Here is a 72,089-nt window from a genome sequence, read left to right as displayed (position 1 = left end):
ATGGCACAGCAGCAGTCAAACATGGACCATGCATGAGATATCAGGGTCTGGGCCAGCATTTACAGCTTTGAAATTAAGTTTCAATTAAGTCCTTGTGGCTAAGGGAGCAGTGTAAGCCTTCTTAGCTGGGAGCCCTGATACCTCATGTAAGACCTTCAATTTTGTATTTTTTTACAGCCACACTCAGATGGCACAAACAACAGTTTCATAAATATATTGGTAGAAAAATGTAAGTAAAGTAACACAGGTAGTTGACTGAAAGTAAGTGTAGGTATGCCTGTCTGGGAACCCTACTTATGCAGGCGACCCAACAGATGTAGACCCAACTTGGAGTCTCCATATTTAAAAAAATATCACACACCACTAAAGGAGCATCAATCTCCACAGTGAAGAAACAGTTTACAAGTCCTCTGACACACCTTCCACTACAGGCAACCCAACAGATGGAGACCCAACTTGGAGTTTCCATATTTATTTCAAAAAATTGTTTGAAACATCAGCAGGCACCAAAGCCAGGGCAAAGGCATCACAGACTGCAATAATGCAAGATCAATGAAAAAAACGACACCATCACCTAGTCTGCACAGTCTGCGACTGGGGTGCAGAAGTCATTGGAGATCTATGAATTGTTCATTTTGATGAAAGTTAGGTGATCTACACTTTCAGGGGATAGCCAGATGTACTTATCAGTCAGGACACTACCAGCAGCACTGAAGACATTCTGAGAGAATGCTGGCTGCTGGGCATGACAAAACCTCCAAGGAGTGACAGGTGAGCTCAGGCCACTCTTCCACTTTTCAAGACCAAAATGTAAAAGGGTCCAAACCTATCTTGAATGCATTGATGTTGAGCTCCAGATATTCCTGTGCCATCCTTTCCAGTCATTCACAATGTGTCAGACTAATACTCTGTTCTGCTGGTGCATTAGCTGGTCAAAAAAATGTGTGAAATAACTCACAGAAATTGCGTCTGCCAGTTACACTGCTGCTGCTAATGTTTTTGCGGTGATGCCTTGATGTTCCTTAGATTGGAAGTCTAGAACTGTGATGCACACTGTACACCTCACTACTGTCTTGGGGAAAGCCACTGATAAGATTGTCTACAAGCTTGTTTAGATTCTCCAGTATGCGCATGTCCCTTTCCAGGGAGGGAAGCATGTGGGAAAATTTACTGGATCTAACAGGGTGGTAACCCACTTGTCAGCAATATTTCTAACCCTAAGAATATGGACATCATGTTGAAGTTGCTAGTCTAGCAAGAAGGTGCTTATTTGTCGGACGCTTCCTTGAGGTCCAAGTCCATGGTGTGTTGGTGGTGCTGTAACAATCAAGAATGCTCCCTGCATCCCCTCCCTCCCACCACAGACAACAGAGAGGGGATCAGTTCCCTATTCAACTACTGACTGTTGCACATTCATCACCTCTTCCTCCTCATCTTCCTGCATTTGATCCTCAGCTCCTGCAGCTTCCCTAACAGTTTGTCTGGTACCATGAGCCCCCCTCAATCACTAAAATCCACCCTCCCATAGCATCCGCCTGTGCGATGACAGTTCCGAACTTAGCGATATTGTTATCCCTTCCGCATCCTCCTCTGCTTCCACCTCTTTCTCTGGGACCACCACTTTCTGATGCCGAATATTCAAAGTGCGCTTCAGCATGTAGATGACCGAAACAGTGAAGCTGATAAAGCATTGTCAACGCTAACTATCTTAGTAGCCCTTTTTAACCAGTGCAGAAGGGTGCACCCCATGCATTGGTCTCATGTGATTGCAGTCTGTGACACCTTCATCGTGGCTTTGGTGCCTGCTGTTGCTACTGCTGTTGATGTTACAAACTCTAAGTTGGGTCTCCATCTAGTGCATTGCCTGTTTTTAATGGGGTGTAAAAGGCCTATTATACTGTTTCTGCTCTGTGGAAATTGATGCCACTTTAGTGGTGTGTGACAATAATTTTTTGAAATGCAAAGAATTCAAGTTGAGTCTCCTTCATGTGCATTACCTGTGGCAGTAGGGCTCCCAGGCTGGCAGTCCTACACTTACTTTCAGTCATCTACCTGTGCTGCTATCATTGCATTTTTCTACCAAAAGTAGTCTAGTAAAATGTTGGTGCCACCTGAGTGTGGCTCTGGAAAAAAAAATTTGAGATATTTCATGAGGTATCAGAGCTCCTAGCAAAGAAGACTTACAATGCTCTCTTAGCCACCACTAGATTTGAGCGACTTTTACTTTTTTAGGATCGAGTTGGGTCAGGTGAAATTGGCCGATTATTGCGAAAAGTCGGGGGCCGACCGAAACACGAAACCCAATGCAAGTCAATGGGGAATCAAAGTTGGCAGTGAGTGGAGGACAGGAAAACACCTACAGTGCCCATTTTAATGCCAAAAACATCAATTCATATTTCTTAAGCTTGTCAATCTTAATTTAATTTATAATAATAGTTAGGCATTGAAAATGGGGGGTCATTTGGCTAAAGTTGTTGGGGATAGGGCTGGCTCAAGATTTTCATGGGCCCAGGAAATGAGGAATACTTCACGGCAGTGGAGCAGGGAGAGGTAAGTATTTCAACTTTGCAAGTGCTGTGATCCTGAACAAGCAGGGGGGGCCCACTCGTTGGCATTGGCACTGGCACAGGGCCCCTCAAAGTACAGCGGTGTGTTTGACGGCGGTTGGCACCTCCCACTGCCAGAGACACTTTTGCGTACTATGAGGGGCCCTGTGCCAGTGACGTCGCCAATGAGTATGCCCCCCACCTGATGAAGGAACCTGCACTTTCATCTGCACCTTCCTCTTTGTCCCCGTGTAAGGTGGTAAAGTATGCGGGAAGGGGAACCTGACTTTCAGCAGGGTCAGATTCAGGCTGTGTAGAGTGCACGGGGAATGTAGTGGTCTGGGTCAATGTACCAGCAGACTTATCTAGCAGTGGCTGGGCAATGGGCAGGATGAGGTGGAAACACAGATATAGGCCCAAATAATAAAGTAAGCTAAATGCAGTTCAAAATTGGTAACATGACAAAACAGGCGGCATAGCTTTGTTCGGTGGAGGACAACTGTAATGAGTGGCGCAGACACAGTTAGTAGGTCCAAAATAAAAAAGTAGGCTAAAAGCAGTTCAAAATTGGTTACAGAACTAAACAGGCGACATTGCTTTGTTCAGTGGAGGACAACTGTAATGAGTGGCGCAGACACGGTTAGTTGGCCCAAATACAAAAGTAGGCTAAAAGCAGTTCAACATTGGTAACAGGACTAAACAGGCGGCCTAGCTTTGTTCAGTGGAGGACAACTGTAATGAGTGGCGCAGACACAGTTTGTAGGCCCACAATAAAAAAGTAGGCTAAATGCAGTTCAAAATTGGTAACAGGACTAAACAGGCGGCGTTACTTTGTTCAGTGGAGGACAACTGTAATGAGTGGCGCAGACAGTTTGTATGCCCACAATAAAAAAGTAGGCTAAATGCAGTTCAAAATTGGTTACAGGACTAAACAGGCGGCATAGCTTTGTTCAGTGGAGGACAACTGTAATGAGTGGCGCAGACACAGTTAGTGGGCCCAAATACAAAAGTAGGCTAAAAGCAGTTCAAAATTGGTAACAGGACTAAAGAGGTGGCATAGCTAGGTACTGGGGTGGGCTCCGCTTCTGAGTAGCAGACAGTGGTAGTAGGCGCAAAGTATTAACTGGTCAAAATGGAGGCAAGGGCCCCTGTATATTTTAACTATCATCTATCATTTCAACAAATTTGTATTGGCAGTGCCATTGAAGGATTTAACAGCACAGACTACACAGTGGTGGAGCAAGGAGAGGTAAGTATTGCAAGTGGTAGAGCACTGTTCGAGCTGGGGGGAACACTGTTGTGAATTCTGTTGTCGGGCTCCCTCCTGTGGTCATGAATGGTACTTCGGATGGTTCTGTCCATGGACTTCCTCTGGTGGCTGTGGGTGTTTCTGAGTTTCCTTCCACAGGTGACGAGGTTAATTCGTTAGCTGGCTGCTCTATTTAACTCCACTTAGATCATTGCTCCATGCCACCTGTCAATGTTGTACTATTGGTCTAGTTCGCTCCTGGATCGTTCTGGTTACCTGTTTACTCCAGCAGAAGCTAAGTTCCTCTTTGCTATTTTCTTGTTAGCTATTTTCTTTGTCCAGCTTGGTATTGTGAATATTGCCTTGCTTGCTGGAAGCTCTGGGACGCAGAGGGGCGCCTCTGCACCGTGAGTCGGTGCGGAAGGTTGTTTTTCCCAGCTCACTCTGCGTGGCTTTTTGTAGGTTTTTGTGCTGACCGCAAAGTTACCTTTCCTATCCTCTGTCTGTTCAGTAAGTTGGGCCTCTCTTTGCTAAATCTATTTCATCTCTGTGTATGCAATTTCATCTTACTCACAGTCAATATATGTGGGGGCTGCCTTTTCCTTTGGGGAATTTCTCTGAGGCAAGGTAGGCTTTATTTTCCTATCTTTAGGGCTAGCTAGTTCTGAGGCTGTGACGAGTTGCATAGGGAGCGTTAGGAGCAATCCACGGCTATTTCTAGTGTGTGTGATAGGATTAGGGATTGCGGTCAGCAGAGTTTCCACTTCCCAGAGCTTGTCCTGTGTTTTTGTAGCTATCATGTCTTTCCGGGTGCTCTTGACCATCAGGTCCATTCCTGTCCTAACCACAAGGTCATAACAGTACAGGTGGCCCAAAGTATTAATGCATCTCAATAAAGGGATAAGAGAAGTTCTGAGACCATTTTTTTTTCTTTGCAGTGTTTTTTGTCTCTCTTTTCCCCTTTACCTCTGGGTGGTTCAGGACACAGGTGTAAACATGGACATTCAAGGTCTGTCCTCTTGGATGGATAATCTCACTACAAGGGTACAAAACATTCAAGATTTTGTGGTTCAGAATCCGATGTCAGAGCCTAGGATTCCTATTCCTGATTTGTTTTTTGGTGATAGATCTAAGTTCTTGAATTTCAAAAATAATTGTAAATTGTTTCTTGCCTTGAAACCTCGCTCCTCAGGTGACCCTGTTCAACAAGTAAAGATCATTATTTCTTTGTTACGTGGTGACCCTCAAGACTGGGCATTTTCCCTTGCGCCAGGAGATCCGGCATTGCGTGATGTTGATGCGTTTTTTCTGGCGCTTGGATTGCTTTATGACGAACCTAATTCAGTGGATCAGGCAGAGAAAATCTTGCTGGCTCTGTGTCAGGGTCAAGATGAAGCGGAGATATATTGTCAGAAGTTTAGAAAGTGGTCTGTGCTCACTCAGTGGAATGAATGTGCCCTGGCAGCTATCTTTAGAAAGGGTCTCTCTGAAGCCCTTAAGGATGTCATGGTGGGATTTCCCATGCCTGCTGGTCTGAATGAGTCTATGTCTTTGGCCATTCAGATCGATCGACGCTTGCGTGAGCGTAAAGTTGTGCACCATTTGGCGGTACTATCTGAGCATGGGCCTGAGCCTATGCAATGTGATAGGACTCTGACCAGAGCTGAACGGCAAGAACAAAGACGTCGGAATGGGCTATGTTTTTACTGTGGTGATTCCAATCATGCTATCTCCGATTGTCCTAAGTGCACTAAGCGGTTCGCTAGGTCTGCCACCATTGGTACGGTACAGTCTAAATTTCTATTGTCCATTGCTCTGATTTGCTCTTTGTCATCCTATTCTGTTATGGCATTTGTGGATTCAGGCGCTGCCCTGAATTTGATGGACTTGGAGCATGCTAGGCGCTGTGGTTTTTTCTTGGAGCCCTTGCAGTATCCTATTCCATTGAGAGGAATTGATGCTACGCCTTTGGCCAAGAATAAGCCTCAATACTGGACCCAATTGACCATGTGCATGGCTCCTGCACATCAGGAGGATATCCGCTTTTTGGTGTTGCATAATCTGCATGATGTGGTAATTTTGGGGTTGCAATGGCTACAGGTTCATAATCCAGTATTGGACTGGAAATCTATGTCTGTGTCCAGCTGGGGTTGCCAGGGGGTACATGGTGATGTTACATTTTTGTCTATTTCGTCTTCCACTCCTTCTGAAGTTCCAGAGTTTTTGTCGGATTATCAGGATGTATTTGATGGGCCCAAAGCCAGTGCCCTACCTCCTCATAGGGATTGCGATTGTGCAATTAATTTGATTCCTGGTAGTAAGTTTCCTAAGGGCCGATTGTTCAATTTATCTGTGCCAGAACATGCCGCTATGTGGAGTTATATAAAGGAATCCTTGGAGAAAGGCCATATTCGCCCGTCGTCATCACCGTTAGGAGCAGGGTTCTTTTTTGTGGCCAAGAAGGATGGTTCTTTGAGACCTTGTATTGATTACCGCCTTCTTAATAAAATTACAGTCAATTTTCAGTATCCTTTGCCGTTGCTGTCTGATTTGTTTGCTCGTATTAAAGGGGCTAGTTGGTTCACCAAGATAGATCTTCGTGGTGCGTATAATCTTGTGCGTATTAAACAGGGCGATGAATGGAAAACAGCATTTAATACGCCCGAGGGCCATTTTGAGTACCTGGTTATGCCATTCGGGCTTTCCAATGCTCCATCAGTATTTCAGTCCTTTATGCATGACATCTTCCGAGAGTACCTGGATAAATTCCTGATTGTGTATTTGGATGATATTTTGGTCTTTTCGGATGGTTGGGAGTCTCATGTGAAGCAGGTCAGAATGGTGTTCCGGGTCCTTCGTGCGAATTCCTTGTTTGTGAAGGGGTCAAAGTATCTCTTTGGAGTTCAGAAGGTTTCATTTTTGGGGTTCATTTTTTCCCCTTCTACTATCGAGATGGACCCTGTTAAAGTCCAGGCCATTTACGATTGGACTCAGCCGACATCTGTGGAGAGACTGCAAAAGTTCCTGGGCTTTGCTAATTTTTATCGGTGCTTCATCGCTAATTTTTCTAGTGTTGCTAAACCGTTGACTGATTTGACCAAGAAGGGTGCTGATGTAGTCAATTGGTCTTCTGCAGCTGTAGAGGCTTTTCAGGAGTTGAAGCGTCGTTTTTCTTCTGCTCCCTGTGTTGTGCCAGCCAGATGTTTCGCTCCCGTTTCAGGTTGAGGTTGATGCTTCTGAGATTGGAGCAGGGGCTGTTTTGTCGCAAAGAAGTTCTTATGGCTCGGTGATGAAGCCATGTGCTTTCTTTTCTAGAAAGTTTTCACTTGCTGAGCGCAATTATGATGTTGGTAATCGAGAGTTGTTGGCCATGAAGTGGGCATTCGAGGAGTGGCGTCATTGGCTTGAAGGAGCCAAGCATCGCGTGGTGGTCTTCATAGATCACAAGAATTTGACTTATCTTGAGTCTGCCAAACGGTTGAATCCGAGACAGGCTCGATGGTCGTTATTTTTCTCCCATTTTGATTTTGTGGTTTCGTACCTTCCGGGCTCTAAGAATGTGAAGGCTGATGCCCTGTCAAGGAGTTTTGCGCCTGACTCTCCGGGTGTTCCTGAGCCGGCGGGTATTCTCAAAGAGGGGGTAATTTTGTCTGCCATCTCCCCTGATTTGCGGCGGGTGCTGCAAAAATTTCAGGCTGATAGACCTGACCGTTGCCCAGCGGAGAAACTGTTTGTCCCTGATAGATGGACTAGTAGAGTTATCCCTGAGATTCATTGTTCAGTGTTGGCTGGGCATCCTGGAATCTTTGGTACCAGAGATTTGGTGGCTAGATCCTTTTGGTGGCCGTCTTTGTCGCGGGATGTGCGTTCTTTTGTGCAGTCCTGTGGGACTTGTGCTCGGGCTAAGCCCTGCTGTTCTCGTGCCAGTGGGTTGCTTTTGCCCTTGCCGGTCCCGAAGAGGCCCTGGACACATATTTCTATGGATTTTATTTCGGATCTCCCCGTCTCTCAAAAGATGTCGGTCATTTGGGTGGTTTGTGATCGCTTTTCTAAGATGGTCCATTTGGTACCCTTGTCTAAATTGCCTTCCTCCTCTGATTTGGTGCCATTATTTTTCCAGCATGTGGTTCGTTTACATGGTATCCCGGAGAACATCGTTTCGGACAGAGGTTCCCAGTTTGTTTCGAGGTTTTGGCGATCCTTTTGTGCTAGGATGGGCATTGATTTGTCTTTTTCCTCGGCTTTCCATCCTCAGACAAATGGCCAAACCGAACAAACTAATCAGACTTTGGAAACATATCTGAGATGCTTTGTTTCTGCTGATCAGGATGATTGGGTGTCCTTTTTGCCGTTGGCTGAGTTCGCCCTTAATAATCGGGCCAGCTCGGCTACTTTGGTTTCGCCGTTTTTCTGCAATTCTGGTTTCCATCCTCGTTTCTCTTCAGGGCAGGTTGAGTCTTCGGACTGTCCTGGTGTAGATAGGTTGCAGCAGATTTGGACTCATGTGGTGGACAATTTGACATTGTCCCAGGAGAAGGCTCAACGTTTCGCTAACCGCCGGCGCTGTGTGGGTCCCCGACTTCGTGTTGGGGATTTGGTTTGGTTGTCATCTCGTTATGTTCCTATGAAGGTTTCCTCTCCTAAGTTTAAGCCTCGCTTCATTGGTCCGTATAAGATTTCTGAGGTTATCAATCCTGTGTCATTTCGTTCTGCCCTTCCTGCTTCTTTTGCCATCCATAATGTGTTCCATAGGTCGTTATTGCGGAGATACGTGGCGCCTGTGGTTCCATCCGTTGATCCTCCTGCCCCGGTGTTGGTTGAGGGGGAGTTGGAGTATGTGGTGGAGAAGATTTTGGATTCTCGTATTTCGAGACGGAAACTCCAGTACCTAGTCAAGTGGAAGGGTTATGGTCAGGAAGATAGTTCCTGGGTTTTTGCTTCTGATGTTCATGCTGCCGATCTGGTTCGTGCCTTTCATTTGGCTCATCCTGGTCGGCCTGGGGGCTCTGGTGAGGGTTCGGTGACCCCTCCTCAAGGGGGGGCACTGTTGTGAATTCTGTTGTCGGGCTCCCTCCTGTGGTCATGAATGGTACTTCGGCTGGTTCTGTCCATGGACTTCCTCTGGTGGCTGTGGGTGTTTCTGAGTTTCCTTCCACAGGTGACGAGGTTAATTCGTTAGCTGGCTGCTCTATTTAACTCCACTTAGATCATTGCTCTATGCCACCTGTCAATGTTGTACTATTGGTCTAGTTCGCTCCTGGATCGTTCTGGTTACCTGTTTACTCCAGCAGAAGCTAAGTTCCTCTTTGCTATTTTCTTGTTTGCTATTTTTTCTGTCCAGCTTGCTATTGTGAATCGGTGCGGAAGGTTTTTTTCCCTGCTCACTCTGCGTGGCTTTTTGTAGGTTTTTGTGCTGACCGCAAAGTTACCTTTCCTATCCTCTGTCTGTTCAGTAAGTCGGGCCTCTCTTTGCTAAATCTATTTCATCTCTGTGTATGTGATTTCATCTTACTCACAGTCAATATATGTGGGGGCTGCCTTTTCCTTTGGGGAATTTCTCTGAGGCAAGGTAGGCTTTATTTTCCTATCTTTAGGGCTAGCTAGTTCTGAGGCTGTGACGAGTTGCATAGGGAGCATTAGGAGCAATCCACGGCTATTTCTAGTGCGTGTGATAGGATTAGGGATTGCGGTCAGCAGAGTTTCCACTTCCCAGAGCTTGTCCTGTGTTTTTGTAGCTATCAGGTCTTTCCGGGTGCTCTTGACTATCAGGTCCATTCCTGTCCTAACCACCAGGTCATAACAGAACACTCTCTCGTGGACGGCGGTACTGGCACAGGGCCCCTCATATTACGACGGTGTGTCTGACATTGGTTGTGCACCACCACCGTCAGAGACACTTCATTGTACTATGAGGGACCCTGTGCCAGTGCCATCGCCCAAGAGTGGGCGCACCCACCTGTCCAGGCAAACGGCACTCGCACGGGTGCTTGCGCCAGGTGGTGACCACGGCCCTGTGGGGGGAGTCAGCCCAATCAGGGAGGTATAAAAATGGCCTAAGGTGGACATTCAACAGCTGCAAATGGCAGAATTGGAGAAGTCAGTAAGAGGAGGCCAAAAGCAAGACATTTTTCAGGCAAGCTACGTGTCAGCAGGAGAAGGTCGGGCAAAATAATTTGAAATCCATGATTGGTTCATTTTAATGAAGGTTAGATCATCAACATTCTGGGTAGCCAGATGTGTCCTTTTTTCGGTCAGTATTGAACCAGCAGCACTGTGAAGACTCTTTCTGATAGCACACTAGAAGCAGGGCAAGCAAGCTCCTGTAATGTATATTTTGCCAATTCAGGCCAGGTGTCTATTTTAGATGCCCAGTAATCAAAGGGGAATGACCTGTGAGGGAGAACATCGATAAGGGAGGAAAAGTAGTTCATAACCATACTGGACAAATGCTGTCTCCTGTCACTATGAATCGATGCAGCACTACCTGTCGTGTCAGCGGTCATTGCAAAAAAACTCCACAACCTGGTCATAAAACCCCTCTGTCCAACGCCACTTCGGATTTCTGTACCTCTAACACCTCTGCCATGTTGCCCCCTACGGCTTGTGTGAGAACCATCACCGCCGCTGTGTGCTGGGAATGCCTGAACCAAACGGTCTACAAGAGTTGCTTATTTGGTAGCCAATACTTGCTCAAGGTTCTCATGTGGCATGATATTTTGTAATTTTCATTTATATTATGGATCCAGGAGGCAGGCCAACCAGTAATCGTCATCGGTCATTATTTTGATAATGCGGGGGTCCCTTTTTAGGATATGCAAGGCATACACAGCCATGTGGGCCAATGTTCCAGGTGTCAATTCACTGCTTGTGCTGGGTTGAGGAGCACTTTCTTGCAAATCAACCTCACTTGTGTCCCGCAAAAACCCTGTACCTGACCTTGCAACGCCACCAGTTTCTATTGCCCCCTGTGTAGCATCCTCCTCCCATAAATATTCATCCCCATCATCCTCCTCCTCCTCCTCTTCATCCGCCACCTCATCCAGGAGAGTTCCCTGACCAGACAATGGCTGACTGTCATCAAGGCTTCCCTCCTCCTCGGCTGCAGAGGCCAGCTCCTTAATGTGCGTCAAACTTTGCATCAGCAGACGCATTGGTGGGATGCTCATGCTTATGATGGCGTTGTCTGCACTTACCAGTTGTGTGCATTCCTCAAAACACTGAAGAACTTGACAGAGGTCTTGGAGCTTTGACCACTGCACACCAGACAACTCCATGTCTGCCATCCATTTGCCTGCCCGTGTATGTGTATCCTCCCACAAATTAATTACAGCATGCCTCTGTTCGCACAGCCTTTGAACCATGTGCAGTGTGAAGTTCCACCTTGTTGCAATGTCGATTATTAGGCGGTTCTGGGGAAGATTCAGCGATTGCTGATGGTTCTGCATACGGTTGGAGTGTACGGGCGACTGGCAGATGTGTGAGTAAAGACTTCGCACCTTCAGGAGCAGGGCTGGTAACTCCGGATAATTTTTGAGGAAGCACTGCACCACCAGGTTCAAGGTGTGAGCCAGGCAAGGTATGTGTTTAAGTTCTGAAAGGGCTATGGCAGCCATAAAATTCCTTCCGTTATCACTGACTACCTTGCCTGCCTCAAGATGTACACTGCCTGACCATGTTTGTTGCTGCAAGTACTCGGCCAGTACTTCCGCGGTGTGCCTGTTCTCGCCCAAACACTTCATTTGTAGCACAGCCTTCTGACGCTTACCACTAGCTGTTCGATAATGGGACACCTCGTTTGCAACACTGGCAGCTGCGGACGGAGTGGTCGTGTGACTGAGCTCTGTGGATGAGCTTTTGCTTCAGGAGGAGTAGTAGGAGGAGGAGGGGTGGCAAACGCCTACAGCCAACGGTTTCCTAGACCGTGGGCTAGGCAGAACTGTCACACTGTGGCTGTCCCCTGTGGACCCTGCATCCACCACATTAACTCAGTGTGCCATGATGGACACGTAATGTCCCTGGCCATGCCTACTGGTCCTTGCATCTGTTGTGAGGTGCACCTTTCTACTGACTGATTGCCTCAGTGCATGGACAATGCGGTCTTTGACATGCAGGTGGAGGGTTGGGATGGCTTTTCTCACAAAGAAGTGTCAACTGGGTAGGTCATAGCGTGGTACTGCGTAGGCCATCTGTAATAATTATATGGGTACTACGGAATCTGATAGCATGGGATAAAGCCAGTCTGAGAGCAAAGTTGCAACAAAAGATGTATTTGCTCAAAAACAGATTTAACAGATATTTCTGCAATTGTAACGAGGTCCTCAGCTCTATATAGAAAATCAAAGCAAACAGAGTAGCGAAAAAAACATAGCACAGATATTCCTTCCTGTTTCCAGATTCTGTCTCATAACCGCCAACCTCTCATTAACTGCAGGCACCGATGCATTGATCGGGGATCTGGGAAAAATACTTGGATGATAACCTAGGTTGGCAAAGAAAGGTGTTACCTTAGTAGAACAACTCTGAGAGTTGTTATAACAGAATTCTGCGAGCGGTCCAACCAGTCATCCTGAGAATGGTTGATATAACATTGAAGATACTGTTCCAGAGTCTGATTCGTCCATTCTGTCTGCCCATTAGTCTGAGGATGGTATGCAGAGGACAGACAAAAATTAACACCAAGCGAATCACAGAATCCTTTCCAGAACTTGGATGTAAACTGCACTCCCCGATCTGAGATGACTTCGTCCGGAACTCCAAGCAGCCAAAACACATTCTGGATAACCAGATCCGCCGTCTCCTTGGCTGAAGGAAGACCATTGCAGGGAATGAAGTGGGCAGCCTTAGTAAGGCGATCTACAACCACCAGAAAATAATTTTTTCCCCCAGAGGTGGGCAATTCAACTATAATGTCCATTGAAATAGACCCCCAAGGACGGGAGGGGACAGGTAGTGGTTGAAGCAGTCCTGTAGGTGAGGAGTCTTGAAACGTGCACATACCTCACAAGAGAGAACATAACTCTTCACGTCCTTCAGACAGGTAGGCCACCAAAAAAAAAGCTCAGAAACTCCTGTGTCTTGTGTACCCCCCGATGACCCGCCAACTTGCAATCATGGATAAACTTGAGAACCTGCAGCTTTAAGGCCTCTGGAACGTATAAACGTTGATCCCAGACCCACATACCGTTTCTGAGAACCAAGTTCATATCAGCAGTCGGGTTGGCGAGAAATGGGTCTGCGTCGTAGGCCTCCTTAATGGTCTTCCATAAGTCCTTATTCTGAATGACTCCGATAAAGTTGGCATCAGACAGGACGGTCTTAGACGGGGTCCCAGGTATGGAATCCATGGCATGGATTCAGGACAAAGCATCCGCTTTCCAATTACGTGAACCTGGGTGGTAAGAAATGACAAAATTAAATTGACTCAAAAATAGACTCCAACAAGCCTGCTGTGGAGAAAGACATCTTGCAGGTCTAAGGAACTCCAGGTTGCGATGATCGTGAGCACAATAACTTGTTGTGATGCCCCCTGCAGATGATGTCTCCATTCCTTAAATGCAGCGATAATGGCAAGAAGCTACTTATCTCCCACATCGTAATTCTTTTCTGCAGCGGAAAGTCTGTGAGAAAAAAAGCACATGGATGTAACAAGCTTTTCTCTCCTGTTCTTTGTGAGAGGATGGCCCCCAGAGCACAGTCCGAAGCGTCCGCTTCTGCGATGAAAAGAAGTGCTGGGTTTGGGTGAATTAGTACAGGTGCAGATGTAAACTGGGATTTAAGACAATCAAAAGCTTCCTGAGCCTGTGTGGACCACAAGAAAGTCTTTTCCTTCTTAGTTAGCTGTGTAATGGGTCGCAAAATTTCAGAGAAATTACAAATGAAACGTCTATAGAAATTTGCGAATCCGATGAAACGCTGTACCTCCTTGACATGTTTAGGTGCGGGCCAATCAAGAATAGCCTGGATCTTACTTGCCTCCATGTTAAGCCCCTGTAAAGAGTGGATCATAGAGAACAACTGATCCATCTTTGTCTCATTATACCAGCAGATTCCTTTAATGGCCTGAGTATCCTGTAATAATTATATGGGTACTACGGAATCTGACAGCATGGGATAAAGCCAGTCTGAGAGCAAAGTTGCAACAAAAGATGTATTTACTCAAAAACAGAACTAACAGATATTTCTGCAATTGTAACGAGGTCCTCTGCTCTATATAGAAAATCACAGCAAACAGAGTAGCGAACAAAACATAGTACAGATATTCCTGCAATAGTAACGAGGTCCTCAGCGTAGCAGGGCGCGACCGCTAATATGAACCAGTCCAGCAAGGAAATGTGGAAGCAAACAAGACACTTAAATGAATAAGTCCAATAAGGTTATTAGTGCGAATGTACACAGTACTTGTTTGATGAAGTCCAGCGAAACTTGTTCACACGTGCGCACAGTACTTGTTAGTAGAAGACTAATTGTTCACACGTCAGTGTCTCTGGTACGTGAGGTGACAGTTTCCTCACGTACCGGAGACACTGACACACGTAGACACATAAAAATCAATGCATCTGTGCAGATGTCATTGATTTTTTGCGGATCGTGTCAGTGTTCGTGGGAGCGCACGTATTACACGGACCCATTAAAGTCAATGGGTCCGTGTAAAACACGTACCGCACACGGACGTTGTCCTTGTGCAGTCCGTGTGCTGTGCAGGAGACAGCGCTACATTAAGCGCTGTCCCCCCCCCCCCCCACTGGTGCTGAAGCCGCAATTCATATCTTCCCTGCAGAGAAGATATGAATAATAGTGTTTAAAATAAAGATCTACGTGCCCCCTGCCCTCCCACCCCCTGTGCGCCGAACCCCCCCCCCCCCCCCCGCTGTTCTGAAAATACTCACCCGGCTCGCTCCCTCGCTGGCGCTGCTTCCTGTTCTGGCCGCATCTTCTGTATGCGGTCACGTGGGGCCGCTCATTTACAGTAATGAATATGCAGCTCCAGCTCCAATAGGGGTGGAGCCCCATATTCATTACTGTAATCGGCGGCCCCACGTGACCGCCTACAGGAGAAGATGCTCCAGAACAGGAAGCAGCGACAGCCAACGAGGGAGCTGGGTGAGTATTTTCAGAACAGCGGGGGGGGGGGGGGCGCACAGGATTGGCACATAGATCTTTATTTTAAACACTATTATTCATATCTTCTCTGCAGCAAACGCTGCTGCAGGGAAGATATAAATCGCGGCTTCAGCACCAGATGCTGGTACGTGTGGAACCCAGCACGGTGCGTGTGGTACCCAGTGGGCACACAGGCGGCACACCTGTGCTGCACGTGTGCCACACTGATGTGCCACAGAAACGTAGGGGCACACGGACACGGATAATTCCGGTACCGATTTTTTCCGGTACCAGAATTATCTGGACGTGTGAAACTGGCCTAAGCGAAGTAGATGAGTAGATTTTTCTTCGAGAGAAAAGCACAGCTTGAATCTTGCTCACCTGGTGTGGTTGTGCAAAGAGGCACAACCCTGGGAAAAGTTTTGAAAACAAAGGAGATCCTTCCACTGGTGCGCAGCCCGTCACAGCAGTTCCAGAGGACAGAGGTAGCTGAATGGGGTGAGGCAGACCACCGAGTAGTGAGCAGCAAAAGCAGGGAGTTAACCAGCAAACAGGCAGATGCTCAAGAGCCAGCAGCACATCGCTTTCAACCATCCGGTAGGGCATCATCTCTAACGAGATTAGTCTAGCAATGTGAGCGTTCAAACCCTGTGTATGCGGATGAGAGGATGAGTACTTTCTTTTCCTAATGAAAGTCTCTTGTAGGGTGAGCAGGACTGGAGAGGTGCATATGGTGGAATGAGCGGTGGTGGTGGTGGACATGGCGGATTGAGAGAGGGTGGGTGATGGTATTCTCGATGTTGGCCTACATACAGTGTTTCCTACCAATAAACTTGTGATTTCCTGACTGCTTTGGCCTTGCGACGATACCTCCACATTTGCTGCTAGTGGTATCCTAAATACATCAGTATTTGTAAGCCAAAACAATGAATGGCCGAAAAGTGTCGAAGTGGTCCACTATTATACTTTTCCTCTGATTCTTCCACTCCTGAATTTGACTTGCAAATACTATTGTAAAATGCTGACCAAATACTGAACTTGTGAGCATGCTCTAAGTTGGTATACATGCAATGTGTAAGAGTATGTTTACACTGGCTATTTAATAAACAAAACTTAACGTTGAAGCAAAACTAACATATACCCTATGTTATTTATATGTGCGATTGCTTTTTACTTACTTATAGCAGTGTATATGTGTTAGGGGTCAAGTTCCCGCTTCTGCACAGGGGGAATCTCGGGCCGTTTCTGCTGCTGTCTCCCATTCTTCTCCTGCCGCAGTCGAACCTGCTCAGCGGAGACGTCAGTCTTTGCGTCTGGCTCAGTCTCACTCTGTGCTTAGGCTTGCTGTGGCTTCTCCAGCTTTTGCCATTAAAGCCAGTGCTGGGCAGCGGCGAGCAGACGCTTTTGGGACTAAGTCCTGCTTTTTCCCTTCTGAGCATGCCCAGGGTAAAATCTTCCATTGGAGATCGAGGGTCACATGCTGCTGTGGTTCCCATTGGTCTTTTTTTGGAAGGTCCTATATGTACTGCAGCTATATAAGCTTCGCATGACCGCACGGCCATGCGCTAGTGTACAATTGTACATGTGTGTTTGTTGATGAGTGCAAGTCGTCCTTTAAATATCCCACCCTATTGAATGACTGTTCGCGTAAGGTGTATGGCTGCTATCTAGCGCCCGACTATCCTCACAACATGATACACACGAATCAGCGTCCATTGCTGTGACCGCCAGTACGGCGCCACTCGCCAGTAGTGCGCTTCCTAACCCACGTCTGGGTGCTCGGTGGTGTCTGCTAGTACGGCACAGTTCACACTTTGATGCTCTAAAAACTATATCTATTTGTTACCTAATACACCCTGTTGCGGTGCTGTGTGCAATTAGTCTGTACGGACTTCAACCCCGAGTCTAGGGATTGAGTTCGGTGACTCTTAGCCTGCGCTCTTTAGTGTGGTATTGCGGTCCTGTGACTTAACAGGGTTCGCTTCCACCAACATATAGCGCTGCCATTTACTAGCAGAAGGGTTTCACCTGCACGGTGGACCCCGGACTGCGAACGCACCTAATATTATTTCATCTTAAACTTGGTGCGTTCCGTCAGTCCTAATAGAACACTAGCGCCAGGGTCTGGCTAGTAAATGGCGGACGATCAGCGTTTACAGCGGTACATCCAGCAGCTGGAGGGAAGGTTGGCAGCTCTAGAGCGTTCAACCTCAGCTGTGGATGTCACTGCTGTCGCTGTTCAGGCTGCAAGTGTAGCCGCAGCCAGTTTGTCCGCTGCCACCCCTGCTCCGACTTTATCCCGTCTCCCGCTTCCTGACAAGTTTGCTGTTGACAGTAAACAATGTTACAGATTTGAGAGCCAGTGCTCCATACACCTTGAGCTCCTGGCATCACGTTTTCCTACGGAACGGGCGAAAGTGGGATTTATTCTATCTCTCTTGTCGGGCAGGGCGTTGGAGTGGGCAACGCCACTTTGGGAGCGTGATGATCGTGTGGTACAGAGTGCTCCTCTCTTCCTGGACGCTCTGAAGCAGGTCTATTTAGAACTTCGTGTTACCCACGATACCACGCTCCAGTTGTTGACTATTACTCAGGGCTCGTCCGTGGTCAGTCAGTTTGCCATCCAGTTCCGGACTCTAACTTCAGAGTTAGAGTGGCCAGACAAAGTTCTAATTCCGGTGTTCTGGAAGGGACTGGCAGACCACGTGAAGGACGCTTTGGCCACCAGGGAGATACCCGCCACACTGGAGGAGTTTATTTCAGTATCTACCCGCATCGACCTCCGTTTTCTCGAGCGGAGGTTAGAGCGGACCCAGTGTAGGCAGAGATTTCGGTTGGCTCCTTCCTTCGCCTGACCTCTTGAGTCTCCTGCATTGGCGTCCGACTCCCATGAGGCCATGGAGGTTTCTCGAGCGGGACCTAAGTCTCAGGCCGCTCGAGTATCTGTGGTTTGCAAAAATTGTCACCAACTAGCACATTACGCCAATAAATGTCCGCGGCGGTCAGGAAACAATCGCGTCTAGTAACCATTGGGGGAGGTTCACTAGACACAGCTGCATTTTCCTCCAAACTGTCCTTTAAAGGGACAATCCTGTTAGGCTCCTCCACTCTAAAGGTACCGTCACACATAACGATATCGTTAATGATATCGTTGCAACGTCACGCTTTTGGTGACGTAGCAATGATCCCGCTAACGATCTCGTTATGTGTGACAGCGACCAATGATCAGGCCCCTGCTGACCGTTGGTCGTTGGGGAATGATCAGGACCTTTTTTTGGTCGCTGATCACCCGCTTTCATCGCTTGATCGGCGTGTGTGACGCCGATCCAGTGATGTGTTCAATTGTAACCAGGGTAAATATTGGGTTACTAAGCGCAGGGCCGCACTTAGTAACCCGATATTTACCCTGGTTACCATTGTAAAAGTAAAAAAAAAACACTACATACTCACATTCTGATGTCTGTCACGTCCCCCGGCGTCGACTGTGTCAGCGCCGGCCGTAAAGTCACCGCTGTGACGTCACCGCTGTGCTCTGCTTTATGGCCGGTGCTGACACAGTCAGTGCAGGGAAACTCTCGGCAGCAGCGCGTGCATTAGCAGCGCTCTTGCCGAAAGCAGCAGGACGTGACAGACATCAGAATGTGAGTATGTAGTGCTTTTTTTTTACTTTTACAATGGTAACCAGGGTAAATATCGGGTTACTAAGCGTGGCCCTGCACTTAGTAACCCGATGTTTACCCTTTGTTACCCGGGTGTTGCAGGGGGACTTCGGCATCGTTGAAGACAGTTTTAACGATGCCAAAGTCTTTCCCCTGATCGTTGGTCACTGGAGAGAGCTGTCTGTGTGACAGCTCCCCAGCGACCACACGACGACTTACCAATAGTGTTGAGCATTCCGATACCGCAAGTATCGGGTATCGGCCGATACTTGCGGTATCGGAATTCCGATACCGAGATCCGATACTTTTGTGGTATCGGGTATCGGTATCGGATACATAGAGATGTGTAAAATAAAGAATTAAAATAAAATATATTGATATATTTACCTCTCCGGCGGCCCCTGGACTCAGCGCGGGTAACCGGCAGGCTTCGTTGTTCAAAATCAGCGCTTTTAGGACCTGAGAATCACGTCCCGGCTTCTGATTGGTCGCGGGCCGCCCATGTGACCGCCACGCGACCAATCACAAGCCGCGACGTCACCGCAAGCTATTAGCGCGCTCATTTTTGAAAAATGAGCGCGTTAATGACTTTCAAAGGCGTAGCGGCTTGTGATTGGTCGCGGCCACGCGACCAATCACAAGCCGCGACGTCACCGCAAGCTATTAACGCGCTCATTTTTAAAAATGAGCGCGTTAATGACTTTCAAAGACGTAGCGGCTTGTGATTGGTCGCGACCAATCACAAGCCGCTACGTCTTTGAAAGTCATTAACGCGCTCATTTTTAAAAATGAGCGCGTTAATAGCTTGCGGTGACGTCGCGGCTTGTGATTGGTCGCGGCCACGCGACCAATCACAAGCCGCTACGTCATTGAAAGCCATTAACGCGCTCATTTTTAAAAATGAGCGCGTTAATAGCTTGCGGTGACATCGCGGCTTGTGATTGGTCGCGTGGCCGCGACCAATCACAAGCCGCTACGTCTTTGAAAGTCATTAACGCGCTCATTTTTAAAAATGAGCGCGTTAATAGCTTGCGGTGACGTCGCGGCTTGTGATTGGTCGCGGCCACGCGACCAATCACAAGCCGCTACGTCTTTGAAAGCCATTAACGCGCTCATTTTTAAAAATGAGCGCGTTAATGGCTTGCGGTGACGTCGCGGCTTGTGATTGGTCGCGGCCACGCGACCAATCACAAGCCGCTACGTCTTTGAAAGCCATTAACGCGCTCATTTTTAAAAATGAGCGCGTTAATAGCTTGCGGTGACGTCGCGGCTTGTGATTGGTCGCGTGGCCGCGACCAATCACAAGCCGCTACGTCTTTGAAAGTCATTAACGCGCTCATTTTTAAAAATGAGCGCATTAATAGCTTGCGGTGACGTCGCGGCTTGTGATTGGTCGTGGCCACGCGACCAATCACAAGCCGCTACGTCTTTGAAAGCCATTAACGCGCTCATTTTTAAAAATGAGCGCGTTAATAGCTTGCGGTGACGTCGCGGCTTGTGATTGGTCGCGTGTCGGTCACATGGGCGGCCCGCGACCAATCAGAAGTCGGGACGTGATTCTCAGGTCCTAAAAGCGCTGATTTTGAACAAAGAAGCCTGCCGGTTACCCGCACTGAGTTCAGGGGCCGCCGGAGAGGTAAATATATCAATATTTTTTATTTTAATTCTTTATTTTACACATCCCTATGGATCCCAGGGCCTGAAGGAGAGTTTCCTCTCCTTCAGACCCTGGGAACCATGAGAATACCTTCCGATACTTGATGTCCCATTGACTTGTATTGGTATCGGATATCGGTATCGGCGATATCCGATATTTTTCGGGTATCGGCCGATACTATCCGATACCGATACTTTCAAGTATCGGACGGTATTGCTCAACACTACTTACCAATGATCACGGCCAGGTCGTATCGCTGGTCGTGATCGTTGGTAAGTTGTTTAGTGTAAATGTACCTTTACAGTCGAGCTTTGTGTGGATTCAGGAGCAGAGGGAAATTTCATGTCCTCTGCTTTTGCTCTGCGCCACGCTATACCACTAGTAATGCTCGCCAAACCTGTAACAGTTATAGTTGTGAATGGGGCGACACTTCCACTGCAAATCACACACCAGACTGTTCCATTCTCGTTGTCCATGTCCCCTTCCCACCAGGAGATTATTTCCCTTCTTGTCCTTCCTGAGGGAATGGATGAGATATTACTGGGAATATCCTGGCTCCGTTTCCACTCCCCACATATTGAGTGGTCCTCAGGGAGAATATTGGGTTGGAGTAAGTCTTGTATGGGCCGGTGTGTGAGTGAGTGTGTACAGGTTTCTACTACCGAGGTACCCGCAGACCTTTCTTCTCTTCCCAAGTGCTATTGGCGCTATGCAGATGTATTCTCTAAAAAGGCTGCAGAGACTCTACCACCTCATCGCCCATACGACTGTCCTATTGATCTCTTGCCTGGAGCTGAACCTCCTCGGGGAAGGGTATATCCCCTCTCTCTCCCTGAGACGGAGGCCATGTCTCAATACATCCAGGAGAATTTGGCAAGAGGGTTCATTAGGAAGTCAGTGTCTCCTGCAGGAGCGGGACTCTTTTTCGTACAGAAGAAGAACGGGGAATTACGTCCTTGCATCGATTACAGGGGTCTTAATGCTATCACCATTAAAAATAAGTACCCGTTGCCCCTGATTTCTGAGCTCTTTGACAGGCTAAGGGGAGCAAAGGTATTCACCAAACTAGATCTGTGGGGTGCCTATAACCTGATTCGCATCTGTGAGGGGGACGAATGGAAAATGGCTTTTAATACCAGGGATGGGCACTATGAGTATCTGGTGATGCTTTTCGGGCTCTGTAATGCCCCAGCCGTTTTTCAGGACTTTGTCAATGATATCAATGGTATAAGATCTACCTCTCTGGACCTGACCTTTCCTCCTTGCTTACCAAAATCCCGCACTGTCTGTCTGCCATTTCAGCCTTCTTTTCTGCTCGCTTTCTACAACTGAACATGGACAAAACAGAATTCATCATCTTTCCCCCATCTCACTCTACCCCTCCACCAGACCTATCCATCAATGTCAATGGCTGCTCACTATCCCCAGTCCCACACGCCCGGTGCCTCGGGGTGATCCTCGACTCTGCCCTCTCTTTCAAGCCACATATCCAAGCCCTTGCCTCCTCCTGTCGTCTCAAACTCAAAAATATTTCCCGGATCCGTGCTTTCCTTGACCGCAACACTGCAAAAACGCTAGTGCATGCCCTTATCATCTCCCGCCTCGACTACTGCAACCTCCTACTCTCTGGACTCCCCTCTAGCACTCTGGCACCACTCCAATCCATCCTACACTCTGCTGCCCGACTAATCCACCTGTCCCCCCGCTATTCCCCAGCCTCTCCCCTGTGTCAAGCCCTTCACTGGCTTCCTATCGCCCAGAGACTCCAGTTCAAAACCCTCACACTGACATACAAAGCCATCCACAACCTGTCTCCTCCATACATCTGTGACATGGTCTCCCGGTACCTACCTACACGCGACCTCCGATCCTCCCAAGACCTCCTTCTCTACTCCCCTCTCATCTCTTCTTCCCATAACCGCATCCAAGACTTCTCCCGTGCTTCCCCCATACTCTGGAACTCTCTACCCCAACACATCAGATTCGCGACTACCATAGAAACTTTCAAATGGAACCTGAAGACACATCGCTTCCGTAAAGCCAACGGCCTGCAGTGATCATCAACCTAATGAACAGCCGCACAGCCAGCTCTTCCCTCTCCTAGTGTATTCTCAACCACCCCCAGCAGACTGTGAGCCCTCGCGGGCAGGGTCCCCTCCCTCCTTATGTACTCGTGTGCCTTGTTATCTGCTCATGTTTAATGTATTTGTCTATATTTGCCCCGTATTCACATGTAAAGCGCCATGGAATAAATGGCGCTATAAAAATGTATAATAATAATAATAATAATAATATCTTCCGGGATATGCTTTCCACCTCGGTCGTAGTCTATCTGGATGATATTCTCATCTTCTCTCCAGATATTGACTCCCACCGGAGAGATGTTGGCAGAGTCTTCGAACTCTTACGGGTGAATTCCATTTATGCAAAGTTGGAGAAGTTTGTGTTTGAGTAGGAGTCTTTACCTTTCCTGGGCTATATCATCTCGGCCCAGGGATTGGCTATGGATCCTGCCAAACTACAGGCTGTGATGGACTGGCAAAAACCCCATTCTCTTAATGCGGTGCAGCGCTTTATGGGGTTCATAAATTACTATCGCCAGTTCATCCCCCACTTCTCAACTTTGGTAGCTCCCTTGGTATCCCTCACCAAGAAGGGAGCGAATCCCAAATTGTGGTCGGAAGAGGTCTCCAAGGCCTTCACTTCTTTAAAGTCTCATTTTGCTAGTGCTCCCATCTTACATCGTCCCGATGTGGATAAGCCATTCCTTATGGAAGTGGATGCCTCATCCGTTGGTGCTAGAGTAGTCCTCTATCAAAAGGATGCTCAAGGTCGGAAGCATCCATGCTTCTTCTCAAAGACCTTCACACCAGCGGAGAGAAATTACTCCATCGGGGATAGGGAGTTGCTAGCAATGAAGTTGGCCTTTTCGGAGTGGAGACATCTTTTGGAAGGTGCTCGGTTTCCCTTCCAAGTTTTCACGGACCACAAAAATTTGGTCTATTTGTGTACAGCCCAGCGGTTGAATTCTCGTCAGGCCACATGGTCCTTGTTCTTCTCCCGGTTCCACTTCACTCTCCATTATCTCGCCGGGGAGAAGAACTTTCGTGCTGATGCTCTCTCTCACTCCCTTGTGTCAACTGAGGAGGAGGAAGAAGAGCCTCGGCTTATTGTCCCTTCGGAGAGTCTGAGAACCATAGCTCCAGTTTCGCTAGAGTCTGTGCCTCCGGGCAAGACTTTTGTTCCCATCAATTTGCGACCAGAGGTTCTCTCTTGGGCTCATTCATCCAGAGTGGGTGGACACTTTGGGGAAAAGAGGACATCTGAGTTGCTGGCGAGAATGTACTGGTTGCCACATATGGTTCGTGACGTCGGAGACTATGTTCGGCCATGTATCTCCTGTGCCAAAAATAAGTCTCCTCGTCAATGGCCAGCTGGATTGTTATATCCTCTGCCGGTGGCAGACAGGCCCTAGGAGATGGTCGCGATGGACTTTGTAGTGGGTTTGCCCAAGTCACGTGGCTGTACTGTCATTTAGGTAATCACCAACCATTTTTCTAAAATGGTGCATTTGGTGCCGCTTCATCAGCTACCTTCTGCATGGGTCTTGGCAGCGTTGTTTATTAAACATATCTTCCGTCTTCACAGTATGCCGGACAAAATTGTCAGTGATTGGGGTCCTCAGTTTGCGTCTCGGTTCTGGAGAGAGCTTTGTCATCTTCTCAGTATTGAGTTAAATCTCTCTTCTGCCTATCATCCCTAGACGAATGGGTTGATAGAGAGAGCCAAACAGACCTTGATCACATATCTGCGACATTTTGTCTCTGCCAGGCAGGATGACTGGGCATCCTTGTTACCGTGGGCAGAGTTCGCCCTTAACAATGCTGTAGCCGATTCCACCGGTCAGATTCCTTTCCTCCTTAATTACGGCCAGCATCCACGGGTTCCTGTGCCTATGCCAGTGTCCTCTGCTGACTCCAGGGTGGCAGACTGGGCAGTGGAGGCACGAGACATTTGGGACCGCACTCTCTCCAAGGAGAGAATGAGGTCCTCCGCCGATGCACATCGGCGCCCAGCTCCGACCTTTGCTCCTGGCGACTTAGTGTGGCTCTCCGCTCGTAACATTAGGCTGTGTGTTGAGTCAACTAAGTTTGCTCCTCGCTACTTGGGTCCCTTCAAGGTCCTCGAACAGGTTAATCCTGTGGTTTACCATCTAGCCCTTCCTCCACGCCTAGGTATCACCGACACCTTTCATGTGTCCCTTCTTAAGCCCATGTACATGTTCTGGTTTTCTGAGTCATCTACCGGGACGTCGGGTTCGTCTTTGGATGATTACGAGGTGAACGCTATTTTGGGGTGCAAGGTGGTTCGTGGCAAAAAAATTTATTTGGTGGACTGGAGGGGTTACGGTCCTGAGGATAGATCCTGGGAGCCTGCTGAGCACATTCGGGCTCCGCAGCTCATTGCTGCCTTCGAACGTGGCGAGGCCCAAGGAGGGGGGGGCCCTGGGGGGTAATGTTAGGGTTCGAGTTCCTGCTTCTGCACAGGGGGAATCTCGGGCCATTTCTGTTGCAGTCTCCCATTCTTCTCCTGCCGCAATGGAACCTGCTCAGCGGAGACGTCGGTCCTTGCGTCTGGCTCAGTCTCACTCTGTGCTTAGGCTTGCTGTTGCTTCTCCAGCTTTTGCCATTAAAGCCAGTGCTGGGCAGCGGCGAGCAGACGCTTTTGGGACTAAGTGCTGTTTTTTCCCTTCTGAGCATGCCCAGGGTGAGATCTTTCATTGGAGATCGAGGGTCACATGCTCAGATGCGGCTGTGGTTCCCATTGGTCTTTTTTTGGAAGGTCCTATACGTACTGCAGCTATATAAGCTTCGCATGACCGCACGGCCATGCGCTAGTGTACAATTGTATACGTGTGTATGTTGATGAGTGCAAGTCGTCCTTTAAATAACCCACCCTATTGAATGACTGTTCGCGTAAGGTGTATGGCTGCTATTTAGCGCCCGACTATCCTCACAACATGATACACACGAATCAGCGTCCATTGCTGTGACCGCCAGTGCAGCGCCACTCGCCAGAAGTGCGCTTCCTAACCCACGTCTGGGTGCTTGGTGGTGTCTGCCAGTACGGCACAGTTCGCACTTCGGTGCTCTAAAAACTATTTCTATTTGTTACCTAATACACCCTGTTGCGGTGTTGTGCGCAATTAGTCTGTACGGAATTCAACCCCGAGTCTAGGGATTGAGTTCGGTGACTCTTAGCTTGCGCTCTTTAGTGCGGTATTGCGGTCCTGTGACTTAACAGGGTTCGCTTCCACCGCCATATAGCGCTGCCATTTACTAGCAGCAGGGTTTCACCTGCACGGTGGCCCCCGGACTGCGAACGCACCTAATATTATTTCATCTTAAACTTGGTGCATTCCGCCAGTCCTAACAATATGTTCATTTTGTTTTTTATCTTAGGTTTTATCTTGTTAGTGGCCAGAGTGGACATGCGCCTACACATTGCTTGCATACCAATTTATGCTCCAGTTCATTTCTTTCAGTTTTGCTTTAGGTTCTTGCTCTCAATGCATGCAAGGGTATGGTCTTCCTTTGTTTGAGCTGTTCATTATGTTTATATTATTCAAATTAAGTTTGTTTTTGACACATGGTAAAGTTTTAATACTAGAGGTTACGACTATCCAGATGGGGTAAGCTATCAATATTCACTGTACATGTACAGCTCATAGTTCATATTCTTAGTAGATAGTAGCTGTAACATATAGCCAAGACTTACCTCTAAAAGACATGGTTGCAGCGGATTTCCACTTTCAACCATTTAGCTGTTAAATGACACTGTCACACTCTAACAGCTGCATTAGCAGGTCACCCGCATGAGGTCATGTCATACTATGCACCCATCAGCGCCCCATGAAGTAATCACGTTGCGCCAATGGGTTATTATGACTGACTGTGGCTGGGTTTCAAAAAAGATTATGATTTTCACTATACAGCTCTGGAAAAAATTAAGAGACCACCACATCAAAATCCTGTCATAGGCAGCCCAATCTCCAGATCTGAACCCCATTGAAAACCTCTGGAATGTAATCAAGAAGATGATGGATAGCCACAAGCCATCAAACAAAGAACTGCTTACATTTTTTGCCCCAGAAGCAGTGTGAAAGACTGGTGGAAAGCAAGGCTCATGAAAGCTGTGATTAAAAATCATGGTTATTCCACAAAATATTGATTTCTGAACTCTTCTTGAGATAAAGCATTAGTATTGTTGTTTCTAAATAATTATGAATTTTTTTTCTTTGCATTATTTGAACTTCAACTGCATCTGAATTGTTTTGTTTAAAATTCATCGTGGTAATGTCTATAACCAAAATTAGAAAAATGTTGTCTCTGTCCAAATATATATGGACTTAACTGTACCAACCATTTTAGAGAAGAATAAATCCAAAATGCAACGAAGAAAAAAGAAAGCAGCACAGCCTGATAACGAGAAACAGTGTGAAATCACTCAAAGAACCGCTGAGCCTGACATACATAGGGAGGTGCTCACGTCTAAAGCACAGCAAGTATTTACTTAATGGAAGATAAAGAAAGACGTGGCGACACTCACCGATCCTGTGAAGCAGACTGTGACCTTTATTCAAACAATGGTGAAGTCGTCTTCACGGCGCGGGGGAGAGAGGAACAAGAGAGGTGAGCGGGGAGAGGACAACAGCCGTTTCACGCCAACACCGGCGCTTCTACGGGTCCACCCGTACCCGGACCCGTAGAAGCGCCGGTGTTGGCGTGAAACATGGCGTGTGGAAAATTGTGGAGACACGACACGATTTTGAGCTGGGTATCGGATCAAAATAGTCAATGCAAGTAAATGGGTCAGTGAGAAAATCGGACAGAACTTGGATGACACCTGAGTGTGATATTATTTTCACTGTAGGCCATGTTTACATGTTCATTATTTATTTATCAAAAGTCCCAAAAAGTTCAGCACACCTCAAAATCATACTCATAAACCAATAATCCCCAAAATATTATTGGGGAAAAAAGGCATGGACTAGATTTAAATTTTCAAATGTTTAAAACCAATTTTAATCGGTACATATCATTAAAATACACAAAACTACAAAAAAATTTAAAGAACAAGGGTAAAGCTCACAGTACATATGGTTGGGAACAATAAGTAAACAATACCGGGTGATGCAAAGTACATGCAGCCATTAAAGACACATCAATTACATCCTAAACTATGTTTATAAATAACCAGTTGTCTCATCGTCTTCATTCACGGCTTGTTTCAAAATAAAGTGCAAAAAATGCCTATTATCGCATGTGTGTTGCTGGACTACTGCATAGTGTAAAGCTGCACAATGCTTAATCAAATGGGGCCCAAACACACTCCATATCCTGCTATAAATACATGCAGTTATCCAGCACACAAAGCAACATAAGTGGGCTGTCATGTAGAGTGAAAATGTACGTAAACTTACATCACCAGCTCTCCCGATAAGCACTGTTCCACAACGACCCCTTGACAGCGCCGTTTTGCCTGACTGGCTTCCTCAGATAGGCGCTGTCAATGGGTCATTGTGGAACAGTGCTTATCGGGAGAGTTTACGTACATTTTCACTCTGCATGACAGTAGTGCATACAACAGCGCAGAAAACAACTCGGAAACCCCCCCACGGCAAAATACTGACATATATTATAAAGAATGACATGAAGTATATTATCTCCAAAGGGAGACTTGTCTGCATGCGATTCAAACAGACACAATGCATTATGCATCAGTCAATAAAAGGTCGCAGGCTCAGGGAGGAAGTGGTAGTGACGAGCTACCTATTTAGTCAAAAAAACCCATGTATGTAAAAAGAAAGAGATCCATATATAGAGGAGGTGCCAGTCCAATTTCAAATAATCACGCTGGATGGAGCATGAATGCTCGACCAGCACCATAATCTAATGTCAGACACTCATCCTGTGTACAAAAGTGCATGGATGATTTAGATGTCTACAAAGTCTACAAAATTGAAAGCACAATATATTGAAATTAAATGAATAAATACCCCATAAGGATCCACATATATGGTCTGTGGCAATATTGCAGGACATGTTATATCATAGGCCCCTGACGAAGCCACGCTGTGGCGACACGCGTTGGGCTCCTTTTGCCCCCCATGACCAGTTTTATGTTTTCTTAAGCGCTACTTCTCAGCCCTGGGCAGGTTATATTGGTCCTTCATAGCTCCTCTTCGCTCCCTTTGGTGTGTATCTGTATGCCTTCCCCCTCTATGTAGCCACTGCTTGCTGGCAGGTACTGCATGGATATGCTCCGTATCTCCAGGCTTATATATATTACATGGTTAATGTGTGTGGTCTAGGTATTTTCCTCATGGTCTTGTAAAATCTTATATTTCTTGAATTTTTACAATATATATGACATACTCATTTATACTAGTATATATTTGATGAGCCACCTGATATTGTCCCCTGTGTTAACTCCATTGTATCTAACCATATGTCATTGATATTCATTGTGTTGGGGCAATATCTGCTTTATACATTCTAATACTTGGTGGCACTTGAGACTGACCAATATGACTTTGGGAGAACGATAAACTTTATATATATATTCTTCTTTGCTCACTTTTGTTATGGCCATAACAATTATATGCCTCTAGGGCATATGTACCGGTATATATTTTTTTGCCATTTTTTTTGAGCAGCTATATGTGTGTATTCTCTTTTGTATGCGCTGTGTATACTTCTACATTATATGTATATACATTGATATTAGTGTTTATTTTTCTCTGGTCTCTGGGGGGTATTCCCCATGTGGGGATGTACTACTATCGTTTTTAAGTGTTTTTAATCGTATGTTGTGTCTCTGTTTGACCTTAATAAAATTGATTATTGTATTATTGGGAATGGGATTATTGTTCCCCTTTCTTTTGGTGATCCCCGGTTTTGTGTATGTCTCCTTTTTCTTGCTTTTCCATATTACTTGTTTTGGACATACTCCGGGTTGATCCCAGCTTGCTATAATCATGATGGTGCCCTCCGCCCTCCTTTTTTTGTATCATACTGCAACTGAATGTCATCACATGCTGTCCAATTACCACCAACCCAGGCAATGGAGAAAATAGAGAAATGTATTTCTCCATCTCCCCTCCCCCTATGCTGCGATTCGCTCATTTAAGAGAATCGAATCACACTAAGGAGACACTCAAATCAAACTCTGACACAGTTTGAGCTGAGTGTCATTAGCATAATTTACCCAAATTTCTCGTGCAAGAGAGTATACGCTCCTGTGATCCCGGCCCTATACCTTTCTTCTGATTAGCCCACTCTTGGGTTTTAGCTTACAAATACTGATGAAAAAATACTGACTAAATACTGAAAATGTGAACGTGGCCTCAGAATGGAGAAGGTGGAGAAACTGTTATTTTTTGACTTTCCATGTACGAGAAAAACGAACCACACTCGAACCACACTCTGATCAGACTTTGATCAGAATAATTTGTCTTTTTTTCTCACACATAGAAAAAACAGATGTGTGAATGAGCCCTTAAACTACTGGTACTCACAAAGGGGAACTTAAACAGAACATGAATTTATACACAAATTATATAATGAATCAATTAAATAAAATATTTTATCCACTTTCAATTTTAGAAGATATACAAAATATTTAATAGTACTAGAATACATGTGATCAAAGCTCTATACAAACCAGGTGGAATATGAACTCTTTTATGTGAATGCTGCAGTCATTGTATGACCTCCACCCAGTTTTAATATCAGTCTATAAAAAATTTAAACAATGTTTCTGCCAAAATTAGTTTTATTTTTAAATCAAATAACCATCTGTACAGCCTCTTAAATTTATAAGCAATTGACTTGGATGAAAAATTCAGTAAATGACACATAAATTTTGCTCCTTTTATTGCATGAAATGCTAAAATTATTAGCTCTATATGATATTGTAGAGGGAAAAATGATTTTTTTTTTTTACAAGAAGCAAAGACCTGGACACCTATGATTTGCCAGATCTCAAAATCAGTATTTACGGTAAGTTGGAAAAAAAGAAAAGCGTATCAAATATATTAGCTCATAGCGTTTATTTTGTAATGAGTGACTAGAAATATTTTATATATTGCTGAACATCTATTGCAGACTATTAACATAGTAAAACATAATGATCTTACAAAGACCTTACATAGAAGAACAAGGATTTAGTTTAATTTTGCTTGGCAGGTGTGTGCTTTATAATGCGTGAATACTAGTGATGAATGAATAATCAAATATTCGGATTTGGGAAAAATCGGCACGAGAAATTTCTAATATCAGTGTATTCCTACCAAATAACGAATCTAATGCAAGTCAATGGGAAAGCCGAATATTTTTCTGTTGGACCCAACATACAGGTTTGGGGTCATGAGAAAAAAGCTGAAATGGATGGGAAGGAGCTAAAACTAAATGGGAACAACATGTAGAAGATATCTGCATGCCTTTGTGACTCACATATGGTGTCTGGGAATAATGTTGTCAGACTATTGCACCAGTTTTACGGATTTAAAAAAAGACCTATCAAACCAAAATTTCTTTTCCTTCATAATTACATGTGTATACTGCAAATTAAAAATAAAAATAAAAAAACATACCTTCCCTTTAACATCTGTTCAAACATTTAATTTTGGCTTTAGTTTTTCCTTTAACATTTGTGAGGGCTCTCATTCCTACATTTGGGAGGTTCCTCCCTCGTGCCGAATTGTTATCTAGATAATGGAATACATAATCCCCATCACTTTGCAATGCCACCTAAAACATGGCCATTTGAATTGCGAGTAACGAAGAGTGCCGAATATATGCGCTCATTACTAGTGAATAGCCAAATGCAGTATATATTTCAGTTGCCGATTGTTGGGACTTCATAAAGTACAATGATTCACACTCGTGCCTGATTCATTATTTTTCTTATCACATTTATTTTTCCCACTGGGGCTACAGCCATTAGGCTTCCCTTGTAGAAACTACCAGCTGGCATAGGATAGCTTAGGCTACATTTCTACTATAAGTATGTTTTGAGTTTTTAATACAGATTTTCAGTTTTTGCAGAATCACCTATTAGGTAATTTTTTTTCATTGAAATTTTAAGTGCATTTTTTACAAGTGTTCTTATCGTTTTTTGATGCTTCCCGATATTTCACTTTGCCAAAACTTTATTTATACAGTCATGTGCGAATTACATGCAATTTTAGTGAGCTTCCACAATGAAAACCTGTACGAGTTTTGTACTTGTGTATTTTCTGCATCTAATGCAGTTCTAAAGCAAAAATCCACACATACAGCACAACTTAGCGTAATTGAAACACAAATTGACATGTTGAGGCTTTCAGGCATGCACCAAAGATTAGTTTATGCAGCATAAAATAACCACAGTGGACATGAGATTTCTATAAATATATGTAAGACACTGCTTTTTGAGCACAGCAAAACTACGCAGTATCAAAAACTCACCAAAAACTGGTGGTAACAGGTCAGGCAATGCTCCTGGAAAAAAGCTTGCAGATTTGCATGCTTCCAGAAGATAGAAACCTCTTCCCTCTATGTCTGTTGCCAGGGGTGGATTAAGGGTAGCCAGGGCCCCAGGCTGTTCAGACTCTGTGGGCCCCCCACAGAGGCAACATTTTCGGGGCCCCCTTGAGACTCTGCCCAGGCCCACCTCCACCCCTCGAACTGTCCACAGTCCCACCGCTCTCTCTTGGAAAAACTCCACTTCTCACCTATCACACATTAACAGTTCCCATCACCAGATCACACATATAGCCAGTAGCTTTTGTTTTGGCGAAAAGATTTTTTAAGCCGCAACCATAACACGGTGGACACTTTTGGCCGGGCCCTACTCTGCTGTAACCTATTAAATATTTGTTAAAATAAACAATACAATTTAGGTATATTTTTATTTACAGTTATATGAAAAAGTTTGGGCACCCCTATTAATCTTAAGCTTAATGTTTTATAAAAATTGTTTTTTTTTGCAACAGCTATTTCTAATAACTGTTGGACACAGTAATGTTTCTGCCTTGAAATGAGGTTTATTGTACTAACAGAAAATGTGCAATCTGCATTCAAAAAAAATGTGACAGGTGCACATGTATGGGCACCCCACCAGAAAAGTGACATTAATATTTAGTAGATCCTCCTTTTGCAAAAATAACAGCCTCAAGTCGCTTCCTGTAGCTTTTAATGAGTTCCTGGATCCTGGATGAAGGTATTTTTGACCATTCCTCTTTACAAAACAATTCCAGTTCACTTAAGTTTGATGGTCGCCGAGCATGGACAGCCCTCTTCAAATGATCCCACAAATGTTCAATGATATTCAGGTCTGGGGACTGAGATGGCCATTCCAGAACAGTGTAATTGTTCCTCTGCATGAATGCCTGAGTAGATTTGGAGCGGTGTTTTGGATCATTGTCTTGCTGAAAGATCCATCCCCTGCGTAACTTCAACTTTGTCTCTGATTCATGAACATTATTGTCAAAAATCTGCTGATACTGAGAGGAATCCATGCGTCCCTCAACTTTAACAAGATTCCCGGTGCCGGAATTGGCCACACAGCCCCATAGCATGATGGAACCTCCACCAAATTTTACTGTGGGTAGCAAGTGTTTTTCTTGGAATGCTGTATTTTTTGGCCACCATGCATAATGCCTTTTTGTATGACCAAACAACTCAATCTTGGTTTCATCAGTCCACAGGACCTTCTTCCAAAAAGAAATTGGCTTTTCCAAATGTGCTTTTGCATACCTCAGCCGACTCTGTTTGTGGCGTGCTTGCAGAAACGGCTTCTTCCGCATCACTCTCCCACACAGCTTCTCCTTGTGCAAAGTGCGTTGTATAGTTGACCGATGCACAGTGACACCATCTGCAGCAAGTTGATGCTGCAGCTCTCTGGAGGTGGTCTGAGGATTGTCCTTGACTGATCTCACCATTCTTCTTCAGTGCCTTCCTAATGTTCTTCTTGGCCTGCCACTTCTGGCCTTAACAAGAACTGTACCGGTGTTCTGCCATTTCCTTACTATGTACCTCACAGTGGAAATTGCAGGTTAAATCTCTGAGACAGCTTTTTGAATCCTTCCCCTGAACAACTATGTTGAATAATCTTTGTTTTCAGATCATTAGACAGTTGTGTTGAGGAACCCATGATGCCACTCTTCAGAGGAGATTCAAACAGGAGAACAACTTGCAAGTGGCCACTTTAAGTAGCTTTTCTCATGATTGCATTCATCTGGCTATGAAGTTCAAAGCTCAATGAGGTTAGAAAACCAGAAAAAAAGTGCTTTAGTAAGTCAGTTAAAAGTAGGTAGGAGTATTTAAAACAAGAAAATGATAAGGGTGCCCATACTTATGCACCTGTCAAATTTTGTTTGAATGCAGATTGCACATTTTCTGTTAGTACAATAAACCTCATTTCAAGGCAGAAATATTACTGTGTCCAACAGTTATTAGATATATGAAACTGAAATAGCTGTTGCAAAAAAAACAATTTTTATAAAACATTAAGCTTAAGATTAATAGGGGTGCCCAAACTTTTTCATATAACTGTATTTTTTAACTTTTAAAATGACCGATAATATCCCATACAGTACCATAAACCAATACCGCTACACCATGTCCAAACCACATATTACAACCACAGTGATCAAATAATATCACATACAAGGAGCAAATACCACAACACCATGACCAAACCACATATTACTACCAGTGACCAAATAATATCACATGCAAGGAACAAATACCACTGCACCATGACCAGACCACATATTACCACCACAAACTGACCAAATAGCACATGCAAGGGACAAATACCGCAACACCATGTCCAGACCACATATTACCACCACATAGTGACTGAATACTACAATACTGATCGGTAATAAAAAAAAACACAATACTATCACCATAAGTGCCATTATATACAGGAGATCTGTACTAGTATGCAGTGTCTGTGTACAGGTAACACAGTGATCACTGATGATATTATACACAGGAGCTCTGTATATAGTGTATAGGTAATACAATGATCACTGGTGATCTCTGTATATAGTATGCAGTGTAGAGTGTCAGTGTATAGATAACACACTGACTCACCAGTAACATCTCTAGGTGAAGTCCTTTGTTTGTTTGTTTTTCATCTTTCATCCAGCATATATTGCAATCTTTTCTTCCAGCCAGGGCTCGTCTCTGCAGGAAATAACACAGTTATCTTGAGCTCCGCTTGCAGAACACATTACTTAATTTTCCCCAACTTCTACATTACACCACATGAAGAAAAAGAGGCGACGTAATATCACTCTACACAGTAACAGGACCGCCACCACATTTAAAACAGTTTACTCAAAAAATAAAATAAATACATCACTGCAGTAATAAAATCCCTTAATTAGCCCCTATTGTAATAATATTCCCCATCCTAGCCCCCGTGTGTCCCATTCCTGGCTTCAGCCATATCTTCTCCCATCCTGCCCTCATGAGTATCCATTCTGCCCCATATGATCTCCCCTTTCCTGGCCATCTGGCTCCATCATATCCATCCTGCCCCATGATCTTGCACGATCTGTCTCCAACCCTGCCCCATCTGTCTCAAATCTTGCCCCCAGTAATATTGTAACATAGTTAATAGGGTTGAAGGACGACTTCAAGTCCATCTAGTTCAACCCATAGCCTAACATAACATGCCCTAAGATGTTGAGCCAGAGGAAGGCAAAAAAACCCATGTGGCAAAGAGTAAGCTCCAAATTGGGGAAAAAAATTCCTCCCCGAGGAAGGAAACATACCCCCATGTCTTTCATCCTGCCCCGTGTTTCCAATCATGCCCCGTATCTCTATTCTGCCATGTGTCTCCAATCATGCCCATATCTCCATTCTGCCCCTATGTCTCCAATCATGCCCCATGTCTGCAATCCTGCCCCGTGTCTCCAATCATGCCCCATCTGTCTTCAATCCTGCCCCATCTGTCTCCAATCCTGCTCCATCTGTCTCCAATCCTGCCCCAAGTGTCTCCAATCCTGCCAACAGAGTCTCCAGTCATGCCCCCAGTGTCTCCAGTCATGCCCCCATGTCTTTCATCCTGCCCCTGTGTCTCCTATCATGCCCCATATCTCCATTCTGCCCCCTGTGTCTCGCATTCTGCCCCATGTCCAGCATTGTGCCCCAATGTCCAGCATTCCGCGCCGTGTCCAGCATTCCGCCCCCTGTGTCCAGCATTCTGCCCCCCGTGTCCAGCACTCTGCCCCGTGTCCAGAATTCTGCCCCCATGTCCAGCATTCTGCCCCCCATGTCCAGCATTCTGCCCCCCTGTGTCCAGCATTCTTCCCCCATGTCCAGCATTCTGCCCCCCGTTTCCAGCATTCTGCCCCCCGTGTTCAGCATTCTATCCCCTTGTCCAGCCCTATACCCCCGTGTCCAGCATTCTGCCCCCGTGTTCAGCATTCTGCCCCCTGTGTCCAGCATTCCGGCCCCATGTCTCACAGTCTGCCCCCGTGTCTCACAGTCTGCCCCGGGCCCCCGGATCGCCGCTCTCAATAAAAAAAAAAAAAACAATTTCTTCTTACCTGTCCGTGCCACTGTGGCAAAGCTCCCTCCACACAGCTGAGGCGCGCACTCACCGGCGACTGACAATGACGTCAGCTGCCGGTGACGTGCGCGCTGCGGCTGATGTCAGCTGCCAGCATCCGATTGGCTGGCGACTGTTAACTATTGGTGTGCACATCAATAGTGCTAAACTGCCGCTGCGCCACTTAGGGCCCAGTTTAGCCTGCCAGTAGGGGCCCGGTGAGCAGATGAGATGGGGCCCACTGCGGGCCCCCTCTGCTCGCCGGACCCCATATGCCAGTCAGGGCAGTAATGCCATGATGGTGGTCCTGTGGTGGGCCCCCCACACCACTGAGCCCTGGGCTACCGTCCAGATTGACCTCATTATAATCCGCCACTGTCTGTTGCCACACATTGTAGGAGACTGTTTATAAATCAATATCTGGCTGGGTGAGCTGCTATTTATGTGAAGACCACCAATCGTTAAAAGGAGTCTTTTAGGTTAGGTAATACTTAGATTTGAGTGAATTTGATAGTCAAGGCTTATTCTGCAAGCTATAGCGCTTACCAAATAAGCTGCTGAGGGAGCCTGGCTTCCTAGATCACACCGACTGATCAGCTGATCGGCGCCGCAGCTGCATGTGTCGCGGTTGTGTGACAGTCATGACACATGCACAGAGAGCCCAACAAACAGCTGCGACACATGCATTAAACCCATTTGTATTAAATTCTGTGCATGTTATCAGGACAAAATCACCAGTGTATGTGAACTTTTGATCAGAGTAATTTGAATGTTTTGGGTTGTCATTATGATTTAAAAAGGCAAAACAGTAGTTTGGCAATAAATAGCTTCACCCAACCACTAACCATGAGTGGAGAAAAAGTTTTGGTGTTATCTATTTATATAATTGCCTTGTAATGCTGTCATTTCCTGTTCTGTCCAGATGTCATCGTATCACTGAATTCCGAGCGGAGGAAGTTCACTGACCGCCATATTGGGACACCCAAGTGATGGGTGTCTCAATATGGAAACTGCTGCTGGTAACAACCAATTGCGTGGTACCACCAGCGGTACACCGTCGCAACACACACACACACTCTATACGCACCACATTCCCACACTCTCACACACTCTCACACACTCTCACACTCAGACACACACACTCCACACTCACACATTTACACTCACAGTCACACTCACTCATGCAGCCTCTTGCGCGATACCAACAGTGGAACATTATCGTGAACACGCCTCCGCTGGGATCACTGACTGCCACCATCTTTGTACAGGCGGAGTGCATGCGCAGTTTTAATGTGGCCGCTGCTACCTGTCTGCACAAAGATGGCGGCGGTCTGATTTACTGCGTCTGCGCGAACTATGCGCAGGTGCAGTGAATCATTTGGCTGATCCCGGCGGCAGATGCGCAATTTGTCTACAGGCAGAGGAAGCTGGTCACATTAAAGGGGTTTTTCCACAAACGAAAGTTAATTTTAAAATTTACTGTGTCTGACCGTGTACAGAGCATACCACATCTCCTTCAGCAGGTAAAGAAGCAAAAGACAATACTGACATTACAGCAGGGGATCACAGTGGATTCATTCTGTGAGGTAAAATATGTCACTGACTGTTTTTAAAATAATATTTTACATCACAAAATGTATCCCCTTCAATCTCCTGCTGTAATGTCAGTATTGTCTTTTGCTTCCTCCCCTGCCCATTAGCTGTGTTATGTTCGGTACACGGTCAGACACAGACAATATTTAAAATTAACTTTTGTTCCTGGGAAAACCCCTTTAAAAAGCAAATATCAATGCCAACATGGCTCCTCATGAAAAGTACGCCAATGACAATGAAAGGAAAGCAGCAAAGGCACAACATCGAGGACAACAAAGGGCAAATGAGACTCTTGAAGAGCAACAGCATCGCTGGAACAAAAACAATGCATATAAGCGTAGCCGACAAGCACATGAGTCCCCTGATGCAAAAGTCATTTGATTATCACAGGATGACATTAGCAATTACCGCGCTCTGAATGCGATAGCATTGGGCCTCTATCTAGTCATTCATATTCTCTGAAACAAGGCCAAGAAAGCAAAAATTTAGCAGGGGTATATAAACTTTTAAGCACACCTTTCAGCTCCTTTCGCTCCATTCAATATAAAACGATACAAAAAAAACAAATATACCTATATTTTGTATCACCGTGTTCAGAATTGCTGGATCTATCAATATAAAAAAATAATTAGGCCGATCACTAAATGGTGAAAAGAGAAAAATATTAAAAATGCCAAAATTATGCTTTATTGGGTCGCCACTACATTGCAATAAAATGCAATAATGTTCGATCAAAACAAACCAATAAAAATGACAGTGTAGCACGCAAAAAATAAGCCCTCACCTAGCCCCAGATCATGAAAAATAGAGAAGCTACAAGTCTCAGAAAATTGCGCTTTTTTAATGAAAAAGAACCTAGACATGTTTGGTGTCTGTGAACTTAGAATGACCTGGAGAATCAGAATGGCAGGTAAGTTTTAGCATTTACTGAACATGGTTAAAAAAAAAAAAAACTGTGTAACTGCATTTTTTTTTGCAATTTAAAGGCACTTGGTATTTTTTCTCTTTTTCCAGTACATGATATGTTAAAACCAACAGTGTCGCTCAAAAGTACAACTCATCCTGCAAAAAAAAAAGCTCTCAAATGGCCTTAGTGACCGAAAAAATAAATAAAGGTATGGCTTTAGGAAGAAGAGGAGCAAAAAACACAAGCAGAAAAATGGAAAATGGCCCATGGGTTAAGGGGTTAAAAGAACAGGAGACAGACCAGTGTAGCTATCTTTATGTACAGTTATCCATGGAAGGCAGCCAGTTACTAATTTGGACCACACACCGGTCTCCAAAGCATAGAAAGTGCAAGAGTTTAAATTAATAAATACAAGTTATGATTAGTAATTTTCTTTAAATGTATATATTAGTTTTAAATCTTGTTCCACTATGTGACATTCTGCCAGCAAATCAGACACTATGTTTAAAGGGTTATTCATAAAATCAAAAGTCGGGGGGCAATTGATCCCTGGAACTGGATTTTGCAGAGTTGGTTCATAATTGGAGCAGAGGTATACATGCTCGAACTCAGCTCGATTCATGGTATATGTGCCTGCCAAGTACGGTGCTTGCCTATTTCCAGCAGGGGAGCAATTCACTAGATTCCCTATTCTATGGATCGGGAATAAATTGGCGTTTGGGAATGACAAGGAAAACATGACAAGGAAAAAAGGAATATTTTTCTGATAGTTATTTGACATTAAATAAACATGCCTTAGAAATCAGATTGCTGGGGTCCAATAGTGAGCCAATGTTTTAGGGAATCTCAGAGTCCACTCACCCTATTATGTTTTAGAACAAGGTAAGAAATAGTTTCAGAATTTGGATTTTATATATTTTTTGCCCATACATAAATTATTTTTATATTCAAGGTGTAACGTTGCAAGATCTATTTTACTAAATAGAATTTATTAGCTGTCAGACTGTGATCTTATATTTTACACCTTTATTGCTCCCTGATTATAACTAGGATATCTTCGAGGTATCATCTCATCTGGGCTGGTCCTGGACTTTGTAATGAAGTGCTGTTTTGAGAACTGTCAGTGAAACGAGAAAACACTATTTGGGTTAGCTGAGGATAATGTCATTTTGTATATGTTAATCATCAGTTTTCTACCAGAGACATAAATAATTACATCTACACCATTCACATAGAAATAGCTGATCTCCAGACTTGTATACATTATCACCAGTAGATCTCATTTGGAATATATTGAGTTATGGCACACCTCATATATCTGGGTGGCAGCACATTACAAAATATTTATTTTCTTAAATGTTAGATGATGGGAAAGTTTAGAAAACAATACATTGGAAAATACCAGTGTTTCCAATACCATGTTCCCATGTAATGGTTATAACTTTATATATAATTAAAACACGTATGAAGAATGAGAATTATATGAAAACAATAGAAATGTGTGAAGTTGTCCCCATTAGTTTTGTTTTAGGCCACACACATCATTACCATGTTGATTTATATACAAATTCTTACAAACAACTGAGGATTTTATTTTATAAAGCAAAAGACTAAAATAAAATCAGTTGCTATGGTGCAATAGAAATGTTTTTAAGAGAGATTTCAACATTACTTTTAAATCCAAAGTCATTTTAGAAACAACCTCAAAGAGGTCACCCTTAGTGACGGAGCTAATTTTGACCTTTAAAGAAGTTGTTTAATACTTGGACAACTTTTTGTCATACTCCACCCTTGTCCCCAATAAAATAAAAAAGCTTATATTCTCCTGTGCTGGTGCCATTCCCATGGTGTCAACACTAACTTTCCCCGGGCTCCCATGCTGCTGCTGTTGTTGTGACACGTGACCCCAGCGCCACTACGTGACCACAGCACCCAATCAGCACTGGTGTCACTGTACCCACTTTCTGATTAATTCAATATTAAGAGAAAGTCAGACTGAACATGAAGAGGAAGTCTGAAATCAGCTGCAGCCTGAACTTTCTCTTAATGTCCAATTCAATGAAATGCAAGGACAGTGATATCATTGCTGATTGGGCACCAGACTGTCGGGGAGAGCAAGTTCCAATACGGCCTCGGTACGGGATATGAAATTTTGATCAATTTGATTTCCGTATATATATGAAATATCCCAAATTTGAAAAAAAAGATAAAAATGTATCAATTTTTATATTTTACAGGTTTTAACCACTTAATCCCCAAGGGTGGTTTGCACGTTAATGACCGGGCCAATTTTTACAATTCTGACCACTGTCCTTTATGAGGTTATAACTCTGGAACGCTTCAACAGATCCTGATGATTCTGATACCGTTTTCTCGCGACATATTGTACTTCATGATAGCTGTAAAATTTATTCAATAAGACTTACATTTATTTGTTAAAAAATAGAAGTTTGGTGAAAATTTTGCACATTTTGCAAATTTCCAACTTTTAATTTTTATGCCCTTAAATCACAGAGATATTTCACACAAAATACTTAAAAAGTAACATATCCCACATGACTACTTCACATCTGGACAATTTTGGAAACAAATTTTTTTTATTAGGGAGTTACAAGGGTTAAAAGTTGACCAGCAATTTCTCATTTTTACAACACCTTTTTTTTAGGGACCACATCTCATTTGAAGTCATTTTGAGGGGTCTACATGATAGAAAATAACCATGTGTGACACCATTCTAAAAACTGCACCCCTCAAGGTGCTCAAAACCACATTCATGAAGTTTACTAACCTTTCAGGTGTTTCACAGAAATTTTTGGAATGTTTAAATAAAAATGAACATTTAACTTTTTTCACAGAAACTTTTTTCACATTTAATTCAGCTACAATTTGTTTTATTTTACCAAGGGTAACAGGAGAAAATTGACCACAAAAGTTATTGTACAATTTGTCCGGAGTACGTCGATACCCCATATGTGGGAGTAAACCACTGTTTAGGTGCATGGCAGAGCTCGGAAGGGAAGGAGAGCTATTTGACTTTTCAATGCAAAATTGACTGGAATTGAGATGGGACGCTATGTTGCGTTTGGAGAGCCCCTGATGTGCCTAAACATTGAAACCCCCGACAAGTGACACCATTTTGGAAAGTAGACCCCCTAAGAAATTTATCTACATGTGTGGTGAGCACTTTGACCCACCAAGTGCTTCACAGAAGTTTATAATGCAGAACCATAAAAATAAAAAATCATATTTTTTCACAAAAATGATCTTTTCACCCCCAATCTTTTATTTTCCCAAGGGTAAGAGAAGAAATTGGACCCCAAAAGTTGCTGTGCAATTTGTTGTGAGTACGCTGATACCTGATATGTGGGGGTAAACTACTGTTTGGGCACATGGCAGAGCTCAGAAGGGAAGGAGCGCTGTTTGACTTTTCAATGCAAAATTGACTGGAATTGAGATGGGATGCCATGTTGCATTTGGAGAGCCACTGATGTGCCTAAACATTGAAACCCCCCAAAATTGAAACAATTTTGGAAAGTACACCCCCTAAGGAACTTAACTAGATGTGTTATGAGAGCTTTGAACCCCCAAGTGTTTCACTACAGTTTATAAAGCAGAGCCGTTAAAATAAAAAAATCTTTTTTTTTCCACAACAATTATTTTTTAGCCCCCAGATTTGTATTTTCCCAAGGGTAACAGGAGAAATTGGACCCCAAAAGTTGTTGTCCAATTTGTCCTGAGTACGCTGATACCCCACTTATGGGGGGAACCACCATTTGGGCGCAATGCAGAACTAGGAAGGGAAAGGAGCGCCATTTGGAATGCAGACTTACATGGATTGGTCTGCAGGCATCACATTGCGTTTGCAGAGCCCCTAATGTACCTAATCAGTAGAAACCCCCCACAAGTGACCCCATATTAGAAACTAGACCCCCAAGGAACTTATCCAGATGTCTTGTGAGAACTTTGAACCCCCAAGTGTTTCACTACAGTTTATAATGCAGAGCCGTGAACATAAAAAATAATTTTTCCACAAAAATTATTTTTTAGCCCCCAGATTTGTATTTTCCCAAGGGTAACAGGAGAAATTGGACCCCAAAAGTTGTTGTCCAATTTGTCCTGAGTACGCTGATATGTGGGGGGAAACCACCGTTTGGGCGCATGGCAGAGCTCGGAAGGGAAGGAACGCCATTTGGAATGCAGACTTAGATGGATTGGTCTGCAGGCATCACATTGCGTTTGCAGAGCCCCTAATGTACCTAAACAGTAGAAACCCCCCACAAGTGACCCCATATTAGAAACAAGACCCCCTTGGAACTTATGTAGATGTGTTGTGAGAATTTTGAACTCCTAAGTGATTCACTACAGTTTACAGATAGGAATTGAAGTTTCTATTAGAACCTGGTGGTTAAGGGAGCAGTGTAAACCTTCTTAGCTGGGAGCCCTAATACTTCATGCAACATCTGTATTTTTTTTTTATTCCAGCCACACTCCGATGGCACTAACATCAGTTTCATATAGTAATATTGGTAGAAAAAAGTAAGGAAAGTAGCACAGGTAGTTGACTGAAAGTAGCTGCATGCCTTTCAGTCTGGTAGCCCTACTTACAAAGAAAACCCACCAGATGGAGACCCAACTTGGAGTCTCCACATTTCAAAAAATAACTGTCACACAACACTAAAGTGGCATCAATTTCCACAGAGTAGAAACAGTATAATAGGCCTCTGACACACCACATGGAGGTCCAACTGTGAGTATCCTCATTTCAAAAAATTGTTTGTAACATCAGCAACAGTAGTAATAGCAGGCACAGAATACACTACATAGATGGCACAGACTGCAATAATGTGAGATCAATACATGACACTAAAAACTACACCATCGCCTAGTCTGCCCAATCTGCGACTGGGATGCAAAAGTCATTGGAGATCCATGACTTCTTCATTTTGATGAGTTAGGCAACAGGTTTCTGCTAATAACCAAGAAAAATTATCTTTCACAATTGGTGCAGAATCCAACCAGAGGAGCAGCACTTTTAGACCTAATACTATCTAATAGACCTGACAGAATAACAAATCTGCAGGTGGTCGGGCATTTAGGAAATAGCGACCACAATATTGTGCAGTTTCACCTGTCTTTCACTAGGGGGACTTGTCAGGGAGTCACAAAAACATTGAACTTTAGGAAGGCAAAGTTTGAACAGCTTAGAGATGCCCTTAATCTGGTAGACTGGGACAATATCCTCAGAAATAAGAATACAGATAATAAATGGGAAATGTTTAAGAACATCCTAAATAGGCAGTGTAAGCGGTTTATACCTTGTGGGAATAAAAGGACTAGAAATAGGAAAAACCCAATGTGGCTAAACAAAGAAGTAAGACAGGCAATTAACAGTAAAAAGAAAGCATTTGCACTACTAAAGCAGGATGGCACCATTGAAGCTCTAAAAAACTATAGGGAGAAAAATACTTTATCTAAAAAACTAATTAAAGCTGCCAAAAAGGAAACAGAGAAGCACATTGCTAAGGAGAGTAAAACTAATCCCAAACTGTTCTTCAACTATATCAATAGTAAAAGAATAAAAACTGAAAATGTAGGCCCCTTAAAAAATAGTGAGGAAAGAATGGTTGTAGATGACGAGGAAAAAGCTAACATATTAAACACCTTCTTCTCCACGGTATTCACGGTGGAAAATGAAATGCTAGGTGAAATCCCAAGAAACAATGAAAACCCTATATTAAGGGTCACCAATCTAACCCAAGAAGAGGTGCGAAACCGGCTAAATAAGATTAAAATAGATAAATCTCCGGGTCCGGATGGCATACACCCACGAGTACTAAGAGAACTAAGTAATGTAATAGATAAACCATTATTTCTTATTTTTAGTGACTCTATAGCGACAGGGTCTGTTCCGCAGGACTGGCGCATAGCAAATGTGGTGCCAATATTCAAAAAGGGCTCTAAAAGTGAACCTGGAAATTATAGGCCAGTAAGTCTAACCTCTATTGTTGGTAAAATATTTGAAGGGTTTCTGAGGGATGTTATTCTGGATTATCTCAATGAGAATAACTGTTTAACTCCATATCAGCATGGGTTTATGAGAAATCGCTCCTGTCAAACCAATCTAATCAGTTTTTATGAAGAGGTAAGCTATAGGCTGGACCACGGTGAGTCATTGGACGTGGTATATCTCGATTTTTCCAAAGCGTTTGATACCGTGCCGCACAAGAGGTTGGTACACAAAATGAGAATGCTTGGTCTGGGGGAACATGTGTGTAAATGGGTTAGTAACTGGCTTAGTGATAGAAAGCAGAGGGTGGTTATAAATGGTATAGTCTCTAACTGGGTCGCTGTGACCAGTGGGGTACCGCAGGGGTCAGTATTGGGACCTGTTCTCTTCAACATATTCATTAATGATCTGGTAAAAGGTTTACACAGTAAAATATCGATATTTGCAGATGATACAAAACTATGTAAAGCAGTTAATACAAGAGAAGATAGTATTCTGCTACAGATGGATCTGGATAAGTTGGAAACTTGGGCTGAAAGGTGGCAGATGAGGTTTAACAATGATAAATGTAAGGTTATACACATGGGAAGAGGGAATCAATATCACCATTACACACTGAACGGGAAACCACTGGGTAAATCTGACAGGGAGAAGGACTTGGGGATCCTAGTTAATGATAAACTTACCTGGAGCAGCCAGTGCCAGGCAGCAGCTGCCAAGGCAAACAGGATCATGGGGTGCATTAAAAGAGGTCTGGATACACATGATGAGAGCATTATACTGCCTCTGTACAAATCCCTAGTTAGACCGCACATGGAGTACTGTGTCCAGTTTTGGGCACCGGTGCTCAGGAAGGATATAATGGAACTTGAGAGAGTACAAAGGAGGGCAACAAAATTAATAAAGGGGATGGGAGAACTACAATACCCAGATAGATTAGCGAAATTAGGATTATTTAGTCTAGAAAAAAGACGACTGAGGGGCGATCTAATAACCATGTATAAGTATATAAGGGGACAATACAAATATCTCGCTGAGGATCTGTTTATACCAAGGAAGGTGACGGGCACAAGGGGGCATTCTTTGCGTCTGGAGGAGAGAAGGTTTTTCCACCAACATAGAAGAGGATTCTTTACTGTTAGGGCAGTGAGAATCTGGAATTGCTTGCCTGAGGAGGTGGTGATGGCGAACTCAGTCGAGGGGTTCAAGAGAGGCCTGGATGTCTTCCTGGAGCAGAACAATATTGTATCATACAATTATTAGGTTCTGTAGAAGGACGTAGATCTGGGTATTTATTATGATGGAATATAGGCTGAACTGGATGGACAAATGTCTTTTTTTGGCCTTACTAACTATGTTACTATGTTACTATGTTAGGTGGTCTACTCTGCCAGGGGACAGCTGGAAATGCTCATCCATCAGGACACCACCAGCAGCGCTGAAAACATGTTCTGATAGAATGCTGAATGCCAGGCATGATAAAACCACCAAGGCGTGACAGGCAAGCTCAGGCCAATATTCCCTTTTTGAAGACCAAAATGTAAAAATGTTAAAACCCCACCCAGATTTCCCCAACGGCATTGATCTTGAGCTCCAGATACTCCTTCACCATCCTCTCCAGTCATTCACAACATGTCAGACTTGTACTCTGTTCTGCTGATGCAAGGGCTGGTTTAAATAATCTGTGAAATGACTCACAGAAATTGCTTATGCCACTTACACTACTGCTGCTGCTAATGTTTTGGTGATACGCCTTAACGTTTCCGGGCTGGACATCTACAACTGTAATGCACACTGTGTGCCTCACTGCTGTGTTGGGGAAAACCACTCTTGAGAGTGTCTACATGCATCTTTTGATACTCCAGCATGCACGCATCACTTTCCATGGGGGAAACATCTGGCTAAATTTACTCTTTGACTGTGTTTCTAACAGAGTGGCAACTCAGTAGTCAGCTCTATTTCTAACCCTAAGAATACAGGCATCATTTTGAAGATAGTGCAACAAGAATGCGCTCATGTGTTGGATGCTTCCATGAGGTCCAAGACCATACTGTGTTGGTAGCGGGGTAACACTCAAGGTAACGAGTGATGTTGTTAGCGACATGCTGTTGTAGCACAGGCACAGCTTTCTTGGAAAAGTAATGTCAGCTGGTACTGGAGAACTGTGATGGCCTTCAACTTTCTGTTGCCAACAGATTGGAGATGGTGGAGTTCAAGCTCTTAGTTTTGCCATGTGTAGGAGAAAACATTCTTTTATGTGACCACGACTGCAGGACCAAGAGCTGGCTGGTGTGCTGAGAGGGTGGAGTACAGAGACCAGGAAAAACTGCTAGACTGTGAGTGAGGTGCAGGCAGAGAAGTTTTGGTGGATTGATAAAGATGTGTTGTGCTAGGTGACACAAAAGTAGCAGTCATGTCTACTTCCGTAACAGCCGACTGGCTCTTACTGACACTGCCTGTGGTGGGTAAACAATTGGAGTTTCTGTAGCTGGAGACCTGTGTGTGATGACTTGGAATGGTGATGGAGGAAGAAGCAGCAGATGGGGTTGATGGGATGGCTTTTAGTGTAGTGAGATTCCCACACTAAGGCATGTTGATCTTGCATGTGCCAGTTCATGCATGTAGTTGTCAAATTATTGAAATTTTTGCCTCTACTGAGGTTTTTTCTAGGTCATCCTTTGCCATTCAAAAAAATGCCCAGGCTGTGCAACCCTTGCAACTCCTGCAAATTGCACACTCATGACTGGTGCTGGCCACGGCCAGAGTTGGGAATTAGGATGCAGTGCTTGTCGTGGTTGCATCACTTCGTGTCTGTGTGGGAAGCCGAAATGTAACCTCCTTTTACCTCCTCCTCCACCTCTTCTGCTGAGCTACTCAGCTGCATACCACTGGGTTGACACCAAGTGAGATCTACAACCTCATCATCATCCAATCTGTTCTCAGACTCCTCACCCTAAGAGGCACCCACCTCCTTTCCTCTCCTGACACCACAGAACAGTCCATGTGCGCCTCTGGTATTGGAATCTCATCAGGATCACCTCCACCCTTGGTGATTAACATCTGGTAACGAAGGTCTGGATTCTGCTCTGACCCTACTTCGTCTGACCCAGATCCAACATGAAAAACTTTTGGGCATCAATGCAGATGCTTCCCTACTCTGGATTCTGTGATTCTTCAGAGCAGACCTCTAAAGCCCATGTAATAGAATATGTGAACAGCTCTTTAGAATGGCCCATCTGAGGTTCCCCACAGTCAGTTGGGCATTTAAAAAGTTTTGACGCGGGGGGAAACAAGGATGCTTAGGGTGCCAACTCTGAGGATTGTACTGTGTGATGTTAAGGTGGAGAAAGAGGAGGAGAGGCCACTTGATGCAGCACTAGCCATCCAGTGATGCACATTCTCTTTCTGAGCCTCATCTACAAGGCGTAAAGCTGTGTGGCTGCCAAAGAAAGGGAGTCGAGTTGCCCGGCCAGGAACAGAAGTTATCAGTGGTCTTTTGATAGGGCAATACGGTGTTTGTTCAGTTGAGCTTTCATTCACATTAACACCTAACTTACATTCACATCAAACACTAAGACTATTCTCCCTTCCACCACAACCTCGCTTTTTCCCACTCATGTTGTATGTTGCCTTCCCTCTTGAACTCTGCTGTTTCACAACTTTAGGCCCACAGCTGTCAGTCATCTGTCACTAAATGAACAATCACTATTTATTTTCTTAGATAGTAGTCATGACAGTGTTGATCAGGAACAACAATTTTAATGTGGAAATCCGGCCTTCTGGTTTGCCACTGAAGCACAGCTTTAGCAAAAATGATTTGGAGTAGCAAATTGGGCTTGTGGAGACTGCCACACAGATTTTGCGCAATCTACTTTGATACTGGAAGATCGATTTCACACAGGACAGAATCCTTTTTATTTCACTGACTAGTTCACTTTCACCACCAGCCCTAGCACAGGAGCAACCTTTCTGCACTTGATATTGAGCAAATGGCACCAGCAAAACAAGATGTCCACTATTATATTGCCAGGGACATGTGACTTCGGCAGCCAATCACAGAAGATTTTGTGTCATGACGCTGTGGATGGTTTCTACTCTGTGATTGGTTGCCGTAAATAAACACACATAATGTTAAGGAAAAAAGTGCACACAGCTCCTTTAACTTCTTCACACCCCCTCCACTCATCAAAGACGCCCCTGTCATCATACAGCAGCACTATCATAGCCAAAGTAATAACAAAAGAATTAGTGGACACATGATGGTTTACCGACTAATGACCGACTTTTGCCGACTTAAAAAATGCTTGTGTAAGCAAACACGAATCAGAATGTGCTACATTCATGCCAAATTTGAAATTGGTGAATGTTTTCTAAACACATTCGCTCATCTCTACTCAGGAGAGAAGGAGCACCTTTTCACTTTTTGAACACAAAAATATCTGGAATCGAAAATGGATGGCATGCCACGTTTGGAAAAGCCATGATGTTAGGAGTCGAGTTTCCTCTGCTGCACAGGGGGAATCTCGATCCGTCTCCGCTGCGGTCTCCCATTCTCCTCCAGCCGCAGTGGAGTCTGCTCAGCAGGGACGTCGATCCCAGCGTCTCGCTCAGTCTGACTCTGTGCGAAGAGTTGCTGCTGCTTCTCCAGTCTCTGCCATTAAAGTCAGTGCTGGTCAGCAGCGAGCGGACTTCTCTGGGACTAAGTCCTTGTCTGCACGTACTGAGCATGCCCAGGGTAAGATCTCCCGTTGGAGATCGAGGGTCATGTGCTCAGGCTCTGCAGCACATTCCATTGGTCCTCTTGGCAGGTCTTGGAAGGGCAAAAGTGCTGTAGCCACTTCCTGTGCTGCAACTATATAAACTGCGCATGACCGCACGGCCATGCGCTAGTATTGTCTTGTAAATATGTGTGTGTGTTGTGAGTGAAAGTCGCTTTTTAAATAACCCTCCCTATTGAATGTCTGTTCGCGGAAGGTGTATGTTTGCTATCTAGCGCCCGACTTGTCCAACAGCACGAAACACACATTGCAGCGTCCTCTTGCTGTGTCCGCCTGTACGGCGCCGTGCGCTTGCCTTGCGCTTTCCATACCCAAGCCAGTGTGGTTGGTGGCGTCCGTCAGTGCGGCATTGCTCGCACTCCTGTGCATTTATATATTTATTCTTAGTTTCCTTACACACCCAGTTGTGGTGTAGTGCCAGCGAGGGTCTAATCGGACTTCAATCCCAGTTGGGGTTAAGTACGCTGACTGCTCGCTCGCGCTTTAGGTGCGGTGCCGCGATCCTGTGACGCAGCAGGATTGCTCCCTTCACGCTGGGTGAGGTTGAACCCACGTGTATATACTTTAGTGTACCGCCATATAGTCTGTATTTACTAGCAGCAGGTTTTCACCTGCACGGTGGACCCCGGACTGCGAACGCATCTATATCACCTTTCTTGGTGCGTTCCGCCAGTCCTAACAGAATACTAGCGCCAGGGTCTGGCTAGTAAATGATGGACGATCAGCGTTCACAGCGGTACATCCAGCAGCTGGAGGAAAGGTTGGCGGCTCTTGAGCGTTCAACTTCAGCTGTGGATATCACTGCTGTCGCTGTTCAGGCTGCTAGTGTTGCTGCAGCCACCTTGTCCACTGCCGTTCCTGTCCCGACTCTAACTCGCCTCCCGCTTCCAGAGAAATTCTCTGGTGACAGTAAGTCTTGTAGGGGTTTCGTGAGTCAGTGCTCTATCCATCTCGAGCTTCTGGCCTCTCGTTTCCCTACAGAGCGGGCTAAGGTGGGATTTATAGTGTCTCTTCTGTCAGACAGAGCGTTGCAGTGGGCTACGCCTCTATGGGAGCGTAGCGATCATGTGGTGCAGAGTGCTCCGTTGTTTCTGAGCACTCTGAAACAGGTCTTTTTAGGACCTCGTGTCACCCATGATACAGCGCTCCAATTGTTGGCATTGACTCAGGGCTCGTCCTTGGTCAGTCATTTTGCCGTCCACTTCCGCACCTTAGCATCTGAGCTGGAGTGGTCGGATAAAGCCCTCATTCCTATATTTTGGAGGGGGCTGGCTGACCACGTTAAGGACGCCCTGGCCACTAGGGAGATTCCCGCCACACTGGAGGAATTAATTACTCTATCCACTCGTATTGATCTCCGTTCTCACGAGCGGAGGTTAGAGCGAGCCCAGTGTAGGCAGAGGTTTCGGCTGGCTCCCACCTTCGCCAAACCTTTGGAATCTCCAGACCAGGCTCCTGAGCCCCATGAGCCTGTGGTAGAGTCTCGAGCAGGATCTAAGTCCCGGACCGCTCGTGCACTCCAGATTTGTCATCTTTGCCAACAGTCTGGACATCTTGCCTCCAGATGTCTTCAGCAGTCGAGGAAACGTCAGCGTCTAGTGGTAGTTGGTGGAGGTGCACTAGACACGGCGACGTTTGCCTCCAAATTGTCCTTTAAGGGGACAATAACATTGGGCTCATCCTCTCACTCGGTGGAACTCTGCGTGGATTCTGGGGTGGAGGGCAATTTTATGTCTTCAGCCTTCGCCCAACGTCACGCAATTCCTCTGGTCATGCTATCTCAACCAGTAACGGTACGAGTGGTGAATGGGTCGACACTGCCCACACAGATTACACATCAAACTATCCCTTTTACTCTGTCCATGTCACCATCTCATCAGGAGATTATATCTCTACTCGTCATTCCTGAGGGAATTGATGAGGTTCTCTTGGGGATACCTTGGTTACGGTACCACTCTCCTCACATCGAGTGGTCCTCAGGCAGAATTCTGGGATGGGGTGAATCTTGTGGGAACAGGTGTCAGCGAGAGTGCGTTCAGGTTACTACTACAGAGGTACCCGCAGATCTCTCTTCTCTCCCCAAGCAATATTGGTCTTATGCAGACGTATTCTCCAAAAAGGCAGCGGAGACTCTTCCGCCCCATCGCCCCTATGACTGTCCTATTGATCTCTTGCCTGGTGCTGAGCCTCCCCGGGGTCGAGTCTATCCATTATCTCTCCCGGAAACGGAGGCAATGTCTCAGTACATACAAGAGAATCTGGCAAGAGGGTTCATCAGGAAGTCAGTGTCACCTGCTGGGGCAGGGTTCTTTTTCGTGCAGAAGAAGAATGGAGAACTACGTCCATGCATAGACTACAGGGGTCTTAATGCTATCACAGTTAAGAACAAGTACCCTTTGCCGTTGATATCTGAGCTTTTCGATAGGCTTCGGGGAGCTAGAGTGTTTACTAAACTAGATCTGCGGGGTGCTTATAACCTGATTCGCATCCGTGAGGGGGACGAGTGGAAAACGGCATTTAACACCAGAGATGGGCACTATGAGTATCTGGTGATGCCCTTCGGGCTCTGTAATGCACCTGCCGTTTTCCAAGATTTTGTCAACGACATCTTCCGGGATATGCTTTCCACCTCGGTTGTAGTCTATCTGGATGATATTCTCATCTTTTCTCCAGATATTGACTCCCACCGGAGAGATGTTGGCAGAGTCTTCGACCTCCTACGGGCAAACTCTCTTTATGCAAAGTTGGAGAAGTGTGTGTTTGAGCAGGAGTCCTTACCTTTCCTGGGCTATATCATCTCCGCCCAGGGATTGGCTATGGATCCTGCCAAACTACAGGCTGTGATGGACTGGCAAGAGCCCCATTCTCTTAAAGCGGTGCAGCGCTTTATGGGGTTCATAAACTATTACCGCCAGTTCATTCCCCACTTCTCAACTCTGGTAGCTCCCTTGGTAGCCCTCACCAAGAAGGGAGCGAATCCCAAATTGTGGTCGGAAGAGGTCTCCAAGGCATTCACTTCTATTAAGTCCCACTTTGCTAGCGCTCCCATCTTACATCGTCCCGATGTGGATAAGCCATTCCTACTGGAGGTGGATGCCTCGTCCGTTGGTGCTGGAGCAGTCCTCTACCAAAAGGATGCTCAAGGTTGGAAGCATCCATGCTTCTTCTTCTCCAAGACCTTCATGCCAGCGGAGAGGAACTACTCCATCGGGGACAGGGAGTTGCTAGCAATGAAGTTGGCCTTTTCGGAGTGGAGACACCTTCTGGAAGGTGCGCGGTTTCCCTTCCAAGTTTACACGGACCACAAAAATTTGGTCTATTTGCAGACAGCCCAGCGGCTAAATTCTCGCCAGGCCAGATGGTCCCTGTTCTTCTCCCAGTTCCACTTTTCCCTTCATTATCTCGCCGGGGAGAAGACTATCCGTGCTGACGCTCTCTCTCGCTCCCTTATGTCAACTGAGGAGGAGGAAGAGGAGCCTCGGCTTATTGTCCCTTCCGAGAGCCTGAGAACCGTGGCGCCGGTTTTGCTAGAGTCTGTGCCTCTGGGCAAGACTTTTGTGCCCATTAATTTGCGACCGGAGGTTCTCTCTTGGGCTCATTCGTCCAGGGTGGGTGGACACTTTGGGACAAAGAGGACATCTGAGCTACTGGCGAGGACGTACTGGTGGCCGCATATGGTCCGGGATGTCAGGGATTATGTTCTGGCGTGTGTCTCCTGCGCCAAAAATAAATCTCCGCGTCAAAGCCCAGCTGGTTTGCTCTATCCCTTGCCGGTGGCAGATAGGCCCTGGGAGATGGTCGGGATGGACTTTGTTGTGGGTTTGCCCAAGTCTCGCGGCTGTACCATCATTTGGGTCATCACCGATCATTTCTCAAAAATGGTGCATTTGGTGCCGCTGCCGCGGTTACCTTCTGCACGGGCCTTGGCAGCGTTGTTCATTAGACATATCTTCCGCCTGCATGGTATGCCAGACAAAATTGTCAGTGACCGGGGTCCCCAGTTTGCGTCTCGGTTCTGGAGAGAGCTCTGTCATCTTCTCAGTATTGAGTTGAATCTCTCTTCCGCTTATCATCCCGAGACGAATGGGTTGGTAGAGAGGGCCAACCAGACCTTGGTCACATACCTGGGACATTTTGTTTCAGCCAGGCAGGATGACTGGACATCCTTGCTATCATGGGCAGAGTTTGCACTGAACAACGCCGTAGCCGACTCCACTGGACAAACCCCATTCCTCCTCAACTATGGTCAGCATCCACGGGTACCTGTGCCTATGCCCGTGTCTTCCGCCGACTCCAGGGTGGCAGACTGGGCTGTGGAGGCACGGGATATTTGGGACCGCACTCAGGATGCCATTCAGGCCTCTAAGAAGAGAATGAGGTCCTCCGCCGATGCTCATCGGCGCCCCGCTCCGACCTTTGCTCCTGGCGACTTGGTGTGGCTCTCCGCCCGTAACATCAGGCTGCGAGTTGAGTCCACTAAATTTGCTCCTCGCTACTTGGGCCCATTCAAGGTCCTCGAGCAGGTTAATCCTGTGGTCTATCGTTTGGCCCTTCCGCCACGCCTGGGTATCACCGACACCTTTCATGTGTCCCTCTTGAAACCCGTGTATATGTCCCGGTTTTCCGAGTCATCTGCTGGGACATCGGGTTCGTCTACGGACGATTATGAGGTGAACGCTATTTTGGGGTGCAAGGTGGTGCGTGGTAAAAAATTTTATTTGGTAGACTGGAAGGGTTATGGCCCCGAGGACAGGTCCTGGGATCCTGTTGAGCACATTCGGGCTCCGCAGCTCATTGCTGCCTTCGAACGTAGCGAGGCCCAAGGAGGGGGGGCCCTAGGAGGGGGGGTAATGTTAGGAGTCGAGTTTCCTCTGCTGCACAGGGGGAATCTCGATCCGTCTCCGCTGTGGTCTCCCATTCTCCTCCAGCCACAGTGGAGTCTGCTCAGCAGGGACGTCGATCCCAGCGTCTCGCTCAGTCTGACTCTGTGCGAAGAGTTGCTGCTGCTTCTCCAGTCTCTGCCATTAAAGTCAGTGCTGGTCAGCAGCGAGCGGACTTCTCTGGGACTAAGTCCTTGTCTGCACGTACTGAGCATGCCCAGGGTAAGATCTCCCGTTGGAGATCGAGGGTCATGTGCTCAGGCTCTGCAGCACATTCCATTGGTCCTCTTGGCAGGTCTTGGAAGGGCAAAAGTGCTGTAGCCACTTCCTGTGCTGCAACTATATAAACTGCGCATGACCGCACGGCCATGCGCTAGTATTGTCTTGTAAATATGTGTGTGTGTTGTGAGTGAAAGTCGCTCTTTAAATAACCCTCCCTATTGAATGTCTGTTCGCGGAAGGTGTATGTTTGCTATCCGACTTGTCCAACAGCACGAAACACACATTGCAGCGTCCTCTTGCTGTGTCCGCCTGTACGGCGCCGTGCGCTTGCCTTGCGCTTTCCATACCCAAGCCAGTGTGGTTGGTGGCGTCCGTCAGTGCGGCATTGCTCGCACTCCTGTGCATTTATATATTTATTCTTAGTTTCCTTACACACCCAGTTGTGGTGTAGTGCCAGCGAGGGTCTAATCGGACTTCAATCCCAGTTGGGGTTAAGTACGCTGACTGCTCGCTCGCGCTTTAGGTGCGGTGCCGTGATCCTGTGACGCAGCAGGATTGCTCCCTTCACGCTGGGTGAGGTTGAACCCACGTGTATATACTTTAGTGTACCGCCATATAGTCTGTATTTACTAGCAGCAGGTTTTCACCTGCACGGTGGACCCCGGACTGCGAACGCATCTATATCACCTTTCTTGGTGCGTTCCGCCAGTCCTAACACCTGATGTGTCTAAAAATGAAAACCACACACAACTGACCCCATATTAAAACTACACCCCTCAATGAATGTATCTAGATATGAGGTAAACACCTGGAATCAGCAAGTGCTTCGCATAAGTTTATAACTTAGAGTCGTGAAAATAAAAAATCACATTTTTCCACTAAAATTTTCTTTAAGCCCCAAATTTTGCATTCTCCCAAGGGTAACAGGAGAAAATGGACCATAAAATTTGTTCTGCAATTTCTCCTAAGTACTCTGATGCCCCATATATGGGGGAAAACTACTCTTTGGATGCAGGGCTCGATAGGAATGTAGCACCATTTCACTTTTTGAATGCAAAATTTCCTGGAATCATTAGCGAATGTCATGTCACATTCGGCGAGCCCCTGATGTGCCTTAGCAATAAAAAAACACAAGTGACCCATTTTTTAAACCAGACCCTTGAAATAATGTATCTACATGTGTGTTGAGAAGTTTATAACATTGAACTGTGAAAAGGAAAAAGTATATTTTTCCTGCCAAAATTTTGGTTTTGCCCCAAAATGTTCATTTTTGGAAGGGCAACGAATCAAAATGGACCATACAATTTGTTGTGCAATTTCTCCTGAGTATACTGATACCCGATATGTGGTCGAAAACTACTTTTAAGACATAGTGCAAAGCTCAGAAGAGAAAAAACGCCATATTGGAGTTCAGATTTTGCTGGAATGGTTTGAGAGTGCCATGTACTGTAACATTGGGTGCCCTGGAATGTCAAAACAGCAGAAATTCTGGCATAAGTGATGATATTTTAAAAGACAAAACCTCTCAATGAATTCACTTAGGGTTGCAGTAAGCATGTTGACACCACAAGTGCCTCACACAAATATATACCATTGGGCTGTGAAGAAAGAATAATTACATTTTTCTCATTAAAATGTTGTTTTAGCCTCAAATTTTATAAAGGTTAATGAGAAACAATGGACATCTCAGTTTGTTTTGCAATTTCTCCTAAGTATGCCAATACCCTACATGTAATACGGAATTACTTTTGAGGCACAGTGCAAAGCTCAGAAGGGAAGGAGCACCATATAATAGTGCAGATTTTACTGCTATGGTTTGTGGGTGCCATGACCCACTGGGAGAGTGAACCCTATATATTGGAAACTCTCAAAAAGTGATGCCATTATAAAAATCAGACTCTTCAAATACCTTACAACTGTTGTCAATAAATTTTTAACCCTACACAGGAATTAATTCAAAGTGGAATGAAAAAAATAATAATAATTTTACCTCTAAAATCCTGCTTGAGCCCCAAATATCTTACTTTTTAATAGGTAATACCAAAAAGTGGATCCCGCAGTTTGTCACCTACTTTAATAATGAGTGTGGCAATACCTCACATGTAGGTTTTGTTAGGACAAACAGCAGGGCTCAAAGCGGAAGGATCAATCTTTGAATTTTGGAACACAAATTTGGCTTAGAGATGGCGGAAACCATGTTGCATTTGCAGGGCCTCTACGGTGCCTAAGCAGCATAAACTGCCTACAACTGATCCCACTTTGAAGATTACACCCCTCAAGGACTTTCTTCAGGTGTGTATTGAACATTTTGAACCAATATGTACGACACAGAGTTTGAGAACATTAGGTCGTCACATTGAATATGTCATCATTGGTGTTAGGCGCAAGAAAACACCAGTATACAGGCAAAGATGCTTACCTGTTCAAGGCCTCCAACAATTGCACTAACCAGGGTGCAGCGGACCCAAGTTAAGATGGCAAATACACAGGTGCAATAATACCGATAATGCAGCCACCCTACAATGAGGAATTGTCTGCTTGGTGCACCTGTGCAAACAAATAGTCTGTATGTGGCATGTTCACACAGCAATGCAAAGTATATGGCTCAAAGCCTATTAATGACGCCACATAGCGGGCTTACCATAATGCATCCTGTGCGAACAGAATGCAAAGTATATGGCTCAAAGCCTATTATTGCACCTGTGTATTTGCCATCTTTGCCTGTATACTGGTGTTTTTTTTGTTTAGAATAGTGGAGGTCTTTCCTCTTATGGTGTTTTTTTAGATTAGGACTGCCAATATGTAAGGACTAGTGTTGAGCGATACCGTCCGATACTTGAAAGTATCGGTATCGGATAGTATCCGATACCAATACAAGTCAATGGGACATCAAGTATCGGAAGATATTCTCATGGTTCCCAGGGTCTGAAGGAGAGGAAACTCTCCTTCAGGCCCTAGGATCCATAGGGATGTGTAAAATAAAGAATTAAAATAAAAAATATTTATATATTTACCTCTCCGGCGGCCCCTGAACTCAGCGCGGGTAACCGGCAGGCTTCTTTGTTCAAAATCAGCGCTTTTAGGACCTGAGAATCACGTCCCGGCTTCTGATTGGTTGCGGGCCGCCCATGTGACCACCACGCGACCAATCACAAGCCGCGACGTCACCGCAAGCTATTAACACGCTCATTTTTAAAAATGAGCGCGTTAATGACTTTCAAAGACGTAGCGGCTTGTGATTGGTCGCGGCCACGCAACCAATCACAAGCCGCTACGTCTTTGAAAGTCATTAACGCGCTCATTTTTAAAAATGAGCGCGTTAATAGCTTGCGGTGACGTCGCGGCTTGTGATTGGTCGCGTGGCCGCGACCAATCACAAGCCGCTACGTCTTTGAAAGTCATTAACGCGCTCATTTTTCAAAAATGAGCGCGTTAATAGCTTGCGGTGACATCGCGGCTTGTGATTGGTCGCGTGGCGGTCACATGGGCGGCCCGCAACCAATCAGAAGCCGGGACGTGATTCTCAGGTCCTAAAAGCGCTGATTTTGAACAACGAAGCCTGCCGGTTACCCGCGCTGAGTCCAGGGGCCGCCGGAGAGGTAAATATATCAATATTTTTTATTTTAATTCTTTATTTTACACATCTCTATGTATCCGATACCGATACCCGATACCACAAAAGTATCGGATCTCGGTATCGGAATTCCGATACCGCAAGTATCGGCCGATACCCGATACTTGCGGTATCGGAATGCTCAACACTAGTAAGGACCCTTGACGTGGGTTGGCAGCTTAAATATTGTGGCCATAATATCAACCAATACCTTGCATACATTGTTATGTTTTTGGTGCACTGTATATTTTTTCCAGGGTGCGGCTGGGCCCTAGATGGCTCTGTACACTGTGGCCTCTGTTCGCACAGGATGCATTATGGTAAGCCCGCTATATGGCGTCATTAATAGGCTTTGAGCCATATACTTTGCATTGCTGTGTGAACATGCCACATACAGACTATTTGTTTGCACAGGTGCACCAAGCAGCCAATTCCTCATTGTAGGGTGGCTGCATTATGGGTATTATTGCACCTGTGTATTTGCCATCTTAACTTGGGTCCGCTGCACCCTGGTTAGTGCAATTGTTGGAGGCCTTGAACAGGTAAGCATCTTTGCCTGTATACTGGTGTTTTTTTTTGTTTAGAATAGTGGAGGTCTTTCCTCTTATGGTGTTTTTTTAGATTAGGACTGCCAATATGTAAGGACCCTTGACGTGGGTTGGCAGCTTAAATATTGTGGCCATAATATCAACCAATACCTTGCATACATTGTTATGTTTTTGGTGCACTGTATATTTTTTTCTAGGGTGCGGCTGGGCCCTAGATGGCTCTGTACACTGTGGCCTCTGTTCGCACAGGATGCATTATGGTAAGCCCGCTATATGGCGTCATTAATAGGCTTTGAGCCATATACTTTGCGTTGCTGTGTGAACATGCCACATACAGACTATTTGTTTGCACAGGTGCACCAAGCAGCCAATTCCTCATTGTAGGGTGGCTGCATTATCGGTATTATTGCACCTGTGTATTTGCCATCTTAAGTTGGGTCCGCTGCACCCTGGTTAGTGCAATTGTTGGAGGCCTTGAACAGGTAAGCATCTTTGCCTGTATACTGGGGTTTTTTTTGTTTAGAATAGTGGAGGTCTTTCCTCTTATGGTGTTTTTTTTGTGTTAGGCGCAAGAGCCCACTACTAGACCTTCTATCGGGTGCTCAGTTAAGCACTGAGTATCACAGGTGCTCGAGTCCTCGATCCGCATGTTTCACAGCTGTTAGAAATCCCTCCAAAACGTGGGAATTGTCTGTGTATGCCATGCAATCTCTGCATGTTTTTTTGGGACTGTGTAATAGCTGTGAAACATGCAGGGCAGAGACTAGTGCATGTCATTTGCACACCCACGATATTCGGTGCTTACCTGAGCATTCTGATGCAAACTCAAATGGTGAGCACTTGTGCTTAACATTAGTCATCATATCTTCATCACTGTTTTTCTTTTTACTTTTGAAAAAACCCTAACTGAAACCCCAACCCTAAGCACAACCCAAAACTAAGTCCAAATACCCTAAGCTGAGCCCTAAGCCCAACTGTGACAATAAGCCCAAACGTAGCAATAAGCCCAACCTTAATCCTATAAGCTAACCCTAACCCAGCTGCAAAGAATATAAGAAAAAAATTTCTAAAATACAAAAAAATAATCTGACTAAAGGGACGACACAGGGATGGATGACAAACTAATTATTGGCTTTTGATCACTGTGATAGAGCTTATTACAGTGATCAAAATGAACCAATATGAAAAATACCTGCTGTTGCTGGTTGGCAGATCTCGATGAGTGCACTGCGCAAGCATCTACCATCTTTTTTTTCAGGACCAAGAGGCAGAGGACCAGGGGACGGACAAGGAGGGCCCACAGGATGGCGGAGGAACCGTTGGAACTTGGGGACATCATTTCACACTCCTCTGGCACGTATAGTATATCATGTCAGAAATCATTTTGTAAATCAAACTGCATTTGGATGATATCCGAGCGCAGGCCATTGTTTTACACCCATCCATAGACTTCTATGGGTTTGGGTGGTCTGATTATCAAACTGTCCCATAGTATACCATTGTGAGTGCTATTCGATAAAACATCAGATAACACTTGGCCGTATTATACACCAATGTGAGCGAGCACTTAAGTGTAGACTGTGGTGGCTGTTTTTTGGGAAAAAATGGACAGTCATTTTTTTTATCCTGAGGACCTCTTTCAACAATAGAATTAATGCTAGTTAGAGATGGCATTTTCTTCATGCCTTCTTAGGAGTTTTGCCTGTCACAGGCAAGGTGGTAGGAATAGTTGAGGGGCTGCTTTCACATGCCCAGTCACCCCACAAATAAACAGTGTCCTTGTCCATCAATGTTATGCTTTGTGCAGAGTGATGCAGTCACTTACAGGCCGGAAGCCACTGCTGCATCCACATCCTTCAGTCCAGGATCAGCCACAGATAAATCAGGGACACTCACATCTTAACAGCCAGAAAAAATGTACTTACTAGTCTGAGTTCAATTGAAGATACAGCATAGTACGTTTCCATGTTCTCCGTTAATTCAGCCTGAGCTATCCATCCACCAGTAAGCGGATACTCAATCTGGCTCCACAGTATTACCAAGACCCGGCCCATCTCCCTAATGTGTATCTCCTTCTGGTTTCCACTTGATAGTCCTTGTGCTTAGTTCAAGCCGTAGGTCCTGGATGTTACAGAAATGTCTGCTGAAGACAGTTGCTGACGTTGACATTCTCATACTGCCAGAACAATGAGTATCGTTACCTCCAGCCCACTTGCCTTGAACTCTTCCTAATATTTTATCTATCTCTCTATCTTCAGCCAATCTAACTACAAAGTGCTCCCCTTTTTATATGACATTAACACCTCACATGATGGGCTTGTCCCAAACATATTAACTGTACCTAACCCTGTGCCCTACTTCCTATTGTTAATTTGCCCACCATTGCATATTTCCCATACTTAATCTAAACTACAAGTCCGTTACTATACATTATGTCATAAATCTATCTCTATGATTTCCCTATTCATTACACATTAATAACATTGTGCGTTAATCACCATGCATTAGGAGAACTGCGTAAATTAGTGCCTTAACCCTGCTGTTCTGTTAGGTCAAAAATGACCGTTTTTGAAATTCTATAATGTTATAAAAATTCAGCGTGTGATTCTGAGACTTGAGGCTCCCTGACTTTTCGTCATTAGGGGGGTACTCTCTGTGGGAATTTTTTTTTTATTATTTTTGTTTACTTTATTTGGTACAATTTTTTTTACACTTGTACTGTTCGGTCAAAAATGACCGATAGGCCTTTATTCAGCTCTCCAGACAATTTTTGACAAAAATAAAGGTGCTATCACCTCATTTTGAACTATATATTGCATCTACTACTATTTATCAATGTATCTGACTACTTTTGGTCAGAAAAGATTTACACATACCAACATTTTCAAGTTGCGATACAGCCGACGGATTCGCTTCCAGTATAGCTATGCGCAATTTATTTCACTGGTTTTTATTTACCCTGCTGTTCATATAGATCTAGTTCCATTCAGTTGTCAACATTTCATATTGTAAATCATGATTTTCTGATTTTCCATGTGTTTGCTGGTTGTACAGTATTACACTGTGCAATGCTGTCCTAAGCAGAATTCACCTAAAGTGTTGTACTGTGAGCTTTTTCCTGCTGCAGGGTGGTGTCTGCTCTGATCTTATCTGTAGACAGATAACATAGCAGTGTAGAGTTTCAGTTCAGCTGGAGACAACACAGAGTGAGCAGAGGTTCAGACGTCAGAGCTCTGAAGTCCCATTTTTACAGGTATGTTACAGATAAATTATTCTTTTATTCTAAAATGATTCAATATTCTCACTGCTGTGATAAAATGGATGATAGGGGGTTAGCATTAGGGTTGTGTAGACTCAATGTCTGCTTATGAGTACATATTCTCACTGCTGTGATAGAATGGATGATAGGGGGTTAGCATTAGGGTTGTGTAGACTCAATGTCTGCTTATGAGTACATATTCTCACTGCTGTGATAGAATGAGTGCATGCCTCATTTTTGTTTGCGACGCTCCAGCACCATAATCACAGGGCATATCTCAATGTGTGACGGGACGTTATTGTGTGTATTGTTGCGAAATTGTTTTGATTTTTTTTTTCATTCATTGTTTATGGATATATTTTATGTTTTCATTCAACAGTGATGCCTTACAGCATGAGAAGAAGACACTTCACCCAAGCTGAATTGGAGGAGCTTATAAACGACTCCGATACAGACGAGGATGTTAGGTCCGGTCAAAAATGACCGGGAACAGTATAAGTATATAAAAAACAACGTTTTTTGCCATTTTATAGAGAAAAAAGCTTTTTTTTTTTTTTGCCTTTGAAAAAAGTATATCTACATAATGTTTGATATTATTACTTATAGTTAACATTTAGATCAAGATTTTTTTTTATCTGCAAAAATAATCAATTTTTACAAAAATCGAAAAAATAACATGTTCCCTTTTGGATATAAAAAAAATATAAAACAAGCTTTGTATTTATTTTTGTTTCTGGTATTTGAACAACCATCTTCACAAGCAATATAATAGTGCAAAAACTGTTTAAAAAAACCACTTAGATTAGCTAAAAATGATTATTTTATAAGGACGGTCAAAAATGACCGGGAACAGTACAAGTGTATGTGAAATCTAAACAGAACAGCAGGGTTAAAGGTTCCATGCACTTTACAATTTACATTGCTAAGAAAATACAATAAAACCATATATTTAAATGCAAACCTTGCAAATGCTATTTTCAGGGGGAGAAGTGCATGACAGTTCTTGTCACAACCATACACAACTCCACCAGGTGAATGTAACCAGCACTCGCCTACTCTCCAGTCTGTTGGTTAGCTCTGTAGTCTCTGGCAGTTGGACTGAATGCTGGTGAATCTCTTCCGGGATCCCCAAAGTGGCTTGTGATTAGCTTGGCTGGCGCAAAGTCATAATTGGGGCGTGACACACAGAGGGTGTTGCACCATCCCGGCTATTTAAAAGCTGTGGCAGGGATTCTGGAAAGAAAGACTACTAACCCGATTGACTGGACTAGAGCGAATTGACCCACCATACAGTGTTGGTGACTTCTTGTGTACAGTAGAAAGTGATGTAGGGAAAAACCTTCTTTAAGAAACATGGACCTAATAGACATAAGACAGATTGCGAAATTCCTGCTTGTGAACTGGCACAGAACAGACTGAATGGTTAATTTTTAATAATTCTTTCAATTTGAGAAAATATATTGTAAAATAAGAAATAAGACCTTCACCAGAAGCTACTGTATGTTTGGATATTTAATTTGCTTTCATTTGTACCTGGGGCAGCTATAAATGATAGAAATATAAAACTAATTATAGTTTAAACTATAATAGGAGACATGTAATATTTGCCCTTGATTGCTGCATTTCTTAAAATACCTTTGTGATTACTTCAGCGACAGAAAATGAATAAGGATGTAAAAATAGATTTTCTCCAGGAAACAGAACAGTAACTTTAGTAATAGACTATAGTTGCGTGAAGAAAAGAAACCTAATACTTAAGCAGAGGTTTCTAACTTGCTGGAAAATAGATTTGCGAAGCGAACCTGCGAGCAAAACCAGCCGCCACCTGAAACCTAATTTTTCAGAAAGGAAAACCTGTGAAATTTCAGCCCCTAATAAAACCTGACCCAAAGCAGAAGTAGCTGTTTTCTTTTACATGACTTATTTCCACTTGAGTGTGGAAAGAAAGGTAAACACCGGGCTCCTTTTCTTTCTTTTTCATTTTGTGTAAAACGTGCATGAAGTGTCTTGCAGCATTTCTTAATAGTATCAGGCTCAGAAATAGGAAGGGCAATGAGTGACATAGAACTTGGCATGTGTATGCAGCTGCTATGTCTCTTGTATTGATTTTAGCCAGACTAGCTAAAGTTTACTATAATATGTGATCAATAACATCAGGATTTATCTTTGCTTTACCTTTTTACAGAATACTGGAATATTTGTCATGGGACTTTATCGTAACATCACATACAGAAAGTATTCCCGGTTAGGGTTTATGTACATGAGTATACAATGGATCCTTGTAATGTAAACTTAAATTAAATGTGATGTCTATAACCAATGTTGTAACTTCAAGCTCATGGGTGTTAATGCAAAATCTCTGACAGGGTTCCCAATTACTACAGGTGATGTCTTTTCATGTAGGCCAAAGGGACTTTTAGGGCCACCTAAGCTCCAGGGCATGCTTGTGATTGCAACACCTGCACCTATTATAATTACACCCTTATGTATAACCTACTGACCAAATGTTGGTGGACCATGCACGTATTCTGTCAATATGCATCTATAATAATATAATGGATTCAAGATAATAAAAACACGAATATAACCTAGAATAAAAAAAGAACAATTCATGGAAACTCTAAGAAAGTAAATAGTGACACATGTAAAAATAAAATACTTGGTTAACATTTTTTTCATCAAAAAAGTATAAATGCCATCCCACCGCATCAAGGTGTGCTCAGTCAGGATTATCCCCATAGATTAATATTTATATCTTACTGTAGTTTGGATCTATACATAAATTACTTCTGTGGAACAATACAGGGCAACTTATTGCAGCACGTATAATTTCTAAAATTTATAGGAATTATGTTGATCTTGCTGTGTCCTTGACTACTTAAGCTAAGTTTACAATAATCTCTTTACGCTAAAAATATTTTTTCTATTTTTTTTTTCATTGGTCTGTATTTTATTTAATCTTATGTTTATTATGCTCTTGGATCTGTGGAGAACCCCAAGCATAATAAAGGACATTAAATTCGCAGAGAGTAACATGGCGGCAAATCAAATTTCCAGGTAAAATTAGCACAATTTGAAGCATTTGAATTACTGCCCAAAAGTAGATTGGACATTTATGCTAATGAAGGTAAGGCAGACCCAAAATAAAGGATCCCCAAGAAAAATTATGTATTTTTTTTTAACATCCACACTCAAATGGCACAAACATCAGTTTCATCTCTATGGATAGAGAAGTATAAGAATAGTAACACAGGTAGTTGACTGAAAGTAAGTGCAGGCCTGCAAGCCCTACTTCCATGGGCAACCCACCAGATAGAAACCCAACTTTGAGTCTTCACATTTCAAAAAATAATTTTCACACAGAACTAAAGTGGCATCAGCTTCCAAAAAGTAGAAACAGTATAAGTGACCTCTGACACATCTTCCGCCACTGGCAACCCATCAGATAGAGACCCAACTTACATTTTCCACATTTCAAAAAAATTGTTGGTATCATCAGCAGCATTAGCAACAGCAGGCACAAAAGACACCACAAAGATGGCGCCAACTGCAATAACTTGAGATCAATACAGGAGACAAAAAACAACACCATCGCGTAGTCTGCCCAGTCTGCAACTCCCTTCTGAGCATTACACTGTGGCTCAAAAGTAGTTTTCTACTACTTATGGGGTATTGTTGTACTTAGGAGAAATTGCACAATGCATATTGAGGTCCATTTTCACCTGCTATCCTTTTTTTTTCATTTTCACAGATCAAACTGAAAAATTCTGTGAAGCACCTGGGCGTTCAAGGTGCTCACCACACATCTAGATAAATACCATGAGGGTTCTTGTTTCTAAAATGGGATCACTTGCTTGGGTTTTCCACTGTTTAAGCACACCAGGGTCTCTCCAAACACTACATGAAACCCGCACACAATTCCAACAAAGTCTGCATTACAAAACTCCACTCCTTGCTTTCTGAGCCCTGCCCTGTGCCCAAACAGTAGTTTTCCCTGACAAATGCGGTATTGACGTACTGCGGAGAAACTGCACAACAATGCGTATGGTACAATTTCTTTTGATACCCTTGTGAAAATAATAACTTTTGAGTAAAAAATGTGATTTTATTTTTATTTTTTCACAGCTCAAAGTTATAAACTTCTGCGAAGCACCTGGGAGTTCAAGGAGCGCACCACACATCTAGATCCAATTCTTAAGGAATCTTGTTTCAAAATAAGGTCATTTGTGTGGGAGTTTCTACTGTTTAGGCACATCAGGAGCTCTGCAAACGGGACAAGACATTCAGTAATGAATCCAGCCAATTTTGAGTTTGAAAAGTCAAATGGTGCTCCTTCCCCTCCGAGCTATGCCATGTGCCTTAACAGTAGTTTTCATCCACACATGGGGTATTGTTACCCCTCATGCCCCTTTGACAATAACAAAAATTGGGTCTAAATTAAAATTTTGATGAAAAAAGTTAAATGTTCAATTTTTCCTTCCACATTCCAAAATTTCCTGTTAAGCACCTGCAGGGTTAATAAGCTTCTAGAATGTGGTTTTGAGCATCTTGACATTTGGGTATTTTCTGTCATATAGACCCTTCAAAGTCACTTCAAATGTGATGTGGTTCCTAAAAAAGAAAATGGTTTTGTAAATTTTGTTGAAAAAAATTAAAAATTGCTAGTCAACTTTTAACTCTTAAAACTTCCTGACAAAAAAAAATTGCTTCACATATTGTACTGATGTAAAGTAGAAATATGAGAAATGTTATTTATTAACTATTTTGAGTGACATACATCTCAGATTTAAGAGCATAAACATTAACATTTGAAAATTGCAACATTTTCAACATTTTTGCTAAATGTCTGTTTTTTCACAAATAAAAAATCATATTGAAGACATTTTACAACAATCATGAAGTATAATATGTCATAAAAAAAATTCTGAATCAGTGGCATTTATTGAAGCATACCAGAGATATTACCTCATAAAGTGACACTGGTCAGAATTGTAAAAGTTGGCCTAGTCATGAAGGTGCAAGCAAGCTTTTGGGGTAAAGGGTTAAAGAGAATACCCAGAAAGTTCACACTAGATGTCCCTGATTTTACTGTGAGTTTAATATTGTGGTTATTCAGATTTAGGGACTTAAGAAAAAAAACTCCTTCATTAGCCAAATTATTAAAGGTGTAAAATTTGATAACAAATTTCCCATTGCTCACACAAATTCTCAAGGAATTCCAACAGTTTTCAAAATTAATTAGTTAACAGAAGAAAATTAATTTATGTTCCACATTAAGATAAAAATGTAATAAAAAGTGGAGGCTTATGAAAAAAGACTAAACATGTATGATCATAAAAATTTCTGTACATAAAAATATCAGTGAATTCAGTCAAAATCAGGAATTCCTCATTAGTGATCGCAGCAAAAATCCTTACAATTAAATGATAGATACAATGTCATGAATCATAATTAGACACAATCTTATCTGTATTTGTGCTGTCATAAAGGCAACAGTAAGGATGGTTTATATAAAAGTAGAAATGTATTTTATGTTTATGGCACTCTCTTTTTTTCCCATGTGACAATCATACTATCACATTGCCCTTAGCTGCCTGTAAAACAAATGCAAGGGAAGCGCAGTCTGATTTTATGGTACAGTATAAGACAATTAAAATACCTTTTTAAATGTCTTTGGCATTCTTAGACATATTTTCATTTTTTTTGTATTTCTGGGAACAATTACTTTGTGTAAACTGAAAGTAACATGGAACCAAACACAAGTCTGTCCAATAATCGAGCATGCTTTATACAAGCCTGTGTAATTCATGTGAACAATGCTTTCCTGAATTGTAAATGAGAGGCTCCGTGCTGCCCAAAAGGCCTCTGTTACGTTCCATGATACTTTAATAAACATATCAATTTGTAATACAGGAAAAAAGTGGCCTACAAAATAACTAAATAGAGTAAATGGCTTTTACCTATGACTTCAATAAAAATAGAATAAGTTTGGTAGATGCTAGTCCAATGTGTTAATATATGTCTCATTCTGTCTTAGTAGAAGAATCACTTGGAATAGTTCGAAGTTAGTTATTACATAGATTGTAGAATGGATGTTTTGTAATGTGGGTGGCACTAGGCTAACATTGTCTTGCATAGCAGGCCATGTGAGTTCAAATCTGAGAGCCACATCTGCATGGTGTTTGCATGTTCTCCAATGTTTGCGTGAGTTTTCTCCCATATTCAAACATATGCTAAGATAACATGTGTCTTCCTAATAAATTGATCTTAGAGCATGTCTAAAATAGGAAAAACTCAAATTTGGCTCTGCTTTAAAATATGTTGGTGCTATGGGGAAAAAAAATGTAAAATATATCTGAGTTTTTATTTGTAAGCAAAGAGAATACTTGCCAAAATTATAATAATACAGTTTCTAGTGTTAACTTCAAATCAGCTATAAAAAAGAGGTAGCTGGAAGGAATGTGCCTCATCATGATTCTAAGTTCTAAGCTGAGGAGATAGAATAAAGAATAAAGTCCCAAAGAGAATATAGCTAATGATCAGTTGTAGGTAAGCTATCTTAGACTGGAGTACACGAAAGCCAGTAGTTCTAAATAGTCTGCTTTTTGGATTCCTCGGAATGTCTAGAAAAATATTTAGAATTGAGAGTCCTCAGTGGTTGATACCTTTTAATGGCTAACTGAAAAGATGGTAACAAATTGCAAGCTTTCGAGACTACACAGGTCTTTTCATCACTCATTGTAATTCTGCTTCATCTCGCCTGTCTTATCCATGGTTTTTCCTTTTTTTTTTTGTGCTATGTTGTGCATACATATCTGATTCTTCAGAATTTCTTTTAGTCTTTGCATGATGAAGAGACCTGAGTAGTCTCGAAAGCTTGCAATTTGTTACTATCTTTTCAGTTAGCCATTAAAAGGTATCAACCACTGAGGACTCTCAATTCTAAATATTTTTCTATCTACTGGCTAACACGGTACCAAGATATATATCTTTCCTGTATCGGAATGTCTTTTTATTTACAGCATTGACTGAATGCTCAAATTTCCAAAGTAGCTGTTAGGTGTCGAGTTCCCGCTTCTGCACAAGGGGAATCTCGAGCCATCTCCGCTGCGGTCTCCCATTCTTATCCAGCCGCAGTGGAGTCTGCTCAGCAGAGACGTCGGTCCCAGCGTCTTGCTCAGTCTCACTCTGTACAAAAAGTTACTGCTGCTTTTCCTGCTTCTGCCATTGAAGTCAGTGTTGGGCAGCGGCGAGCAGATGCTTTTGGGGCTAAGTCCTGCTTTTCTCTTTCTGAGCATGCCCAGGGCAAGATCTCCCATTGGAGATCGAGGGTCACATGCTCAGGTACATCCCATTGGTCCTCCAGGAAGGTCCTGAAAGGGCAAAACTTTGGTAGCAGCTTCCCATTGGTCCTTTATTGGAAGGTCCTGAACGTGCTGCAACTATATAAGCTGCGCATGACCGCACGGCCATGCGCTAGTGTACATTTGTAAATGTGTGTGTGTTGTGAGTGAAAGTCGCTCTTTAAATAACCCTCCCTATTGGATGACTGTTCACGGAAGGTGTATGTTTGCTATCTAGCGCCCGACAGCCTTCAGCACGTAAACACACAAAACAGCGTCTTATTGCTGTGACCGCCAGTGCGGCGCCTTGTGCTTTCACAGCGCTTTCCTGACCCAAGCCTGGGTGGTTAGTGGCGTTCGCCAGTGCAGCACTGCATGCACTCTCGTGCTTCTATTGCTGTCACTCTGACACCTCAGGAGCGGTGTCGAGCGCATGAGGTCTATGTACTCAAATCCTGTGTCTTGGGATTGAGTTCTGAGACTCGTTGCTTGCGCTCTTGGTGCGGTACCACGGCCCTGTGACGTAACAGGGTTTGCTTCCTTCACACAGGGTGAGGTTAGCCCATGTGTGTATTCACTTTGTACCGCCATATAGTCCGTCATTACTTGGCAGCAGGTTCCATCTCTGCACGGTGGACCCCGGGCTGCGAACGCACCATACTCTATCTGTCTTATTATTTGGTGCGTTCCGCTAGCCCTAACATTACACTAGCGCCAGGGTCTGGCTAGTAATGACGGACAAACAGCAATCCTTGCGGTATATCCAGCAGCTGGAGGGTAGGTTGGCGGCTCTCGAGAGCTCAACCTCAGCTGTGGATGTTACCGCAGTTGCTGTACAGGCTGCTAGCGTGGCTGCAGCAACCTTGTCCATTGCCACCCCTGTTCCGACATTGTCTCACCTCCCGCTGCCAGAAAAATTTTCTGGTGATAGCAAATTTTGTAGGGGATTCGTGAGTCAGTGCTCTATTCACCTCGAGCTCCTGGCTGCACGTTTTCCCACAGAGCGGGCTAAGGTGGGATTTATAGTGTCTCTCTTGTCGGACAGGGTGTTGGAATGGGCTACGCCACTGTGGGAGCGTGGTGATCATGTGGTGCAGAGTGCTCCGCTGTTCCTGAGCACTCTGAAACAGGTCTTTTTAGGAACTCAAGTCACCCATGATACTGCGCTCCAACTGCTGGCATTAACTCAGGGTGAGTCCTTGGTCAGTCATTTTGCCGTCCAATTCCATACTTTAGCTTCTGAGCTGGACTGGTCGGATAAAGCCCTTATCCCCATATTTTGGAGGGGCCTGGCTGATCACGTTAAGGACGCTCTGGCCACTAGGGAGATTCCTGCCACACTGGAGGAGTTAATAACTGTCTCCACTCGAATTGACCTCCGTTTTAACGAGCGGAGGTTAGAGCGAGCCCAGTGTAGGCAGAGGTTTCGGCTGGCTCCTACCTTCGCCAAACCTCTGGAATCTCCGGTCCTGGTTCCTGAGTCACATGAGGCCATGGAAGTGTCACAAGCGGGATCTAAGTCCTGGACCGCTTGTGCACTCAAGGTCTGTCATGTTTGCCAGCAGTCAGGACATCTAGCCACCAGATGTCCTCAGCGGTCGAGGAAACGTCAGCGTCTAGTGGTAGTAGGTGGAGGTACACTAGACACGGCGACGTTTGCCTCTAAATTGTCCTTTAAGGGGACAATTATTATAGGCTCATTCTCCCACTCGGTAGAGCTCTGCGTGGGGCGGAGGGCAATTTTATGTCTTCTGCCTTCGCCCAACGTCAAGCAATACCCCTGGTTATGCTAGCTCAACCAATAACGGTACGAGTGGTGAATGGGTCGACACTGCCTTCACAGATAACACACCAGACCATCCCTTTTACTCTGTCCATGTCACCATCTCATCAGGAGATTATATCTCTGCTCGTCATTCCTGAGGGAATTGATGAGGTCCTGTTGGGAATACCTTGGCTACGGTACCACTCTCCTCATATCGCGTGGTCCTCAGGCAGAATTCTGGGATGGGACGAATCTTGTGGGGGTAGGTGTCAGAGGGAGTGCGTTCAGGTTGCTACTACAGAGGTACCCGCAGATCTATCCTCTCTCCCCAAGCAGTATTGGTCTTATGCAGACGTGTTCTCCAAAAAGGCGGCGGAGATCCTTCCGCCCCATCGCCCCTATGACTGTCCTATTGATCTCTTGCCTGGTGCTGAGCCTCCCCGGGGTCGAGTCTATCCGTTATCTCTCCCAGAGACGGAGGCAATGTCACAGTACATCCAGGAAAATCTGGCAAGAGGATTCATTAGGAAGTCAGTGTCACCTGCTGGGGCAGGGTTCTTCTTCGTGCAGAAGAAGAATGGGGAATTGTGTCCATGCATAGACTACAGGGGTCTTAACGCCATCACCGTTAAGAATAAGTATCCTTTGCCCTTGATATCTGAGCTCTTCGATAGGCTTCGGGGAGCAAGGGTATTTACTAAATTAGATCTGCGGGGTGCTTACAACCTGATTCGCATCCGTGAGGGGGACGAATAGAAGACGGCTTTTAACACCAGGGATGGGCACTATGAATATCTGGTGATGCCCTTCGGGCTCTGTAATGCCCCAGCCGTTTTACAAGACTTTGTGAACGACATCTTCCGGGATATGCTTTCCACCTCGGTCGTAGTCTATCTGGATGATATTCTCATCTACTCTCCAGATATTGACTCCCACCGGAGAGATGTTTGCAAAGTCTTCGACCTCCTACGGGCAAACTCCCTCTATGCCAAGTTGGAGAAGTGTATGTTCGAGCAGGAGTCCTTACCTTTCCTAGGCTACATCATCTCTGCCCAGGGATTGGCTATGGATCCTGCCAAACTACAGGCTGTGATGGACTGGCAGGAACCCCATTCTCTTAAATCGGTGCAGCGCTTTATGGGGTTCATTAATTATTATCGCCAGTTCATTCCGCACTTCTCAACTTTGGTAGCTCCCTTGGTTGCCCTCACCAAGAAGGGGGCAAATCCCAAATTGTGGTCTGAGGAGGTCTCCAAGGCCTTTAACTCCATAAAGTCACACTTTGCTAGTGCTCCCATCCTACATCGCCCCGATGTTGATAAGCCATTTATCATGGAGGTGGATGCCT

Source organism: Ranitomeya imitator, chromosome 1 (genome assembly GCF_032444005.1).
Source record: "Ranitomeya imitator isolate aRanImi1 chromosome 1, aRanImi1.pri, whole genome shotgun sequence".
Lineage (NCBI taxonomy): Eukaryota > Metazoa > Chordata > Amphibia > Anura > Dendrobatidae > Ranitomeya > Ranitomeya imitator.
This window is presented reverse-complemented; position numbering follows the sequence as displayed.